Here is a 72,089-nt window from a genome sequence, read left to right on the forward strand (position 1 = left end):
CACCTCATTCCTGCACATCACTGCTTTTCTTAATTTCAACCTGAACCTCTCTGACACAACTTCAAGCCATTACCTCTCATCCTGGGAGAAGAAGCTGATCTCCACATCACCAAAACCCTCTTTCAGGTCATTGTAGAGAGTAATAAGGTCTCCCTGAACCTCCTTTTTTCTAGATTGAACAATCCCAGTTTGATCAGCTGCTCACCTTAAATCTTGTGCTCCAGAAGCTCCAGAACCCTCACACCTTCATTGCCCTTTTCTGGACACGCTCTAAGACCTCAATTTGCTTTGTAAAAGTTGGCATTTTTCCTCATTTGCTTACAGAAAGTAAATCTGACATAATTGGTCTATTATAGGATGTGCATCTGATTCTGAGTCAGTGAGAGCTGTAGAAGTTCAGCATATCTCATTATTGAATCATACAGATAAGGAGGTGCCTCAGACCGGCTCTTGCAGGCTTTGGGGAAAAAAAAAAAAAGAAAATTCTCTCATTCTGAGCTGCTTTGTTCAAATCCTACTGTTTATCCTTCAGACCTCACCCTTTCAATAATGGAGCTCTACAGTACAACACATTTAAACACATATTTAATGAAACTTGGATTCTTTGATGCAGTACAGAGTAAGGATAAACTTAAAGGATGTGGTTTCAAACCTTATTGTTGGAGCATATGTGAATTCTACCTTAGTAAGGTTCAGGTCAACTCTAACAAATACTTGTACTTACAGTCTTGCCATACTGGGACCAATTGCTGTCCAGTTGTCTAGTAAAATGCATTCCCTGTCCTGCTTTCTGTTGAAATTTAATATGATGCCCTTCTGCACAGCTTTTGCAATGTTCATTTTGTGAGCAGATGAAATATTTTTAATCTGAGTGAGTGGGCATTTTTTTTGTGTGTGTGTCCTTTTTCTGTTAAATAACCAGCAGAAAAAACTTGTTTTAGAAATTATATTTACTTTTGTCATAAAAATCAGATATGATCCTTGCTTGACATGATTATTTTTTAACCACACATAATGATATTCACGTCTTTGGATATATTTTGGATATTTTACCTGTGCGACCTGGTATAGGGAACCTGCTTTGGCAGGGGGGTTGGTCTCGATGATCTCTAGAGGTCCCTTCCAACCCCTACAATTCTGTGATTCTGTGATTCTGTGATATGTAGCTTCTTTGTATTCAAGTTATAATGAAGTGGAATTTTAAAATTGGTTCTAATTTTCTAGTTCTTGTTGCATAAAAATATTTGACTGTTTTTCATGAGTATATTTAAGGAGTTATTGACTTAAATCAGTTTACTGTATTGTTACTTCATCTATTTCAGCACAAACTATACCAAAGTACTTTGGGCTGCACTGTACTGGAATCAGCCATCCATTTCTGAAATGCCCTCCTGGCATTTTGAAGCAGCATCCATTCTGCAAGAGCAATGATGTGTGAAAACCTGTAGGAGGAACATAAATAATAGTTTATCCAGTTGAAAAGAAGAGCCATTGGTTTGTAAATAGGACAGATGTAATTATTGTGCTCTGATTTGGATGCCTCTCTCTCATAAAAGCCACTAACTTTATCTGTGTCTGAAAAGTATGTCAGAACATAACCTGCTTTATACTCTGTAGATGGTGGATTATCTATAGTGATCTCTCAGAAATTAATGATTCGATCTAACAGCTTTATGAGATTGGATAAATTCTCAAACTGAAACAGAACATCTCTGGTATATCTTCCCCTGTGTTGGGCCCTTTGAGTGACTTTCAAATAGCAAATATACTATTTATCCTTAATTACAAACAGGTATGGTATATCTATATTAACTTTTGTTTATTCTGCAATTGGACAAAGCAGACTAGTGGCAGTGAGGCTAAAGTCTTCATTAAACAATATAGCCTACTGAACTGTTTTAATCTCACAGTGCAAAGCTGACAGATAAAGGTGTTTATGGTAACTCCCTGAGATTTCTAAACTTAACAGTAGAGAATTAAGCTTTTTTGTGTGCTGTGGAATAATTTGTCTCATAATTTAGCTTTAATTCACATTTTCACAATTAATTAAACATCAACCTATTCATTATACACATAAAGCATTTAAATTGATGTATGAAGAATGATGGGAATGAATAATGCTTTGAAGATCCATTTCAAATTAGTTGTTTGATTAATGAATATTCCACAAGGGCATTTGTGTGATGACCTCTGTTGATGACTTAAGGAAAGGCATGTCTGTTTAGATAATGAGAAGACAAAGTGAGTGAGAGTTATCTCTGCCCGTATGTTGTGTAGAATTACGAGGATTAATCCGTATGAAGCATATTACTTTTTCACATTGCTTGTAAGGGATAACACAGAACTGTAAGATCAGTAAATAAGTTTGGCATTTGAAAGATGATGCTTAATGATAAAACAAGTTAGCTGTGTATGCCAGTTGTGTATTTCAGGTTATGGAGCAGCGTAGTTCAGGGTTGTTTTCTCTTCCTTGAGCCTATTATGATCCTTCACAGCAGCTGACCTTTTGATTTCTTGCATACAACAGAAGAAAAATGTTTCATACCCTAACTCGTTCACCTTCCATTGCTTCTGTAGTTACAGAAATGAAACAGAAATATTCCACTTGGTAACTTTACTTAATAGATAGGTTTCCAGCTGTTTTATCTCATCAGAATACAAATTATATATATGTGAATGGTGATATTCTCCTACAGCATAAGTGCAATGGCACCTAAAAGTATTTTCCTGGTGTAGGCTTCTTTCCTTCAAAACTGCTGACCATTCAATGTAGATTACGGAAGTGGATGGACCAAGATAATATTCAGTCTGGTCATGCCTACTTTCTACCATGGAACTGCCGGGAAGAAAATGTTTCTGGGCATCAGTCTTGCTGTTGTTTTTTTGTTTGTTAGTTTGTTTATCACAATATACAAATGATATATATTTTATATATATATCAGTCAGCAGTCAAACACATTCCTGCTCCCTGCATTCAGCTTTTATCATCAGAGTAATATAGTGACAATAAAACTCATTGGAGACCTCACCTGAAATTTCTGGAGAGCAAGGAGCACTTCAACAGGCAAGGGACGTGTGATGGTCACCTTGGCATGGCCACCACTGCCCAAATAGCACTTCTAGTGTTGAGGTCATTTGTTGTTTGTATAGCATTTGGTGACCTTACAGAAGGTATAATTTGGGCAGAAAATCCAGCAGTCTCATCTTTTCCTTACTTTCTCTTTTCCTAAGTTGTTCTAACAGTTGAAAAAGGGTTCTGTTTTTAAGGAAAAGTTTGGCAGGGCTGAGAAAAATGCTGCTCAGCCCCTCTTCAGGATGTGCTCCTCAGCTGATAAGAATGTGAACACTAGCTCTGGTCATGAATCTTTTGTATTGCACTTTTTCATTGTAAAATGGAAACATGATGAAGTAGGATATTTTTCTGCAAGATTGGGCAAGATCCAACAATTGTTTGGTTTTTGTTTTGTTTTGTTTTGTTTTGTTTTGTTTTTTGTTCATCTGCAAGGATGGAGCTTGCATTCCAACTTTGACCCTCTGAGAACACAGAAAGGGTCAGATCACAGTTGTCCAATAGTCTGTCTCCAGCAGTGGCTGATGAGGCAAGGCAAGGCAGGCAGTTTATTTTCTCTGCGATTCCAGCAAGCCTGGGTTTTCCTTCATCAAGTGTTGTATCTTTGTGCTTGGGAAGATTCAAAGCCTATTGGCAAAGGTCAAGATGGAATCTCCTAAATAGCCAGAAGTATTCGTGTTCAGTCTTTGATTCAGTGAATAATGAATAATTAAAAGAAAGAAAATGCTTCTCATGCACAATCTGATCCAGACAAAGATGTGAATGCAGACTTCAGACACCTCCCCTCAGTTGTTGTGTTCTTGGATGTTTTTTTTTTGTCCCATTCCCCGAAGCCCTTCTTTCCAATATTTTTTGTTCTTTTAGGTATAGTCTTGGCAAAAACTGAAATAAATTTCTAATATTTCATTCTGACCCAGGCAGTCACAGAGCAGCCAGGTTTATTCTCTCTCCCTTGAAACAGAGAACAGTCAATATGCGCAGGGCACCCTTGTTCCTCTCCAGAGTATATCTGCTCATTCTGACTTGATTTGACAATTTGGGGAACATAATTCAAATTTCTTCTCAAACATACCATTTTTTCCTTAACTTGTGTGATTTCAAGGGCCACATCTGATAATCTGAAAGAGCTTGGGAGAGGCTGGCAACCAGGACGGGGGCATGGCACTTGTGGATTGAACGTCTTCAGGTTTTAAACCACTCAGAAAAATCCCACCTTTCTCAGGTACTCATCCTCTGTTCTTCCTCAGCACAAATGGAAAAATTTATCTGAGCCTGCATGTGCACAGGTCTCTTGATTGAGAGACAGTGTTTCAAACAACAGTTAGTCCTGGTTAGATGTCTGCTTGCATATCAGATAACGTCTAGGGGATGCATCAGAGCAAGGCAGGTCTTGTCCCCCTGCCTAAGGGCATCTCTGCTTTCTCAGGCCAGGGCAGGAGGGGTTTCTGCAAACTTCAGTACAGAGAGAGCAAGAGCTCCCATTTCCCCAGCTTACGTATTATCAAAAGTAATTAGAAAACAAATTAAAGCAGCCTTGTAGTAAGGGATAATACGGAGAAAATGGTGAAATGAGTTTAGAAGTGAGAATATCTGCACAGAGATGTCAATCATGGCAGGATAAAGTGCAGTGTTTACACAGGAGAAACCAGGATCATGCCCACTGTTCTATCTGCCAATATGCTTCTTCAGAATGGCACTATTTATAGCACAGTACATTTATCACTAGTAGAAGCCCAGAAATATTAGTGCTTAAGATATAGAACACCTTTGCAGGCAGCAATTGCTAATCATGATTTGAAGTTAATAACCCAAAAGTGCATTATCATAACGAGATTTGTCATTATTCTTAGCTATATTTTTGAAATTTGCTGTTCATAAAATTAATTCTGCCTTGCGTCTGCAATGACTGAGAATGACAAGAAAATATATTTAATGAGTTATTTTTAAATAAGACTTTGAATCAATAAATGCAGATGAAGCTGAACCTAAACAGAACAATACGATGTGACAACACAAAGCTTTAAAAGTAATAAGGTGACTATAATGTTAACATAGTAATTTGCTCAGTGCTAATATTTGTTTTTCATTGCACAGGAGAGAAGGCATTCAGATAAATCTAAATCTACTTCTCAATGCGACTTGCATTTAAAAGTTGGTGATTCTGACTTTCAGTGAGACTCAGAAGCATATAGAATAAATTTCTTTTGAAACTGGGACACAAACTCCTGCTAGATATTGACTATGATATTTTTTTCCCCTGGGCTCTGATATAGAGTCCCTCAAAATTTAACAAGTTACTGCATTGTGGAAATTAGAAAAGGCACCTGTAGTGAGATGCTAATAAGTGGGAGTGTTAAGAAAAGAAAATGCCATTTCTCGATTCACACTGAATACCTAACTCCATCTACTGTAACATATGGCCTGCCACATGGTATTGATTGCATTAGAAGTGTGTCAGTAGTTAAATAAAATATCTTTAATACATTCTGTATTACTATCTCCTTCCTAATGATGCAGGCAGCCTACAGAAATGATCCCAGGAGACAAATAAGGCATCTTCCCCCTCACAGGGAGAATTGGAGTCCTGTACTCCTAGCTCTCAGCAGGTGTAAATCAGCATCCTCCACCGACTTTGCTTTTTGGGGATTTGCTGCATTGTATATTTGTCTTTGCTTATGGTAGAGCTGAAGTGAGAAGAAGGCAATTGTTAATCTCTAAGCTTCTTACCTTGTGAACAATATGCCCATGTATATGTGTATATGCATGTGTGTATATAGACTCTAAGTTATCACTGAAATAATGAAACTACTGGTAACTAGGAAAGATTTACAGAACATCTTGACTTTACCCCTAAAGGCAATAAGAATTGTTAAGGCAGTTAGATCATTTGAAAGAGCTGTTGTGAAGTTACAGCTCCCAACACAAAGCTGCATCCATCTGTCCCACAAGAACTGCCTTCTAGTGTCTTTAGGAGAGGGACATCCAAAGGCAGCAGCCTGGGCAAATTGGATGGCTCCACCAGCTTGTCAGCATTCATGCACTGCTCCTAAACAAGATTGCACAATTGCTCTGCCCTTTCTTTTCTACCTGTGTATATCTTTTTCTTTTTCTTTCTTTTTTTTTTTTCCTATACAGGCATTTCCTCATTAGTGTCCTGGAAAGAAATAGCACTTCTGTGAAAATAAAATGTTGAAAGTCTACTTCTAAGTGTGTACTGATCCACCCTTGCATTTTCAGTGGTGAAAACCATCTGTTACATCTGCAGCTGAACTCTTCACCATTCCAAGCTTATTGAAAGAACAGGGATCAATTTTGAAACTGTGCTGGGGAAAAAAAAAATCCTTAGAGGAAAGTGTTCGATGGAAAGGTATCCAGCTGTGTGAAGATGTTAGGAAGGGAGAACTGCAGCCTTTATTCTTGAATGGCACAATTCAGGGCTTTTAGAACAAAAAAATCACAGCTTCAGCAATCATAGAGGATGATTTCTGAACAGAACTGTTGCAATGTAAAGCAATGGACAGCAACATTTGTCTTCCCTGTCCACACTGAGGATCCTGAGCTGTTGTTTAGGCATCTCTGTTCCAGTTCTACACACACATCTGTGGCAGGGGGACATGCTCCTGCTTCTGCCTGGGGAGCATGGCTGTAGGCAAGAGGAGCCCTTCATTGATAGGACAAAGGGAAATGGTTTCAAACTAAAAGAGGATAGATTTAGACTGGGTATAAGGAAGAAGCTTTTTTGCAGTAAGGGTGGTGAGACACTGGCACAGGTTACCCAGAGAGATGCTGGATGCTCCTTTCCTGGAGACATGCAAAGTCGGGCTAGATGGGGCTCTTAGCTCCCTGATCAGCTATAGGTGTCCCTGGTCATGGCCAAGGAGTTCAACAAGGTAGCTTTTAAGGATCCCTTCGAACTCCAACATATCTGTGATTCTATTACAAGGAGCCAGGAGATTCATCCCACGTGCTGAGGGCCAGGTGTTCTGTTTCCTCACCCTGCAGCCTTTGATACAAGTAGGTTCCCAGTCTTTCTAGATAAAAAGATTCCTAAATTTTCATCCATATTTTCAGGGTATTTTCAATTTAACCGAAGGTAGCATAGCAAAAATGGATTCAGCAGCAAAGTGAGACTCAGCAAATCAGTGGCTTTATTTTGCCTGCTCCTTTAATAATGTGTGAACTGGACAGTGAGGCGTGCAGGCTGTCAAGCACCTGTCTCTTAGAAGAGAACGAACTGTAGCTCCATTGAAGCAATATGGCAGCTCAAGGAAAGATTGATGTTGAACTGTCCTGAGACAAGATATTTTAATTCTATTTAGCAAACTAAATTAGTTCTGCATGGATCAATCTAACCTAAGCCAATCTGTTTCATTTGAATTTTGCATGTAGGAAATTGAAAAATGACAGAGAAATTTTTGTTCTCCCGTTTACTTTCTATTAAAACAAAATCCACCCCCCAGATTCTATATTGAATTCTCAGCCAGCACGTAACATTTACTTTTTCCTATTCATGGCTGAAAGCCAACCTCCTTCAAGGTTGATGTTTGCAAAATCCTTTTTTGCAGGATAGAAGATGTGCAAAGATCAAAGCTGCCCCTGAACTGACTGTTGTCAGCAAGGAAAGATGCGTATCCAGCACATCAAAACATACACTGAAACTGGGCAAACAGCTTTGAATAAATATTGTATAACGCTTTTGCCCAAAGGTGCAGATTAGGAGTTGCAGCCATGGTGACCTGTACGTGCATAGCTTTTGGTCAGCTTGGACAGTGGGTTAATTGTGCGTGCTTCTGTCTGCAGGGAAATGAGCCGTTTCAAAGAATCACAAGCCAACAAATTCAACAGCAGGGACAGGGGAGAGGGGGCATTGAGGAGTCATTTCAAGAGGACAAGTAGCCACTGCTCGCTGGTGAGAGCCATTCCAGACCTTATGCTTGTAATTGGCATTCTAAGATGCTTTCGCTTTTTATGTTTCCAAGTGAGCCATTCAACTAACATTAATTTCATTCAATGGTAATAAAGGTAAAATCTCTCTAAAAATAATTCTCTTTCTTTGCATCAAGATACAATCCCTAAGTAAACAAGCTTTAATTAGTGGCAGAGCACTCTGTCAGCTCACAACACTTCCTTCCTCTGTGGAGCTACACTAAATTCATGGAGCTTTTAAAATGGCTCCTCAGACAAAGCATCACTGCTCCCTTTCATCCTGCTGCCCAACACCCCTCTCTGTGCTGAGACGCAGTGATTTGGAGCAATATGAAACAAAAATAGCTTCCAAGCAGCTGTACCAAGAGTCTGCTGCTCTGTTAGAAAGGAGAAAACATTTCAGTTTGCTTTATGGGCGTTTATACAGTGGTGGCATTTCAATACTTTTTAAAATCTCTCATCCTTTTCTGTGGCCTTCCTGGGAGGTGGTAGCTACCGGCAAATGTGGTGTGCGTACTGGAAGCTGCTTTGTCTGGGTCTGGGAGTTATCATCACCAGGAGTGAGGGAATGAGGTTGTTCTGACTCACAGACCAGGTAAACCAGCACTCTATTTTTCATCAGCTCCCCTTTGCTATAGAGGACCCCCACAACACGAGGGGAACAGCTTTGGGAAATGATGCATCCTTAAAGATTTCAGCACTTCTCCTTTGTAACCACTGCAAGGACAGCTCCTTGAGAGCCTGCTCTGTTATGTGCCAGCAAGAATGATCTTTTCCCTGTGTCAGAAAGACACTTAATGATCATTTAGATGAATTTCCAAATGTCCTTGTGATATCTGTCAGGGAATAAAGCAAACAGTGGTTCTGCTATATTAAACTGGGTTTTGTGAGAGGTTTGCTTTGTTGTTAGATAAAGCCAATGAAGAAAGGCTTGCTAGCAACTCCAACATAATTGATGCTGGTGAATGAATGGAAGAACAGCCATCTCTGCTGCCCTGCTCTAGCAGGTGCTGGTGTTTCTCAGAAGGTGCAGAGCAAGAGAGGCGTTAGTGATAAATGGAGTCTAAGACATCATCTGCTGAGGACTTTCTTGCCAGAAGGACAAGAAAGGATGCAGACCTTCAAATAGAGAGACATTGATGAGAGTCAGCTAGGGGATGGGCAGGGTGCTGCACGGTAGGCAGAACATCATTTTGGTGGCCACAGCAGCACAAACAGTAGCTGTCTCCTCTGCTGGCTCTTGGTCTGTGTGTCATGCCTCTTTCCTCCCCGCAGCCCCATACAGGCACATCTTTCTCTCCAGGCAGGCAATGAAGCAGGCTGGAATGTAAACTATCTGAGTTATTTTCTTCCATGGGTTATTTTTTAGCTGGATCATATTCCTCCAACCTACCTGAACACGTGGACACGAGTGCAGCAGCAGGGGCACAATTTAGGGCTAGGAGCAAACCGTGAGATAGGACGACTGGATGGGTCTCAGGTGACTGCCACCAAATGCCAAACCATCACCTTGTCCAGAGAGTGTCATGGAAATACTCTGTCTCTTTGTTTAATATGGAAAAACCTGCAAGATAGGAATTATGCCAGTTCAACAATTTCAGAAAAAGAGTTCCTGATTGTATTTTTAAAATCTTTTATCATACAAGTGAGAATATACACATAGCCTTGGCTCTCCTGTATCCTATTCCAGCAGAGTCAATGTGTTTGTTACAGGTTTCTAAAGAAAAATGATAACCCCATGGTAACAGATTGCCTTACTTGACTATGAAGAACAAGGATGAAATGGTTACTGTTTTACCTCATTATTGCAATTAAGGAAGAGGTGCGTTAGTAAGACATGCATCTCTGTTAATTAAGAAATTCTCCACAGCCACAAACAGGCTCCTTGCCTAGTCAACCCATGCTGTAGGGTACATCTTCTTGTCCCAGAACTATGCCATGGCTGCTGAGCAGAGGCAGGGGACTGTGAGGAAAAGACAATCAACCTGAGATCCCTTTATTCTCTAACCTGGATGGAAATAATGAACTAGAATTGTTTCAAACAGAAATAAATATTAAATGAAAGGAAACCACATAACGTGTTTCTTTTCTACTTTGTATCAAATACTGCAGAGGAGTTTAAAGAGGTCATTTGCAGACAGCATAATCAACACATGGCAAAACAAACCCAAATTTCTGCTTTAATGTCAGAGATATAATCAAGGTTTGATCTACTTGTTGCACTTTTCATATTATAGGCAGAAGTTATGGTTTTATGTACTGGAACTCTCTTTATAACGGCTTATCAAAAGTGCTTCATATGAACATATGTTTTCCCATGGTTGTGTTTTCTGAGCATGCTAAACGATTTAGTAATGCCAGCTAATGATGCAAAATGGGTTTCAATAGCAATTTTAGAGGCTAAATGAATCATACTTAGATAAGGGAAATCTGAAACATTCCAATTTATGCAAAATTGCTAAATGACCTATCCAACATATCTCTAAGGAGAAGTTAACACAGGGTGGTACATGGAACTGGAAAAATACAGCAATGTTTTCTGCGTTGCAAATGAATGGGTTTTTAAAGGGAACTTCAACATTCAATACCAAGTATTTTCTTTATGCTTGTTGTCTTTAAAGAGATTCACACAAGTATTTGGAGATGCATTCTTCTTTTTTCCTTTTTGCACATTATCTGCTGAAATACTAGCTTACTGTCATTTGTTTTTCTTTACCTGCAATTTCTCTGTCTTTTTTTCCTTCTTCTTTCTCATTAGATATTAACAAACAGAGGAAAACAGAAAAATACAAGTGATGTGTCTTGGTAAACATGCTGTATTGCATATTTTACCCTACTTTATTTTGCAGACCTATCAAGTGAGGTGACTTCCTCCAAAAAGAGTATTTCAAATTTTCATAGAAAATATGAGGGGATTTCTTCTGCTGTTTTGGACAAGCTGGAGTTAATTAACAAATGCATTCATATTTCTGCACCTAAAATCAAATTACTGTAAAACTTGCATAAAAGGAATATGGAATCGGCTGAGTTCTATGCCAGGATTTGTATCAGAAAACTGTCTGCACTATCAATATGTTTTGTCTATTTTTTATATCCAAAGCATTATCCAGTAGTTGCTTATTTGGGCACATGAGAAAAAAGGGAAAGTAAACTAGTAGGAAATCTTGTTGACATACTACAAAGTGAGCTGTCCAGAAAAGCAAGTGTTACTTTTGAGACACTACTCACTAAAGATGTTCATGGTATGTGAATTTAATTCAGTCTTCTAGTATCACTAGATTTTATTTCTAAAAATGGTGCCTGAAAAAGTGCTTTATTAGGGAAGCGTCTATTATTTACAGCAGCACTGTGTAGCATTTTATATGGCAAAATACTTCTTAAGTTTTAAATAAATTTTATCCCCGGTGACAAGTTAATAGATATCACACTAGGCTATTTGCTAGGAATTGATTTATGTTGATAGTAGGCAGAAATGGTAGCCCTCATATTCTGAGGGAAAATTGGGAGTGGGATGTGGAGGAGGAAGTAGAGGAAAAATGAATTTTATAGTGATCTTAATTAGAAAAATATTACAGCACCAGGGTCATGCAGAGGGAGTAAAGCATTGTTTTACTTTATGGCAGAAAGATTGATAGATTCTGCAGAGGACTTGTGGTGAAAGCCCACAGTAAATTGCCATAAAGAAAAATAAAAATTACAAGCAGAAACCATTTTATGTGCAACTGGCCCACATAACAAGGATGTTTTCTCTTTCCTTTTCAGATATTTTATATACTCTTAGCTATGGAATTTCCATATTTTCAAAACAATCTCTATTGAAACTCGAAACTGTTATCAAAGAATGTAGGACTGCAAATGAGTCTGTGAGGGTAAGATATATTTAGTGCACATAATGAGAAAAGTAGCATGTTTAAGGTTGATGTTGACCTATTTTAATTATTCTTAAGCTTCTCAGACAGTGAGACATGAAATTTGAGTCCTGCAGCACCCAGAATGTGTCTCCTCAATAGTTTGGAAGTGTGAGCTGAGTCTCCATTAAGCTGGAAAGGAACACTATGGGATGATGAGATGACTGATAGAAGATTACAGATTGATTAAATTACGGCAAACCAAAAGCAGAGGAAATATTACCAGAAATTAATTTATAGAAAAATCAGTCTTTAAATGTTCCCAAGCAACACTAATTTAATCTCTTCATTGCTTTGAAGAAATGTTATTACATGAAACTCGGAACACATTTTGAAGACCTTTGAAAACTGTAGAAGCTTAAATGATTTTCAAATCGTGGCTCCTCCTACCTTTGTTTTTTAGTATCATTTTTTTAGTGTCACTTGGGAGCATCGTTTATAGGTAGGTTTCTTCATCAGGATAAGTGTGAGTACTTTTTGTATGTGGGAATTCTAATCCATACTCCTAAATCCATCAAATAATGATGGGAAAGATTAAATTCAACTCCCTCACAAACAATCATATGCCAATAAATGGTTCTAAGACAGGAAAATTAAGCACTTTCACTACTTTTGTGGGCTTTTATGGCCTTTCTACTTTGTAAGAAACACCACAAAGAGTAGAGAATTTAGAGGACTGTGTTTTAAGGTTGCAGATACCTTAGATATAGTACAGGTGAAGATGTGAGCAATATAAATTTGGGAGCTTACATTTAAACATCTATCTTCAAATGACAAACTGAAACTGCTACCAGCTTCTTCAGCAGGAAGAGCAGGGATTCCTTTCACATGCAAGTATGGGATTTCTTGCCCTGGTAAGTTTCTTGTCTGCTCTCAGCAGCTGACTTCATCCAAATTGGCTAACTCCTACCTCAAAGCCTTTTCTTTGCTTCCAAGATGCTGCTTTTCTTTTCAAGTCTTCTATACATTAAATGCTTACCATGTGCAAAGCCTCTGTCCTTCAATTTGTGAAATTTGATGTTATTGCATTTCCCTTATTTCTCTTTATTAGTTAAATATCCAAAATACTAAACCTCAAAAAGCAGATTATTACATGGATTCTGTATCAATATGTTTTCACATTGGAATGTCAGAACATAAACTGAAACACAGTAGAGTATACTTGAATGTAAATCTAATGATTGATTTTAAAATCAGAAATTAAATAATTCTTAAGCAACAGATTTATGATGTCATTAGCAGCTAAATGTAAAGGATTTATATTCTTACTCTCTTGAAGCAAACTGTTTTCTTTAAATATTTCTTTTTAAATCTGAAAGCAGCAGCTGTTTGAAAAGACAGTTTTACTTGAAAATTTATCCTGGGCATAGTAAATATCAGAAAAAAAAGATAAAAAGTAAGATAGTATTTCTCTTTCTTTCCTACACTGTGAAATTATACAAATGACATTACAACATTTTGGTGTGTTTTTTTTTATAAATAATTTTCACTTTACATTGAATATTTGCACATTAATAACTTGGGGATTTTGTCATTTTCAGTATACTGTTCTTTCATGAACACTGTGTGATTATTCATAATGAGCAGCCGGTGTCTTTGAAAGTACTGTAGACTGTGCAAGTAAGATAAAAAAAATATTTTTGTAGTGACTGCAAATGAAAGACCTCATTAATCAACTAGATTCCATTTAAACATTAGCATTGGAAACTTCAGTATATAATCATTATACAATTAACCCTTTAAGTGACACACTCTTCAGAGTCACCCTTTAAAGAGTACACTGTGAGGCAGCATTGCATACAGAACATGTGCATTGAGTTAATGAAATGTGCACTCCAGACCAAAAGCAGAGCTTTTTCAAGTTTCCTCCTGGATGTATTCTCAGACCTCTTTCTGCATTTACTGAAAACACTGTTTGAGCACTCATGGGATAAGCAATTCCCTTTCCAAAGCATTTGGATGGGTTTAGAAACTGCTGATACAACCATAAAGGATATTTATGAAGTTAATGTGGATGGATTTTTGTATTATAAAGTTAGCCCAGTAATGCTGACTGCATTCGCTTTTCTCTGTGCATGTGTGTATTAGCATCTCATTTTGTAACTGAAGAAATATTTGAAGTATTATAAAAATGTACCACTTTTCTCTGGGGAAGATATGGAGATATCTGTTCCAGGTCCACAGTTACAGCAAAGATGCATTTTGCATTTATTGGTCGTTCAGCCCCCTTAATTCTGAAATGTAGATTTTGGGATCATGTTTTGGATATGCTGTAAAAAAAAAAAGGCGAGGGAGGGGCAAACAGCTTGAGGTGGTGTATCTTTCAACACAGTTGAATCAGGAGATAAGAATATAAAACACTAAGTTCCTCACCTGTAAACGGTGTGCTTATTTCTGAATGGTCTAACTGCTAAAAACGTAAAAGATACCCTAAAAACTTCTATATCGGTCTCCATTTGATGTGTTTCTTCTGTATTAGTTTGTATTCATCTGGTTTTGCCTGAACACTGCCAAGTCTCATTGGATTCCTGGCTGGATTTTTTCAGCTGTTGGATACAGGATACAGCTTCCTTAGAGGACCAAGGTCTTAGAAGTCATCAAGCTAATGACTTAGTTTGGGGTTCATTTAAGGCTTTAAAGAGAAGAATAGAGACCTGAAACAATGTCAGGATAAGAAATGTTGACTTTTGGTTAGGGACTGCTGCCAGTGGTGCAGTATTGGTCTAGATTTAGTTTCAGATGAAAAAATCTGTGGCTTCCCCAAGGGTCTGAAGCATCTGAGTACTTCTGAGGACTGAAGATTAATGTGATGTTATGTGTGGTTAGTAGGACATGCACTTCATATATGCTAATATTATAAAATTAGTATTCCTGTGAAATCCCAGCATACTGTTGCTCTTGAAACCTTTATTTATATTTACTGCAGCTGAACTGAGAAGTTGCTGGGCACAGAATCCCAGAGTCCCCATGCAAACCATAAATTTTGTCCCCTTCACTGGAAAGGGTGGGAGCTGGGGCAAATACTGTTCCCACTCCCTTGCCAAGGTAGCAAGCCTACCTGAATACACTTCCTCCTCCACATTAGCTTCTCACGTTTTGAGACAACAGGAGTATCCATGTGGACAGGCAACTTGTGCTTGATTTATTGTTGTTGATGCTGACACAAGTAATAAATTCAAACAAAGATGAAAATTGCCTAGCAAGAATGATTCAAATAACACCTGCCTTCCTGAGCAAACGAGAACTTATTTGCTTCTCCTCCACTGACAGCATACTCACTGACCTTTACAGGAGACGTGAAAACTGCACACATGCCAATATTTTAGAAATTAATGTCTTTTTATATCTCATTTCTAAGCAAACATAAAGTAAAGAGCCAGATCTGTTTTCTGGGACTTATTCTATTGTGAAAATATGAAAAGCAACTCTGCAACCAACAAAGGATAGAAATCCCACTTATCAATAAAATTAAAAAATGCATTTGATTGACATAGAAGATGTATCAACTCTGAAATGTTGACCATTATTTTGAAATGATATGTTTAATAAGTGATTCTTGTGTACAGAGAGCACTTTCTGATCAACACCAATAAAAGTGTCCATCCACATATGAAGTGTAAAGTACTGTTTTTCCAAGTGAATGAATTAAGATTTGATGTTAAGAGCAATTTGCATCTTAAAACCTCTACACTTCATTGAGAACAGTTGATAGTAGCATGCATTCAAGACAGGAAATAATCACTGGAAATGTAATGTGTCTTTGTGTGTCTTTGTAACTGGAGGTGTTCCCGTTGAAAAATGTAGATTAATGATCTTTTATGCCCAAAGGTATTCCCAAGATTAAGATTCCTGGGATCACTGCATGCATTAACTACAGCTGACACACTATGCAGACTGTTGTGCACAGCTCAAACTAGTCCTGCAGAACAAAACAGCCTTGAACTTCTGTTAATTTTCCTGCAGCTTTTCCAGTGCCAAGTCTGAATTTGGCTGCTGTAAAGAATGATATGGTTTAATGAAAACGCCTGGATGAATTTCGCCCTTCCCAAGCCTCCTCGATGGGTGGATAATCATGCTCGTCCTGCCTGAGCAGCAGAGCAGAAACATCACAGCTGAAGCTTCAGCTGAAGGTGGGCCTCGGGGCCTGTGGAGACAGTGATGTCTCCATGCCAGAGATTCAGGAATCAAACTGAGAAGGCCTGGAGAAATCTTCTCTCGCTGGAGTGCCTTTGTGTGGGAAGCTGGAGCAGAACACCGCTTCTGCAGAACCCCTCCTTTGCTTTACCTGTGAGTCTCTAAAATCCTTTGTTCTTCCTGGCTAGTTCATTCTGGTGTTGCATTAAGAATCCTATGACTTCTGGAGAGGCTAAAGGTCTAAGAGGTGATGCAAAAGAAACTTGAAGGACGCAATCAAAAGCACAGATTTGCTACAGTGAGAGTATCTTAACACTTCTAGTACCTCTTTACTCCCTTTTGGGACCAAAGTTTCAAACTGAACCTTTCCAAGAGAGTGAGGAATAGTACTGTGTAAAAGGTTTAGTAGTGCCATGTGAAGCTCTGTTCCAAATAGTGCTGTTTTATGGGGAGTGTTTATCTTTCAGACCAGTCCTACTGAGAGTTCAGCTCAGGAGCAGCTCTGGAAATTCATACACTAAAGGGTGGGCTTTCAGGGGCCACCTCAGGGGCTGTTGCATCCTAAAGCATCAGGCAAAGGAAGGCAGAAAGATCAAAAAGTCTTTTGTTTGTTTTCCCTACCTCCACTGTACCTTGACTGCTGTCTGGGAGGATTATATGCTTTAGCCATTAAGAGGTGATGTAGAAATTTTACCTCCTCTTACAGGGAGCCTTCTCTGCTAAGGGTATTATTATAATGCACAGATTTCTTAAAGGTGTTTCTCAAATATAGAGGACTGTTCAGTCATTTTATTTACTTATTTTTTACCTTCCAGGCTGTAGCTCCAAAAGGCTATAGTCATGTGCAAGCACTTCAGCAATTAGCACTAGATCTGTTTTAACATAAATGGCAGTAATTTGCCTCAGATAGAAATGCTGGTGTAGAGCCATTCAGGTATGGGTGATACTAAGCAGATCTCAAAGTACTTTTGACTATTTTGTGGTAAGGTAATATTATGTGGGGGAAATCTCTGAGGAAAATCTCTGTATCTGGGCCTCTATACCTTTCATTTGTGAGAGCGAGAGGGGGTAGGACACCAAAATGAAAAGTCTCTCCAATCCCAATCGGATTGGAGATGGTTACCTCTTCACCCAGTACAGCTAGACACCAGGCACGGGGTTTTCTTAGTCTAGCACTTGGGTCAGATCAAACCCAGAGTCTGAGAGGTCACTCAGTAGATAAGAGTAAAAATTCTTCTTCATCATAATTTGCACTGCACTGTTTGGTCAACTGCCATTATAGCTGTCTGCTATGATGAAAGATAGCCCACGCCATCTGAGTCACCCAATATTCCTTCCCAAATTAAGTAAAGGAGGAAAAGGGCTTAAAATATTTATAATGAAAGCCTGCATATCAAGTTACAGATAACCTGAGTTCTGAGATAGAGTCTGATATCCTCATTTTTCTTGTGCAGTTCTGGATATTTTGGCATGAGTCTGACAAAGGTCATAGCCCTGGGTTTCCGAGCAGGAGGCTGATAACACCATAAGTTGTGACTGTAGGACCAAGAGATAGAAATATCTTTTTGACTATGAGTAATGGACAGAAATGTTTTCTACAATCACCAAATATTATTTTTCATCAGCCCTCTAAAACTTTTCAACCTGCCCTAATTTTCTCCATTGAATCTAATAGAGCTGGATTAAACTACAGGGGAGATGAGAACATAAATTTGATTCCTTTCATTTCATGTAATATTAGGGTTTGTATTCTTTCAAGCTGTAATAACCTCTAGACTTCAGCAAAATTGAAAACCTTTAAATAGCCTTTCACAACCTTTCAGTGTAGTAATGAAGTTTTAAGTGCTCACTGGGGATTTTCAGTTCAGAAAAATCTAAGCAGCAGTAGATATTAAAATCTAATGTTTACTTCAACTCTTTTACAGCCTAATGGGTTTTTCTGACAGTGTAATTTTTAAAAGGTTTGGTTTCATTTATTAATATAGTTTACTCACCCTGGAAATCTTTTTTATTTAAGGACTCTGGTGGGAGTCTTGCACTTTGTTGGAGCACCTGAAAAGCCAGATAGAGAAAGGAAAAGAGAAACTCGCTAAGGCCCAACCAGAACAAGAGGTTAAAAAAAAAAGAAAAAAAAGAAAAAAAAAAGAAAGAAAGAAAAAGAAGAAAAGAAAAAAAAGAAGGGAAAAAAAAGCAAGAAGAAAAAGAAAGCCTTGTGATTTAAACACCACGGGAGGCAAAAAACAAATTAAGGGTGTAGATTCCCTGTGTGCACATAATTACAAGTATGTGAGTCACTGGAGTCAGCACGGTTGCTCATCTACCTAAAGACCTGGAGAGGATGTCTGCCTGCACTCAGCTGAGGGAGAGCTAAACAGGCTTTATTTATTTATTTATTAAGCTGTTGCTCGAGGGGGTAGTGGTAGGGAGAGAAAATTGCAGGGTGAATTTACACTGATTGAAGAAACACAGTCTGTGTACACAGGCGTTTCTGAGGCACAGTGTGGGATTGGAAGTATTCCGAATGTGTACGCTGTTAATTTAGTGGAGAAAAGAGGATGTGAATTTCATTGAAACAATAACAGTGTAAGTCCCAGAAGGATGTTTTTCATCTCTTCATTACTCTATATATGTTTTGTTGTACGTATACATTTTTCATTATACATACAAACAATTATTAGTATTTGTTGGGAACATATAGTAATGTGACTGGAGCTTTGCTTCCTTTTATAATAATGCATTCTGATGGCACTTAGCTATCATTTTTATTGTCTTTCATTTCCTTCTTAAATCATAAAACAAAGGCGTTTGGAAATACAGAAATAAGAAAAAAAGAAACTGATCTAAAATTCATGAATCTTGTAGACAAAAGTCCAGTGCTTCTTAAGCAACAAATTACAGTGTATTTTCATTAAGAAAATAAACATGTGGAAGACAGAGGTTTTCTTATGAATATCCCTTAAGTTTATAAATATTCGAAAATGAAAAGAAACAAGTCCCAACAGACTGTATGTTGTAGAAAAATATCCCATGCCTGATTTCTAATTTCTAGCTCATCTTGACTCATCAGTGTGTGCTAAACTATAAGACTGTGCTTATTTCTAGCCGTTGAACAAAATGTTATTTGGTTGACTTACCCATGCAAAGTGCCCAAAGCTGCCTATTGAAATGCGTGCCATAGATCCTTCTTCAGTCATTCAGGCCAGTTCTACCTTCTCAGGAAAGGAGCTACCTGCCCTTTCTGTGATGCTCTCCTATTGCTCTCAGACTGTACTTCATGGAGAATGCAAGGAGAATCACAGATCTGCAGCAGAAAGTAAGAGCTAAAAGCTGTTACTTAAGAATAGGAATGCAACTCGCTCTTCCAGTAACTGGCAGACATACTTCAGCTGTTCAGTGCCCCATGTTCAATGACAGAAAAGCGTTGACATCTCAGAGGATGTCAATTGTGGAGCAGCACAAATGGCACAAATCTTCAATCTTCCTGAGTTGAAAAGAGACTAGAGGTTTTAGGTAAAGGGAAGGAGCTAAGAAGCCAGAGAAGTGGCTGTAATATGGAGAAAAAAGCAGGAAATGAGAGATGACGGAGAGGGAAGAGACAAGGTCTACACTGGCAGAGGTTTGTAGGAGGCACTGCTGGTTCAGAAAGGCAGTCATGTGAACGCTGTAGGGATTATTACTTCATGAGAAACTCCAAGAGGATGAAATGTGAGATTTACCATTTCATGTGGCATATGATGTTCAGGATTAAAAACTTTTGTTGTCTGGGGCATTTCCAAGGAGTCATTTGAACCTCTGCCATGGATATGCTCAGGGCTGTTGCTTCTGCTACGGACAAAAAGTCTCTAGTCAGCATTCTTCCTTCACTCCAAATATATGCACGGTTTTTGACTGTGTGAATGCAGCTTTCTACAGCATTTGTAGCATAGAAAAACAGAGCAGTGGAGAGTTGCTTGTTTTCAGTCTTGCAGGCAAAATTTGTATTCAAATGACTTTGCCATGGATTTATTTAAATCACTCTTGGGCAGATAGGAGAAGGAAGAAAATAAATGGCTGGGAGCAAGAAGGAATGCTGCCAGAGAAGGAAAGCAGGTTATAAAGAATAATTGAGACCCAGAAGAAAAATGACAAAACGGATTACACGCAACTCTGTTCTCACACAGTAACAGAGGGAAACAGAGGAAGAAATGAAAGAGAAAATACAATGCCAAGAAATGATATTTGAGGGAAACAAAAAGTTCAGTATACCTGATAGCACATGCTAGGCAAAAATTCTCACTGCTGTAACTGTTGGTTCTGTATTTTAAAGTGGCTGTACCAGAGAAGGCATGCGTCACCCACAAAGTGGAGCAAACCCAGGCTTACATCTTGACAAGTCAAAGTGGTATTTTGTCCTTTCTTTAGAGACAAGACACTGGTGTTTGGTCACTGCTCTCATGAAAATTTTGTCTCTCCACCATGCCCTTGGCCTCCAACCTTGTGTCCTAAGACAAGAAAGTATGAACTTCGGCAGGCCAAAATGAAAGAAACATGCAGCACAGTGGCAAGTGAAGTCACTGCTCCTGAAATAGGTAATGGACTTCAGAGAAAATGGGGTATTCATGCATATTGTAACTTTGAAAATAACTGTAATTAATAAGGAAAATGACCAGGATACCACTGTGAATAGGTCACTGTATACCTCTGCTTAATTTGCTAATGTGAAAGCGAAGGATTAAGAGGCAGCAATGTCATAATTGCTATCTAAGGGACTGGATGCAAAATAATACTGGAAACATCAACAATGCTCTGATTTGAAAAGATTCCCTTCTCGCTCTATCATACTGCTTCTCAATTCAAGCAACTTTGTCCTGGAAAGATATAATATTATTCTAATGGACTTCAAAAGACAAGTACTGTTTTTTGGCAGAGTGAGATTTTGAAATGAGAAATGGCTGAAAATTTATCAGGACTGTTCTGCAGAGGGCACTGTCCAGAAGAGGAGGTTTACTCCTTTAGCCCTTTTTTTCTAAGCATTGTGTATAAGAAGACAAAACTGACTGAAGACAAACTTTGAAAAAAAACCCAAAAACATTTACTTTAACCAAAACATCCAACCAATATATCCAATGTATTTGGATTCTTCCAAATTCCAGGAGCTAAAACAAGAACTGAACTTCTGCACATTTGCATAGGCAATGAAAATCTACAGTTCTGTTAGATAGGGTGTTTTTTTTTCTACATAATTCTTATTAATTAGGATTTATAAAATTGAATTTGTGGAGCATGAACTCCAGGGGTATGTCTCCACTGCATAATAAAGTACTGTGCAGATGTGATGGAATTAACCAAGCAAGAGACGGAACACAGATTTCACCCAGAATTTTTAGATGCCTGAGCTCACTGTGTTTATAGAGAATCTGGATATGTTCCCATGGTACTACACTGTCCTTCCTGCCCAATAGCAAAGTGAGATATAAACTTCTTTATGACATATACCTTGAATCTTTCTGTGATTTTAGAATTAGAGAAAAGACTGCTGAGAGAAGAGTTCAAGATCATCCTACTCTGTCTGTCTTCCACAGAGTTAGATCAACAAACCAATGTCTCCTTATGTCCATTTGTGCCTCTCTAAAACTGAAGCACAGGCATTCCACAGCCTGTTCACAACCATCATGACAAACAGATTATTCTCTTTCTTTTCTGCAAAAGCTTTTTTAATGCTTGCTATTGTTTTTTCTTTCACTCTCATAAATTGATGCTGTTTGTTCAGTCTTTCACTATAGCTCATTCCAGTTTCTCCTTCCAGATGTACTCCAACTGATGAATAGTTTTCTTTAGTTTCTTCAAAACTCAGCATGGCATTTCAGCTGCAGATTCTTCAGTACTGGATGTCCGTTTTGTGAGTGTATCTGTGCTTCCTGATCTCTTATAACAACACTTTTGAAAAAATGGTGGCTAATGGAAATATCAGAGAAAGGCAGATGTAGATACAATGAATTGCAGAACCCTCCTTGATATTGTCCTCTGTTTGATAACATACCACTGTAGCTACATTTAAATATGGTTTTCCAACACTTAAAGTTAGCTTGAAATAATTTCCTTCAGAATAGTTTTCCCAGGCCTTCTCAGGAGTCAGCATCAAAGGCCTCACCAAAGAGAATGTCTGCGACATCCACTTTAGCTTCCATATCCACTAGTCATTTTCCTTCACAGAGAGAAATTATATTGTTTTGGTGTTGTTGTTTTGACAAGCCAATATTGACTATTGCTTATCTTGTTTTCTTTTCTGGGCTTATGCCTTTTGTTTAATAGTTTGTTCCAGTGCTTTTGGGGCATTAAATGCCCCAAATTAAATTGGGCTGGTAGCTCTTTGGCTCTCCTTGCACAAATATCATCTTTCTGTTGTCCCATTCCTGTTTTGTAATGTCACTCAACATCCATGAATTCTCAAAGATAATAGGTAATGATTCTCACATTGTTTTACCCAGCTGTTTGAATGCTGTAATTAAGCTCATTACCTTTTTTGCCTTTTATTTTTCCTGCATTAATCTGGGACATTATCCCAGTGTCCTTGGCATTGCTGGCCACCGTGCTGTAGCTGGCCTCACTAGTAAAGACATATAGAAAAAGCTGTAAGCTTTGGTCTTCTCATCATTATCTGTTGCTAATTTTTACTTCACAATTTCTGTTCTAACAATTTCTTTCTTCTCTTTATGTAACTAAGTTTCTTGAACTATTTTTAGCTATGCACTGTCCCTTTTGTAAGTCTATCCTATAGACTTACACTGCTCCTCTAAGCCTGTCAGCAAGTAGCATAATTTTTGCCACCTGTATATGTCTGCTAAATGAAAAATTGTTGTTTACTAAACTTCATCTTCTACTTTCTCCTTATTTTGGTTTACGCTTGTGTCCCTCATACAGTCATGCTGAGGAACTGCCATCTCTCTTTTTCCCCCTTCAGCTTAGTTTCTGGAGAGTTGGCCGTGAAATTTTTTGAGGTTATCAAGTTACTAAAGTCCATTGGTTTTTGTTTTGTTGTTCTCTATCTGTGCTCACTCAACTTGTATTCTGTATTCATGTTTTCAGAAGAATACGAACAATACAAACATTCAAAAAGAAACAAACACTTCTACCAGCTTCTTGCTATCTTTATCAAGTAGTTTTTGCCAGGTCATCTGAAGTAGAATAGGGTTCCATGTCTTGGTACACCCAGTTTCCATTAGTTGCTGGGCAGTTAAAATCTTTGAGTGCTGAAAAGTCCTTTCATTTAAATGACTCTGCCTATTGCTTATAAAAACATCTTCCATCAGATCGTCTGGTTCTGGAGAACTTTAATAGATAAACACAACATCTCCTTCTAATTATTACTAAAGAGCTCTTCAGTTGCTCAAAAGCCCTCTGTGTTCTGAAACCTCAGAGAAAATGAATGTGTCCTTGGATTTGAAAAAAAACGGATCATTTCTTTTTTCATCTACCTATAGTTCTAAAGCAAGTTTCATATCCCTAAACACACACAGAAATAGCATATGATTGGATTGAGTCTCTTAGGCCAAGCAAGTAATAAACAAATAATGTTTGAAGACTTCAAGCTTCTTTTGTTTATCCCACAAACTTATGTATTGGTATGCAGATATCTATGATAATTACTGAATTTGATTCTTGTCTCACCTCTGATTCTATTTAGAAAAGTTCTCTTTCTCCAAAGACATAGAGCCCAAGCAGATAACTCCTGCTAGTATTGACAAGTATCCATGGTGGCTTGTTTGACTCTCAGTCCTTAAGCCTGCCCACATAGTCTTAACTGGCTCATGTGCAAAGATTGACCTCTGGTGGATTAGAGGGGCTACTGGTGTGACCCATTTGGAACGTTTCTTCATTTCCTATCCTTCTATACACTTTGGAGCTGAGGTTCCTGACAACATCAGGGGAGACCACACTTTGTTCTTTCTGTATCTGCATAAGCTGGAGCCTGATGGTTCCTAGGTGAACAGTCAAAACTCATCTACTTCGTCTGTCTTAAAGTATAAACCTGAGAGTTATAGATGTGTTTTATTTACAAGAACACACCAGGGAGAGAAGTGCAGCAAATAGTAAGCAGGAGGAAGCATCTTCTCTGAAGCTGCACTGGATACGTACAGAATTCTGCTTCTACATTACCCATTCACCAAATCCGAAGAGATAGTTACTTGTCAAAGAGCTAGTGGAAATTACAGAGCAGGAAATCACAACATGATCAGCTTGCAGTGTGAGTCACAACTTTATTTTCCTCATAATATTCCTTTTCTATGTATGTTTTTGAGAATTTTATGGACAGAATATGTAGCCCAAGCAAGCACTGTACTTTGCTCAAAAGAAAATTGTGTTGTCAAATGGACGTTTCATTTGTATGGTAATCACCTTTATAACCTCTGCAGTCCTCAAACCAGCTATAACAGTGAAACAAATGTGTCTACAGCACGTGTAAATCAACATGCTTCTTTTCAGATTTTTCATGTCTTATGCCTTTGTTTTCATTGGTATTTTAATTCCCACCAAAAAAAAAAAATATATATATATATATATGGATAGTGTTTTTACCTGCTTGGTCTTCAGGAAATGATAAGTATTTATTTCCAGATTGTTATAAAGAACACATAACAAAATCAATGAATTGAAAAATCAGGGAAACACTCATCTTTAAATATGACTGGTATGTTCCACGGAGCTACCAATGTGAAGATTTTGGTCCCAGGTGTGTCCAAAGAGCTACCTATCCTAGAGATGTGTAGCTGGAATCAGACTCCTGTCAAGATGCTTCGTCCTCCTTGGACTACAAGGCAGCAAGGTAGGAGATGAAGAGGTAGAGATGGAGGAAGAAGATACTTCTTGTCCAATTACCCTGCGGTAAGAGCCCTTGCCTTGTCATGTAAGGGTTTTCATACTGTCAGCACACAGGGTAAGAATCCAGGAATCTCTCCTTCACCTGTTCACTAGTTTTAGAGGGGTTTACATCTTCTTTCTCTTACCCTTTCTTTGCCTCTTTCCCTTCCCCTTCTCTCCTCCCCTCCTCTCTTTCTTTTTCTTTTCTTTTCTTTTTTTTTTTTTCTGGAAATTATGTGCTTTCTTTAAAAGAATTTATATTTCTTTGAGATGTTGAGCAGTATACTTGAGTGTTGAAATGGGGTAGACCTGAAGCTGCTGCTGCTCTTTTGGCTTTGTTTTCCTGCTGTTAGAGATTTATTTTTAAAATTATGTGGAAATGCATTTCACATGCTACTGTGAAAGATCGAGTCATTTAAGAGCTACATGAGCTACTTTTCTATTACACACTGAGAATGGATAAATAAGGGGAAATTCCAGGGATGGGATGGCAGTGGGGGAGGCTGAGTTAAATGTTGCCAAATCCTATACATTTTAAATAACAAAAAAAAAAAAAAGAAAAAAGAAAAAAAAAAGAGATCTTTCAAAGTTCTTTTCTTTTGGCAGTGCATTGTGTTGAACTATTCTGATGACGGGACTACAAAGCCATGGGGAAATTCTTCAGAGGTCTGGTGCAATCTGGAGCCTTGGTGTGCTTTGATGAATTTAATCGTATAGAGCTGGAGGTAATTGTAGTACCAGTTTCTTAGCAAAGTTGGTATTCAACGAAAGTGACAAGCTTGACAACTTCATTAACAGCACTGACATTAAACAACATTGACTGAAACTTACTGTTAAATGAAAAAAAAAATCACAATTTTAGTACATTTTAATCAAACACTGGTTGTCTATGTCAAATCTGTGTCCCTGTGATTTTTTTGTGATTTCTGCATTCTCTACTGTAAATGTAACCAGAGAAATATTACTGTTGCAACTTTCTGAGCATGGTGACAGAGAGAGGTTTGCAGGGTGACGTTGTATTTTGTTCGTGATAGATTAGCTGCAAGATGTCTTTCCTGCTCTGGTATGCAACCTGCCACTCACAGTGTTTTGAAAGATGGGAGTTAACTTTCATCTACAGAAAGCTCACAGCCAGGGAGAGAGACTGCTTTAATACTGCTTTTATTATCTTGATGGGGAGGGGGGAGCAACAGGAGAAAAAAAGAGGAAAAAAAAGAAAAAGTACCTGTAATGATCACTGCAAAGAGGTATCTGCAGCAAATGTAGGCTTTGTTTTGGAGTTTGGGGTTTTTTTTGTGTGCGTATGGATAGTTTGTTGTGGGATTTTTTCCCCCATTATTCAGAACAGGGTTTAAGAAGATAATTTATTTTGCTTACACAAAGCATAACTAAGTGTCCATATAGAGAAATAGTTCATAACTTATCTTGTTGTATAAACAGAGGTGATCTGGTTGATTTTTCAGTTCCTACATTTTTCTGACTTTTTTCCTTTTTAAATCACAGCTACTCACAGCCCTTAGTAGCAAGCATTGACATTGAATTAGGTAATAGCTGTTCTTTTAAACTTCAGCTTCTGAGGCAACACATAAGCAAGCCTTTAAAAGTGTAATATGCTTGCTTTATTTTCCATTGTTTTGTATTGCACCATTAGAAATACATAGCTATTTCTGGCAGATACTGTGGCTTTAGCATTTTCATCCATTTAACAGGTTATCATTTAACGCACTGGGAATTTTCCAGTGCACCAGGTAATTTAGTAGCTTAAGGGTGTGATGGATTTTTGTTTTTATTACACTTAGTAACACATTAAAATGTCATTTTAAAGTTTAGAAACAGGAGTACTGTTTTCAAACCAAAAGAAGCTGCTTCACACTTCCCTTCAGTTCTCATTGGAGCTGCACAGCAAATGCTGGCCCTTCAGACAGTGGTGTCTGAGCAGGTGCAGGTCCTGGAAATTATGTCTGGGCTCACCCTTTGCTGTGTTATTATCAGCAGTTTGAGAGGGCATGGTAGAGTGGAGCTGTCAAACAATCCAAAATAGTCACAATGACTTTGCTAGGATGGACAAAATTATGGGATAGTTTTTCCTTATTGCAGTTCACTCCTCTGCTAGAACTTGGAGGGTTTTCTCACTAGATTGCAGTATTATGAAGAGCAACTCTGCCTGCTCTGGTGCTGTTTCAATAAAAAGGTCGGCTCTCGTTTTTATATTACAGTGCAGCATACACCAAACAAATGCCTGAGTGAAATTTCTTCTGCCATTGTGCACTTTTTACCTTTGCCCACTGACAGGAGATCCCTCAAGACCAGCACTAAGCTCCTCTTCATTAGTACCCAGTTTTCAATTTAAATTTTAATTAGAATGGATGACTCAAACACTTACCATTTGCTCTAATTTCTGCATTCAGGTCATCAGCAGCCAGAAGAATATTTCTTGTTTTTCATTTTTAAAAGGCAGGTTCAGATTCTGTAGGAGTTATTTCTGGCAGTTAAAAAAAAAAAAAAAAATCAGATGATCTTCTAAAGCTTCATTTTTGAAAAGGATTCATGTTTACAAATGGATTTTTTCCCATTCTTTGCATGTAAAGTCACCTAGATGAGTGGATTCACACATTAATTGAGAGTTAGGGGGCAGCTAGGGTTGGGGTCGCACTGCATACATGTACAGTAAAGTACTTTTCAGTACATTCATGATCCATTTTAATATACTTAATTAAAATATATTGACATATCATCATATAATGGAAATAATTATATATAGTTGATGAAAATAATGTGGGGAGTTATGCTTCTTTAGAGTTGATCTTGTCTTTCAACCATATTTATCTTCTGAGACCTAGATTTAGTTGGAGACATCTTCAGATTAGAAAATAAACCACTATAAGATGTATGCAGTAATTTTTCTTCCTTAAAGTGTTAAAGAAATTTATTTCTGAAGAAAAGCGCTACCATGCTCTTTGTAGCTGTTGGAGTTTCCATGGAAACAAATAGGAGGCATTACTTTCAGAGCAACCTACATAGTTAATGTGATCCACACAATCGTTCCCAGCCATCACTCATTATCGCTGTAACTGCCCAGCAGTAAGATAGTTAGCTCCATGTTAGAGCGCTAACATCAGAGCTGAGAGTTAGGAAAGACACTGGAGTTTCTGCAGCCTTTTCATCTTGTAAATGAGTTCAGATCTAACACAGTTCCCAACCTGTAGACTTTAGTTGCAAAAAAAATGTTTTTACAACATATGGTTGCTTACTTTAGCCCAATACCATGACATTGGTCTTATCTGCACAAGCTCAGCTAAGCCCTTGTTATCCTCTCTTGAATTAGAAATTCACCGAGGTATTCATTCTTCTGTAACTGTTGGAATTGATGAAATAAAAGCAAGGAGATCATAAAAATCCTGTATGGAGAATCACTGGAAATTCCACTGGAAACTTCTCGTTATTTGAATAGACCCAAAATTTTGCCTTGTCATCATTAATTGCTCTTCAAAAGTTCAAATACTGTCACTCTTATGAGTATTTGCTCAAGAACTTGCACAATACACAGCGGGATACATAGTGGAGTTTGTGCAATTCCTAAATATTCCTCAAGTTACACTTTAAAATATTCTTAATAACACACCGAAGAAAAGAATAAATGGAAGTAATGGGAAATAAGATATTCCTTATAATTCTGACTATACAAATTCAAATAACTTGAAGTTTACTGCTAGTTGAAGGGCCTGAGACTGTATCACAGAGGTAAGTAGTCACAAGAATTTCAGACTGTAGAGGAATCTAGCTACTAAGGCACTGCATTCAACCAGATACTGCATTATAATGGATTGCACAATTCAAATAACTTCAGAATTTCTCTCATTTCTTATGCTGTATGCTTACAGAAAGTACACTTTGACACTGCTGTAATCACAGGAAAAGTAATACTCTCGCAGGAAAATGAAATAGAAAACTTTATGCTGGTAGACAATGAAAGAAGTGAAATCATCTTTTCTGCAGGTGTATGCACCAAACTACTGATAAAAACAGTTATGTAATATATATAAGGAATAGAGAGAAATCCAACCTTTTGTTTTGTAATCCCAACAATATTTGCTATCCATAATGAACTGATTGGATTACCAGTCTCAGCTATTTTTCTCTTTTTTCTCTGATCCGTTTTGTTTAGTTGTTGCTTCTTTTTTTCTTTTCTTACTCTTCCTAAGTAACTGAATTTCGTAAGTGAAGATATGTGGAATGTGTAGTTACAAGGGAACTGTTCAGAAATACAGTCTTACAGATTCAGAATAATTTCCATAGCATTTCTTGGCTGTTCTCCTGGAGCCACCCACCCAGGTGCCATGATGGGGCAGGAAGCAGTGCCTCAGATCAGGCAATTTCCATGAAGACATCTCTCCTGGCTGAATCTGGTTTCGTCCAGAGAGTCAGCAGAAGTAGAGGATGTAAGAAAGCTTTTTCACGTGTACACTGGCTAAGCTTATGCATAATAGGTCATGTTATGAAGTGTGTTCCAAAATGCTGGTATATCCATCAGTGCAAGACTTTCATCAGTCTACCACAGAGGTGGTGGTTGGCCTTAAGGTAACTAACATCTGTGTCGATATTGGCATTTATAAATAATAGAAATTGGTGGAATTATCCTAACAGGGGGTTTTACTCCCAATTCAAAGAAGGTATTACAGAAAATAAGTCTCTTCTATTTGCTTCCTCACATCTGTGTGATTTTATCCCCTGCAAATACTTTCCCTTGTTGCCAAGTTTTCTACCCCCAGGTCCAGAACCCTTCTCTGCCCAGCTTCCTGGCCTCATCTACATTTTCTCTGCCTCTGATTAATGCCCAGTGTGGTTTCTGCTTGCTGTATTATCTCACAAAAGCTGAACTATGCACGTAGGTTTGGATTAGTCCCATCTTCATAGCCAGGTGCTGTACTCTGGGACAATGATTAAAAAGTTTGTAATTTGAGAGTTCTCAAGAAATGCCTCATTAGTGCATCCTCTATATACAAGGAAAAAGACAGATTCTACCTTGATGAAGCCTCACCTTTATCTGTGACCTGTATTGCATGTAAAGACTTTTGTTCTGCAAGATTGTCTCTCATTTTTGAAGACATTTGATTTTGTAAGAACTAATGTTGTGTACTGGAAGATGCTCTCTTCCATTCTTTGTCTTCCAAAACTAAATCAACAGCAGTAATGCAGCTTGTATTATTTCTGCTTTTCACAGAATCACAGAATCACAGAATTGTAGGGGTTGGAAGGGACCTCTAGAGATCATCGAGACCAACCCCCCTGCCAAAGCAGGTTCCCTACACCAGGTCGCACAGGTAGGCGTCCAGGCGAGACTTGAATATCTCCAGAGAAGGAGACTCCACAACCTCCCTGGGCAGCCTGTTCCAGTGCTCCGTCACCCTCACCGTGAAGAAGTTCTTACGCACATTCGTGCGAAACTTCCTGTGCTGCAGCTTATGTCCGTTTCCCCTCGTCCTGTCTCCACGTACCACTGAAAAGAGACTGGCCTCACCACTATGGCCGCCACACCTCAGATATTTATAAACCTGGATCAGGTCCCCTCTCAGTCTTCTTTTCTCAAGGCTAAACAGACCCAGTTTACTTAGCCTTTCTTCATAGGGGAGATGCTCCAGGCCCTTCACCATCTTTGTGGCCCTCCGCTGGACTCTTTCCAAGAGATCCCTGTCTTTTTTGTACTGGGGAGCCCAGAACTGGACACAGTACTCCAGATGAGGCCTTACCAGGGCAGAGTAGAGGGGGAGGATCACCTCCCTCGACCTGCTGGACACGCTCTTCTTAATGCACCCCAGAATGCCATTGGCCTTTTTGGCCACGAGGGCACACTGCTGGCTCATGGCCAACCTGTCGTCCACCAGGACTTTTGCTGAGGCAGAGGTAAGGGAAGATCCATCCTGCTCTCAGATATCATGTCCTAATATCTACAAGTTCCCTCACCTGCTACCGACTCTGGCAGAGTGATGTTTATCGAAAATACTGGTAAAATAGGTTCTGGTAGCATTCCCAGCTTTTTCTCCATTCTGAGAAGCCGTGATGCCCTCTAATCACAGGAAGCGCCTAACTGAAGGCACCAAGATGAGTTGGCAGTACACCAAGGGAATCTGACACCATATCCATACATTGCCCAGCATTGGTCCTGTAAATTTGTGCATGGATTATTTAAAAAATGTGCTTTTCTCATTAGTTAAATATTTTTCTGGCGTGTATCTCTGCTATGTATGCTAATTGTGATTATCTACTATTGTCAATGTTACTAATTTATTTTATTGTAGCTTGCAAGGTTGTTCAATTTTCACTGTTCTTATTTGTCATTCTTTTGTGCAAGATATTACTCTACTATTGTACTTTCTTGTCTTTCTCTTTTTTTTTAATATGCATGTGTCCATACAGCAGCCTTGAGAACAGCATGCAGTGATCATTCTTTCCTGTCAACTCAGGAAGTAGCTGACTTTTCCTATCCATTTTCCAAATGTCACTTCAACAGTTCAGCTTGCTTATTACCACCACTTACTACCACTTCCTGGTTAGGTTGTTCTTTTAAGCTCATTTCTCTCACTTAACATTTTTAATATTCCTTCCTCGAAATCTTCAAAGAAGAATTTCCCCCTTTTTTTTCTATGGGTTGTTTTGACATTTGTGAATGTGGGGCTGAAACATCAACTATTTGTAGACTTTACTAAAACAAAAAAGCTTTATTATCCTTTTAAAGTAGTTACACTTCAAAATAATCCTTTGCTATACTTTCCTAAAGATCTCATGCAATTATACCCCTTACTATCTTTTATATCAAGCAACTTCAGTTTAGAAGACAGAAACATGAGCATCATAAAATCTAATATCATGTTAAGATGGATCTGGACTTCTTTTCTGCTGTATAAAATTGAATGAGGTTCAAAGACTGCCCTGGGAATCAATGCCAGCACCTTTGCTGACAACGCAGAAGGGCAGAAGACGATTGAGATCATCCATACAAAGCTGTGTTGCAGCTCTGCAGCACTAGTCATGGTAAAAATAGCTTTAACATGTATGGAGTAGAGTGACTGGTTAGGTTGTGGTTGGACTTGATGATCTTTAAGCTCTTTTCCAACCTGAGCAATTCTATGATTCTATGATTCTATGACTTGAAATCCTTATCTCACTACTGTCAAAGAAAGCATGGTTATTAATTTAGAAGGCATTTTGTGTTCTCTTGTGAATTTAGCAATATGGCATGAGACTAATGAAAGGAGCTAGTCATAGTAGTTTACTTGACTTAAATTGTTGCAGATTTCAAAACATACAGAAAAAATATGGTTTTAAGTTCATCTTTTCCTTATGACAACAGTCCTATGAAACTGGTGCTTTACAGGATATATGTTTTATTAAGGAGAATGGTCTTATTTTGAAGTGAGCAATTCACGTGTCAGAGTGGCACTTTTTTCATGAACATATTGCCAAATTTATATTGAAAACCACATTTAGATCTATTCTTCCCTTGATATATTTTTGCATATTTATTTTATGTGCAAAGAATAGTCTGAATAGCCCAAAGATGGTATTGGAGCTGAATTGTTCATTACCCTGACCACTTTAATTTAGTTGCACACTAATTTTTCAAAGCTTTTGATTATTTATCATTCAACATACATAAATATTTCACCCGAGTAATGGCACCAATATGTTTATAGCATGTAAAAGGCTCACTTGCATTTCAGCAATGTATTTGATTATGCTGGTATTTATTCCAAGTATATAAATTTCCCAAATTGATAACCACGCGTCTGTGTGTATATTTCAGCCTGGTAAAAGGTTGCAGTATTTTCAATACATGGCAGGTTTTTTTCTTAGTGCAGGCACTACTCATGGAATTTTGTAACTAAGGGCTCAAGACAATGTTTGTCTGTTTATTCGTTAATGTGGTTAAAAGAACAGTTAGGTTGTTATGCTTAAGGGTACTCCCCTGTTTTTCTGAAAGTGAATGAGAAGCTTCTAGTTACCTCAAATGTTTGAAAGGATTTCTTTTGAAAAGGCAAATTCTTCTGTTGGAATTTTATATTTCTTATCTTCACTAGGGCCAGACTTGAAAAGCCTGAAAGAGGCTCCCATTGATTTTTCTGAGAGTCCCTAATCAAGCATCCAAGAAAGAAATTTGACCCCAAATAGGGATTTCTAGGGCAAGGGGGATTTGTCTGGGCAGTTTGCTTCTGAAGGAAGAAAGCTGTATTCTTTCCTCTCTTGAAAGGCAGTTGATGAAAGAAACATAAGGAATGGCTCTGCAAAAAGAAAACAAAAAGGTTCCAAACTGCAGGTAGAAACAATATGTCTTTTGATAAAGCTAATGTTGCTTTGTGTCAAAAGCAGAGTTCAGATCGCCGGGAGTTACACTCTTTGTGCAACGATTTCCTACCTCACGCCATCAAAGGCTCGCAAGCTCTGGCTGAATACACCACTGCTCAAAAAGAAAACCGAGATAAAGAGTAACCCTGAAGGTAAGAGATGACGAACAAGTGCTGTCTTTTATGGGGAACGTGATGCAGATCTCGCGCTGTGTGGTGGTGGGGGCAAAGACATTGGGAAGATGGTGTGTTTCAGTCGTGTCAGGGTTCTGTCTCAGTGCAGGAGTACAGCACGCATGGGAATCATTCTAATTCTCAAAAAAAAAAAAAAAAAAAAAAAAAAAAAAAAAAAAAACAAGGAAACAAAGGACATAAAACTTCGTTAACCCAGAGAGAGGAGAAAAGAAGGGTCTGAAGATGAACTTTTGTGCAGAACAAGGAGGGATCATGTTCAGTCCAGCACAGAGCAGCTCTGGGGCTACTGTCCTTCACGCAGGGAGGCTGAGCCTCCCAATGGGATGGCTTCAGGGTGACAACCTGCTTTGGCTGCTGTTGTCCCAGTGGCATGCAGACAGCCATGGCCCATGGCAGTGGCCAGAGAAAAGAACTTCCTGAGGACTGCAGAAGGAAAGTGTGATGCTGCACTGGAGGCTGCAGAGACATATGTATATAGATGCTCGTACCTTGAATCATTAGGTGCCTGTTTTCTTTTTTTAATTGCTACATTCCATTTGCTTTTCCTTCTCCTTTTTTTCTTTTCTTTTCTTTTCTTTTCTTTTCTTTTCTTTTCTTTTCTTTTCTTTTCTTTTCTTTTCTTTTCTTTTCTTTTCTTTTCTTTTCTTTCTTTTCTTTTCTTTTAAATTACATTCCTAACCATGATAATTTGTGATGTTGAATCAGCAAAAGAAAATCTGAGTAAAATTTCAATCCTCTACCCAGCCTTTGTTGAGCTAGTAGCTCAGTTTCAAGCCAATCATTTTTGCCAACTGTGGTTCTAAGGAATAGGTTATGGTTAGGAGGGTTATATTGAAAAAGGGCTGTTTATCTGTATTCTTTTTAATACAATATGGGGAAAGTGATTAAAAATAAACATAAAGTGGAATATTTATTATTTTGCCCATCTATTACTTACATTTTTTATTGCATACCTGGACAGAATGGAAAAGAGTTTGCATTATTTCATTCAAGCAATTCTCTGTTGTGCTATCCAAACACGATGTCTAATATTTGCAGCCTACTTCAGCTCCCAGAAAACGTGAGGGAAAAAGATACAGATATTTTTGGAAAAAGATACAGATATTTTTGGTATACTGGTAACTTGGTAAAAGATATTTTAAAGATGAGGGCAATAGTGGGATTTTCATGTTCTGTTTGTTGTTGTTACTTTTCATTTCCTGATGTGATTTACTGCCTTCACACACACACATTCACACACACCTACAAAAATAGTCACTGAACTTCCTCCTTGCTCTCTGCACTGAAGTTGGAAACGACGTGTTCCCGGCACTTTTTTCCTCTACCCTATATGACAGCACCATATCTTTGATATGAGACTTCCAGTAGGCAACCTTTTTACTTTGAAGAATCGTCTTTGAGAGGTGGGTTCAAAGTAGAGAGTCACTCGTCTCACTGTCATAAAACGAGAATGTTAAAAGAAACAACAAGAATGCAAGCTACTCGCTGTCTAGGCTGAGGGAAGGTTTTCTATAATGTCAAAGGCTGCAAATTTCATTCCAACCTACCAGAAGTTATTTTCTCATTAACTATGTTCCTCCCCCACCCCCCAAAGTATATTTCTCTATTTTATCTTACTTTAATCTTATTTTAATCAGTTTATTTCATACTGACTCGTTCCAGGTCTGTGTCCAGCAGCCCAGTGCAAGAGCAAGGCACATCATCACCTCTCTCCACATATCACAGCCACTTTCTGTGTTGAAAACGGGCAAGAATCTAGCATGGCTCCAAATGGGATTCTACCCCTCCAGTAGGATCTCAAAGTGTTCTTTTGAGAGAGTACATGGAGCTCTGCTTTCTTCTGTAGACAAAGCCACCATTTTTTTACTCATCTTCTGGCAACTCACCAGATTTCCTAGTTCATTCTGGGTCATGGAGGCCTAGAAAGGGCAGTGTGATGCATTGTGGCTCCATGCTTGGGGCTGGCTTGCATGAGCCAACCCTGACCTAGGATTTCTGCTACCTGAAAACACTGTGATCTCACATATCAGAAATCACATTTCAGAGAGAGGCTACACCACATATACTCAGCATGACCCAGGACAATAGGCATTATGGCCCTTTATATCAAAATTATTTTAGAAGGCTCTCACTGGAAATGAAAAGCGATATATTCTAAATAGGCTTTTAAACTGAGGAAATAAAAGACTCAGTGTTTCATTTCTGGATTTAAAAGATATCCAAGGAAGATTTTTAAAGTTCGTGTCTTGTTTACCATGTGTTCTCACTCACAGGATCAGATAAAATGCTGTGCTTTCTTACTGCTTTCTTACCTTAACTGTTAATAATGAAGTTCAACAAACAGCCTAGCACAGGAATTTACCAAACAAAAAATGTCCAGAAGGACATAGAATACTGTTTTATCTGAGATGAACAGCGTAATTCATCAATGTAAAAACATTTCATGTCAATGTCAATTTGTGAGGATCACATCAATTTTGAGTTCTGTTTATTTTATCTTGTCTTTTTTTAAGACAAGAAAATGAGAACAAAGCCATTAATACCTTTGGTTCATGCTTTCCTCTGCTTATAATATTATATTAGGGAACTCAAGAAGACTAGAAAAAAATGTCTACAACAGATTCTGTATTCTTTTTCTTCTAAGCAGGCAGTTGTACAGTCAGATTTGACTTTTTACTTCAATTGACTTCAATATAAAAAATCCTATAAAACATTCAGGATTCTATCCTAAAATCAATCAAGCATCTTCCCAACATGAAACTCCCAGTTTAGATCCACCTTATGTTGTAAATGACAAAACAAGAGCAATTTCACTCTCTTGTTGCAGTTTGAAGGGGAAAAAAAAAAAAAGTGAACTCTGTACAATAAGATTTAAATACTGATCTTCTGAAGGTGCAGTCGAGAAGCAATTTTGCCAAACATGAGTAATTTTTGTTTAATAGAGATGTTATTTTTGTTTCTTTTACAATCTAAAGCTAAAAGACAAAAATATTGATGGAAGGGGATTTTCATTTATGTCTGTACTGGATTCATGAAGCTTTCAGTGTTCAGAGAGCAGTCATTTGAACTATTCAAAAGTTGCTGTGAAATAGCCAACAACTTCCACATTGACCTCCAGATGAGAATGTGGATAGAGAGTGCCTGCCCAGGCTGGCAAGTAAATATATCTTAGTGGTCTTTTCAAACGTTAATGATTTTATGATTCTATGATTCTATGAAGTGCTATGGGGTTCATGGAAGGGGCAGGACATTGCCCACAGCATTCTTGTTACTTAGGGATTTCTGTCACCTCAAGTGCACTCATAATAATTTGTGTCTGGTTAAGGAATCATGTTGTTGACCACATATTCTTTGCTTGTAGCATGGGAAATATCTGATTTCTGAATCAAATACATCCTTTTCAGTGTCTATTCTCAGTTACATTTGGAAGGTCATGGCTGATGAAGTTAGCTGGGCCAGACATGAAAAGATGTATCATTTAGTCTGTGAATATCAGAAGCAGCATTCTCAGTACAAGTAGCTAGAGGATATTTTTGACATAGTGTCTCTTTAAATCCTTATGGATTTTTAAGGTGAGACTTTGCAGTGAGGCTCTATTTATAAGCAGATTACCAAAGATTAATTGCTTCTTTTTACCAAGTGGTTACAGCACACCTCCTCTCTCCAAATATTGATTCCGTTTGTGACCGTTTGTACCTTGTAGCTGCCTTTTTCTCTTCAACATAAACCTGCATAACACTTGGTGCTCCTGCAGCAACTGCACTGGGTCTTTAAACTCTCAGTTGATCTCTTCAAGCTTTTGCATAAAAATGGGACCATGATGGAGTCTTGGTGCACTGAGCCCTCTGAACCTTAAAAGATTCTATGAAAATAATAGAAGCCAAATAGAAAATTGATACTAAAACAGTTTTTATCAAATACATTCTAAATGTTGGCAACCTACCAGAAAAGCAAAAATAAAAGAATCCCTCCCAAATACTCCCAGTCAGGTGTTCTGAGTAATGGTCTGTAACTCATTCATATGAAGAAATGATTGCCTAGTTAACAAGACAGCAATTCTGGAGCATAAAGAGTGTAAATTTTTAAGTTCTACTCGAAACATGGCTGCTGCTCCTTTTTGAACTGAGGACAGGAAAAACAGTTTGGTAGCTTGCTGGGCTTGAAAGATGAGATCATTTTCCCAGTACTGCAGTTCATGTAAATCTCTGAGGCCAGAATATGTCTCACCTGCCTCCGATCCAGTATTAAGATGTCTGAGCTGGAGCTGACGCCTTCGCATGGCCCTGGAGCAGAGGTGGAGGAGGCGATGCCTCCAAAGGGTATGGAGTTGGGTGAGCCTGGGGTGACAAGTGACTTTAGCTACTCAAATTAGGGCAGACAAGCCCTGTGCTTTGTTCCTCTGACTCACAGGATAATGGCACAGAGAGGCTGTGCGATACGTGTGTTTAATACAGAGAACAGCTCAAGAAGTCTGCTGCTAGAGGCTATATCAGTATCTGAAACAGATACACAGGCAGATTTTGCCAGGATGTTCCCAGAAAGGAGAGCACTTCCATGGGCTCTGGGGTTTACTTTGGGTTATTTGTGGGGTCTGTTTGCTCAAAGCATAAGTGAGACATTAAGTGAGAGGGAAACTGGGAGAATAGAGTTCCTGTGGTAAAATAATTAATATTACTTTTATTAATGTTAAGTAATTAATGTTACTTTAATGTTAACTGAGAGAAAAGGAGGTTACTTCTCATGCCCTGATTATGAATTAGCCACATTTGCGGGAACTCTAAAGAAAGATGAATGTTTGCAATTTTGTTAAGTATTTAAGTCTGAAACTGCTGCACACTAACTCACCTGGAAGTGGGGAAAATGGATTGGTGGCATTAAGTTTGAACTGATGTGACTATTCCTTATTCCTCACGCACTTGATCAATTTACAAAGTTCCCACTCCATAGTCAAAGAACAATTATCTTATAACAGATGTTTGCAGATTTACAGTAATGGAAAGCAAATCATAAAATCATAGAATCGAGTTGGTAGAGACCCTTAAAGGTCATCTAGTCCAAATGGCAGTATTCACAGAAAGCCAGAATTTTAACTTTATTTCAGTATTAAATAGATAATAGAGCATTTTTCATTTTGGTTTGTATACATTGCTTTAGTTTTTCACATCACCAGTTTAAGTACCATTTTTTATATTTCTTTTCAGCTGTGCATGGTGAAACTGTTCCAAGAAAAATCTTTTCTTCATTTATAAGTCATTTCTCTTCTTGATTTGTATGGTAAGGGGCCTAGTTATTTGTACTGAACATGAATATTCATAGCAACAGGTTTCTATTTTGCAAGGAAATTCCAAGTATCTATAAAGAACTTTAATATGACATGCATCAAATTCTAAGGAGGGTACTATCTAGTCTTTATTTCAGTGGCTCTGGAAAATAAATTGATGGAAATAAATTAAAAGTTAACTGACTTTTATTTAATTATCTTGTTGCTAAAGTTCTAAACGGCAGATGTCACTTGGAATAGATCCTATTCTCCAGAACCACAATCGAAATAATCAATAAAGCATATTCGCTCTAATGTTTCTCCGTGTGTAGAAAATAGAAATTCTGTCTATCTTCTACAGTGTGCAACTCCCAATTCTTTTGTGTTTAACCGAAAACTGGGAGGAAAAATGGAAGGTTTCTGTATACCCCATTATCTGAGGCTGTTCCAAAGAGGTGTCTGGGGCTGGCATTTCGCCCAGTGGTGGTCAGATGGTTCCATCAGAGCTGCTCCGTGCTGAGTGCAGCTCTGGCTGTTCTCGGACTGTGACATCTCAGTGCCACAGCATGGCCTTTGATTTCCTACAGAAATTGTTGAAAGAGTAAAAAGGGACAAGTGGGAGAGGAGGTGCACTGTCAGGATTTCACAGTAATAGCAGCCATATCACAAACTCACACTGAATTACAGAATCTATATGCTCTGTCTTAAAATAGAGACCAGTCAGGATTTGCTCATTCTACAGAGAGATAATTTTCTGCTTGAGATCCTGCAAATTAAGTGCCAAGTGTCTCAGCTGTCCCAGGAGAGGCAGTGGAAGGTGTATTGATGGTACCTGCAGATAGCTGAGAGACATGAGCTGCCTTTGGCATTGAGCAGGCCACCTCTCCAGTAGGGGATAGCACTCCTGGTCCTAACTTAAACATCACATTCCCCAGGCGGAGAAGTTCTCTAGCTTTGCAGGCTCAGAGCTTCTCTGCACACCCAGGAGTTCTAGGCAGAATGGCAAAAACATGGACTTGACCGAGCATATTTCAGGGCTCTATAAGCAATGTGAAACGCTGCAGCCAGCTGCACCAGGTAAAGAGAAGCACTGGGTCTCTTCCACATCAGCCCTGGGGGATGTAGCAATCAGAAGCTGGGAGGTAACTGTCTGATGAGATTTTCCTGGAGAGGCTTTGAAAGTGGATGACGACACACTTCCCATGTGAGCACACCAGTGCCTGTCAAATTGGTGGCCCCTCATGAACCGGGGTAACTCTGCGTGGTCATGGAGATGACTCAAAATGATTTTGAAGGGTTTATAAAACTGTGGAAGTGCTGTGCAGCTTGTTAAGGAGCAACCTGGGGGAGTTCAGCAGAATGTGGAGCTAGGTGGTGTGAGTACAGTGTGTGCAGGTGGGCAGGCAAAGCAGGACAGCAGCCATTTGGGTGACAGTGTAAGTGTGCTATATATCCCTTGTTCATAAATGCTACTCAGAAAAACACAAATGAAAGCAATGTCACTGCCAACAATGAATTAAGAATTCAGGATTGTTCCTTGGAAAACAAATAAAAGGCTCTTCTCATCCTAGTATTTTTATCAAGGCTGTTGAGACTAAGAGGCTGGGGCTATGAGAGAGGGGTGATAGGCACAAGATTGGATCAATTGAATACACAAGGAGAAATGCTGCAAATCATTTTTTCTTAATACAAGGACACATGAGCCAAGTGCTCTAATACTGCATCCCAAAAAATGTCTGTATGGCTTAGAAAATACTGTGCTTACGTTTGTGTATGGATGTCCCAAGTGTCTGATGACAAGAAATGTTATAAGCTCTCCTCAAGAAGGGGAATGAAACAAAGTCTTTTTTGGTTTTAAAAAGCTTAACTTTTTTTTTTTTTTTACTTTTTTTTGAAATTGCCATTGTCTTTTCACAGTGCTCTGCACTGCCTGGGAAGAGGGAGCAAAAATGCTCACCTACTCACCATTAACTGTGTTTACATGAGATTTAAGGTTGGTCCTGTAGGTGCAAGGGGCCCATCTGATCACCTGAACCATATCATGAAATGGACTCTAAACCCTTAAAAGTTCACTCAGCTCTACTCTGCAGTGAAACAAATGGGTGCGATTACAACATGCAAGCTGCACTTGGCTCCACAATGTTTTGCACCGTGTTTCCTGATCCCAGCTGAGCCTTTCTCTCCGCTTCCAGCCCTCTTCTCGCCTGCTCTCCCGGCCCTTCCCAGCTTGAACTTCCAGCACTGAGGTGCTTTGTTAGTCCCAACCCTCTTGGGCCCCAGTCAGCTTGCTTTGATTGCTGAAGCTAACAGCTGATTTAACACATTTCCCAATTATGATGTGCAAAGATGTCGTGTGAAATAACCCCCGAGCTTCGTAGAAGTTTTTCTCTCCAGAAATAGTAATCAAACAGGCAAAACTTCCCAAAAGGCAGGGAAAGAGATGTGAGAAGGAGGCTGGCAAGAGAGCAGTTTGGGGGATGGAATAAGACTGCATGTCTGATCTGATTTGCCTTGCACCTTGCTTTGCAATAGGTATCTCCTCCTTCTATCAGCCACTTCTGAAAGTGCCTTTGAGATATGTGTGTGGGGAGGAGGACATTTTAAATGACTTAATTTGTTTTCTGTATAGAAAATGAATAAGCTTTGGAAATTGATTCTATTATTAGCCTTGCCATCTTCTTCCTTGTCATCATTTTCCACCCCTCTCTCCTCTAGAGACCCTTTTATATTGGGGTCTTTATATGATGGCTGTGGGACAGGGCTGTGTATGTATCATGCCTGGTAAATAAAGGCATGATTGCCATTGCACAGTGAGCAGGGGCAGTAGAGCTTCAGAGAAAGTTGATCATTTGATACAAAAGGCGTGTGAGAAAAACAGCCGGATGGAAACATCTCAGCTGGGCTATGCCAAACATTCCATCAAAAAAAGTGTATTTCAGCATAACTAATGACAGAAAATGCACCCTAGTATTTTAAAAATTTGGAGGTAAAGTTCATTGGAAAAAGGGGAAATCAACTGGGAGGAGCCTAAATAAATAAAAACAGATAAATACCAATGCATCCATGAATGAGAATCTATAAGAAACTATTATCCTTCTCATGTATATATAAATATATATGCCCTACCATGACACATTTTCGTAATTCAATTGCTTGCTACTGTCCTATCTCTAAATTCCTATCTCTAGCTCTTGCTGCCTTCTTTCCCTGGGAAATATGGATTTGCAATATCTGACAAGTCCACATTGACTTTAACAGAATTACTTCCAATCTATGCTGGCATTGATGAGAGGGATGTCTGGTCCTTTTTAGTGCCTACTGTCAGCAAAAATTCATCCATAGCTGTTACAGTATGTGGTAAGGGAGTGTCTGAGATACTATTGCAGATATTGGGTATTTTGAATGTGAGAGTATTTTACATATGTGAATCTAGTTCTCTAATCTATAAAAGAAATAGAAAATAGAATTTATAGAATATTATCAAACTTAATTTCATTACTTAAAGAGTTACATAATTAAACTCAGTGTATCTGTCTTCCTGTCTGGCTAGACTGTTCCTGGTAGGTGTTGCTGATGCCACCAAATACAGGAGACTATGGAGAGCACAAGACTAAGTGAAGGGGAACTGAATACTGATGGTCACCTTGCAAATACAGTTAGAAGTTCACCCGAGATGTGCTGCCATCCCCAGGGTCTCATTGCCTTTTGGACTTTGATCCACGGATTCTTCAGGTTTCAGCATCCCGGCTGCTGTCAAGAAGATGAAGCAAAAAATGAAGGGCGTTTTCTATGCCCTCAGCCAACAGAGCCTTAATGACATATTTTTATCTTCTTCTGTTCTTGCACAGAAGGAGATGACTTGCAAATCTGTCCCTCTGTGCTAACTCTTATTTCTTTATTTCCATGCATTCTGCATTGTATATTTGCCAAGTAATTCCAGGTTGTAATTCATTCAAAACAAAGGGGTTTGTGTGGTGTTGATTCTTTAATGATTGGACAGTGGATCAGAGCAGACTTTTGGCAGAGATCTTTCAAACTTGTTTACATTTCCATCTGTCTCTGCATCTTCTTGAGGTTTTCAGGTTATTGTGCATGCACCTTGTTTCATATTCTTGAGAGGAACATGTATTTTAAAAATAGAAATAAATTAGATATTTCAGGATTTGAAATTTCACACTTAGGTATTCCTCAGCGTCTAACAGGCAGTTTTTCAGTTACTTCTTGATACAGAACACTTTTGTTTCTTCTACAGCTAATTTATTATGCTCTCCTTGAGAAAACCCAATTGCTTGTTCTTTAGCCTTTAAATGCTTTGGTATAGCTTTTAGCCGTTGTCTTGCATTAATGCGGTGGATCTATAGTTGGGGAGACTAAGAAATATTTCACTTTCATGTGTTAGCTTCAACACTTTGAAAAATAGATCTTAGACTCAGTGTTTCATATTCATCTCCACTCTGCTTTTGAACACGCATGGAAAAGTGGCATGGTAATTTAAGTTGTTTTGGCAGGGAATTTGCTAGTAGGCTCTCCTTCTTGAAATGTGTTTGGAAATGTTTTATTGTTGCTGTCTGAAAAAACTCAAAATGTCATTACAGCCATTTGGAATTATTAAATATAAATTTTAATGGAAGCTTTTATTTTCCCTTGGACACATCTGTATGTACATGGTGTGTGGGGGGGTAAGGATTAACAGCTTTTTTTCTGGAAGCTGCCATTCTTCTCTGAATTGATTTGAATTACGTAATACACAGTAAGTGTAATAAATTTTTCTTTCTTTCTTTCTCTCTTTCTCTCTTTCTCTCTTTCTTTCTTTCTTTCTTTCTTTCTTTCTTTCTTTCTTTCTTTCTTTCTTTCTTTCTTTCTTTCTTTCTTTCCTTCCTTCCTTCCTTCCTTCCTTCCTTCCTTCCTTCCTTCCTTCCTTCCTTCCTTCCTTCCTTCCTTCCCCTCCTTCCTTCTTTCTTTCTTTTTTCTTTTTCTTTTTTCTTTTTTCTTTTTTCTTTTTGTGGTGTGAAACCTCCTTCAGTGTGTTTATACTGCCTTGCAGCAACCTCTGTGATTTAAATGTCACAGTGAGTGGTTTGGTTCACAGTATCTACATGATCTGATCACAGGATGGTTTTCAGCTTTTTCTTTGAGGCATTATTGCACCCTGAACTCTGGTAGGACTGCAATCATGCTGATGAAGAAGAGCTTTTTGGCCATCTGGTGTTTGGATCTTAGAAATTTTTATGTGTTAAAATGGTATATTTGCAAGCTTAGAAATGTGAATAATATCATTCTTATATGCTTTCTCTGAAATAGTAGCATTCTTTCAAACATTCAGGTTGTGGATTCCAATCCAGCCTTGCGAGCTCAAGAAAGGAGATGAAATTAGGACAGCTCAGATGGATAACTGCAAATCAGGTCCATTTAAATGCCATTAAACTGAATAGCCAGATATGATTCACTGTTGAGTCTTTGGAATGTTTTGTATAAAATATAATAGGCACATAGTGGTATGTAGCTCTTTTTCCTTGCATACACATCACCTCTGAGAGAAATACAGCATACACTTCTGCATTGCAGTGCTATGCCAATATATGTGATTGTAGAGCTATGTCTTTTCAGGTATCCCAGTGAAAAATAACAGCTTGCTGGCACAGCTCATCTTCCACAACAGAAATACTATTGCTAGAGGATCCTTGATTTTTCTAATGGTCTTAAGGGATGCCCCTGCCAGGGTCCCCCTCTGTGTGAGCATTATCAGCAGGAGCATGCTCCCCCATTATCCCCTGCTTTTATCTCATTCTAATGCTTGAGCACTGGGAAAGTGAGACTGGAACTAGGGAGCAGAGACAGGCACTGAAGAGGTGGTTTGTTTGCCTCCAGGTAGTTTCATTTATTTTCAAAGCTACAAGAAAAAAAACCCTCTCCAAAATGTGAACAGAAACTTCCTAGCACAATTTCAATAGCACTTTTGGAGAGATAGGAAGTGCTTGAGTGTGTGGATTGATGCAGAGTAAATTCATTTATTTTGCTAGGTGCATGCCTCTTTATATATACAATAAGAACAACAGCAATGACAAGGAGTCATGTTATCTTTTTTCATGTTAAATCAGTGCCATGTCCCAAACTTCTCAAAGCAGTACCACTGCTGCTCATTCTGTAAGTCACTCCAATGGCAACAGGTGTATTGAGAGAGAAAATATCCTCTATAGTGAAAAGGATGACAAACTTTCAGGCACCTGGGCTCATTTCCTGCTCTGACATAAATTCAGCAAGGGGTTTCTTTTCACTTATCGTTGCTGTTAAGCTGTTTGGGATATAATTTAAGTATTATGTCCAGAAATTCTTACTAAACCACAAGACATTCAAAGGCAGAAGGAGGGAGTCCTGGCTAATCAATGGATGAAAAACAATGTCATGAAAAGCAAATATATCTGCATCCAGATGTGGAGACTTCAGTACAGAAGAGATGTGAACATGCTGGATTGTGTCCAGAGGGCTACCAAAGTGGTTCGAGGGATGGAACACTTCTCCTATGAGGACAGGATGAGAGAGCTGGGGATGTTCAGCCTGGAGAAGAGAAGGCTCTCTGCGGAGACCTGAGAGTGGCCTTTCGGTATCTGAAGGGGGCCTTTAAGGAGGAAGGAAACATTCCTTTTAGCATGATCTGACATGATGAGAAAAGGGGAAATGGTTTCAAACTAAAAGGGAGTAGATTTAGACTGGATATAAGCAGTAAGGGTGGTCAGGCACTGGCACATGCTGCCCAGAGAGGTGGTGGATACTTCATTCCTGAAGACATTCATGGGCAGGCTGGATGGGGCTCTGAGCACCCTGATCAGCTGTAGGTGTCTCTGCTCATTGCTGGGGAGTTGGAGGCCTTTAAGGGTCCCTTCCAGCTCCCAGCAAATCTGTGATTCTGTGGTTCTATAATTTTATTCTATGAATGAGGAAGATCCTTTTTTTCTCTACAGCAATGTAGCTCTGAAGCTGGTCCATGGTTCCTGTGGCACAGCAGAGTCCTCTCTGGTTTCTAGCTTTGGTCAGGGGGAAATCCATATTTTGTGGCACTTTTGTCTCTTTGCTGCTCTGCTTACCTTAGGTATTGAAGCCTCTCCAGGCAGGTGTGTCAGCAGAACAGACTTTGTGCCATCCAGGAGTGGCAGTGCCCATGTGTCCCTGTGTACCCCATGGGCCCCTTCTCATTCCCCAAGCAGAAGTGCCAGCTCTTCTGACAGAAGTCAGCAATAGCCACGGATATCCAAACAGGCTTGTCCCATGGCACACGGCAAAGAGAAACAGATGACAAAAGAAGGTGTGGTAGTGTGTCTGAGATGATAGCTACAGAGCTACAGTGATGTGGGATGATGCAACATGGTGGCTCTGGGTGGCTGGTGACACTGGGAAAAAAAGGAATGTGCCTGTTTTCTGCTAGGCCCGGCTGCACTCCCCCAGCTCCCAGTGCTCGTCCACAGGTCTCTGTTATGCTAATAAAGGAACTGCACAGAGGCTCCTGCTTTCCTTACAAACCACATCAGGCTCATCTCTGTGTATTAAAACAGGGCTTTGTTTAGCAATCTAGTACTTGACTACAAAAATAGCCTTTTTGTGAGAGCTGCATGTTCAAATATCCTACTTGCGTCTAAAAGCAAACAATACTGTGTGGGTGCTGTTCCATTTTGATATTATGATTTCTGTCACTGCTGTTATGAGAGTCCTCATTTAACATTCATTTGGGGTTGTTTCCCTGTACTTATTTTTTCCATCCATCCATGTGCCCAGACTGTCTGACATTATTTGGTATGAGAAAGATAATCTGTGGACCTTTAATGGCTTACATTTTATTTTAAGTGAAAAATTATCTTCCAAAATAGATAGAATGCATTCTCTCTTTGATGCCGGCTCTGTATACCACTGAGTATTATCTTGCCTTATACCTTTGTTGCTCTGTGGTGGGTTTTTGACAATAAATTGTTCATTTGGGGCAGTTTTTTTACTTGTCACCCTCAGAGGTGTTTGAAAGAGACTTTTGATTCACCAAGTTTTATATATATTTTAGATGATGAAAGGCCAGAATTTCACTTTTATGTTTCAGCAATAAGCACAGAACCCTCTGAACTATTTTAAATAGCAAATCTTATTAATTGTAGATGAAGGATTAAAGGAGATTTAAATAAGAGAAGCTAAAATGATTAAGTTAGTCGTGGCCCTGGCTTCACATTCCTTATCTGTTTGGTGGTTTTTTTTTTCTCTGTGTTATTTTTTTTAATTTTCTATGCCTGTCCCATGGTATTCTGTTCTCTGATAGCATCATTTCTGACCTCTTCCCAAGGGTTGTTTTACCAGCTCCTGACCGTGGCATCCGGAATGTATCCATCAGGGAAATCATACAGAAAATGAATCTGCAGCTGGTTCCCTGGTTCACTGGTTATATAATACAAACCAGAACATCTTTTTTTTTTTTTTTTTTTTTTCTGTTTTCTTTTTTTCTTTTTTGGTACTTTAAAATCTGAATTCTTTGATTTAAGAAAATAACGTGAAAATATTTCTATGGGATGATGCATAGCCCTTCATATCTTTAAATAGTTTTTGTTTTGAACCATGTGTATGCACTGTTTAAGCAAGTTGATAAATGGACCTCAAGGGCAAAAGCTTTAGAAATGGAAAAGGGTATTTGTGTAGAAAAGCCTTTAAATACCTTTAAATCCATCTGCTTCTCCTTCCCCAGTATCACACTCTTTTAGAAATGGTGCAATATATTCTACTGTGGATCTGCTATCCTTTGCTACTATTTTATATATTGAACCACTTCATGTATTGTGTGTTACAATTTCAGCAGTGTATGACAAGTTCTTCTACCATCCTCCATTAAAAGCCACCACCACGACCACCAACAGCAACACTTTTTTTTAGGATGTAATACAAATCTTGTCTTCTAAGGAGGGAAATTTGGACCAGACACAGGAACTGCTGTCGTGGGAAACTGAATGATCTCTTGCTTAAACATTTTATCTCCATATGGTAAATGTTTATTTGCTTGCTTTTGACAGGTCTCTGAAAGAGTGTTAGTTTGGGAGAGTTTTATGTTGATGGGAAACCCTCTAGGGTATAAAAAATTCTTCTTTGAATGTATTTGCAGGGCTTTTGAACAGCAGGAAGCAATAGGTCTGATGGATAAACATAGAGTAGAGCATGTTTTCATGAGACCAAGAACTATCACTATGGAGCAGTTGTGTGGTAAACTTCACTCAGTATCACACGAAAGGAGAAATGGCTGGTGTTTCAGAGAGAAAAACAGAACTGCTGTAGTGAGAACTACTAACCATTTTAATTTTATTTTCTTGTGTGGCCTATTTTATGGCGCAGTTTTCCTGAAAGGCTTATAATTTGATTCCTCAGGCTCAGGAGCACACTTTGAGTTTTCTTTGAAAACTAATGGACACGCAGAAAGCTTTTTTTTTTTTTTTTTTTTTTGCTTCATGTGTGAGCACATGTTACAAATAAACCCTACTGTTTAAAACCATTTTAAAATGCAATACTGAGTAAAAAGCTGATCTTAATTAACAGTGTACAGCTCGAATAAGTGAACTGCAAAAGACTAGGGAACTGGTTCTGATGAAGTTTCTGACTACTGACCAAATTGGTTCAGAAATTCCATTTTCACTGCAGGGCTTCAGTGTAGAGGATGGTTTTAGACAAACTCATGTGTATCTATTTATTTACCAATCTGTCAGCAAATCAACAGGTGGTTCCTGTCGTGACTTACAGGCTGATGTGACCCTGAGTAATAATACAGTTAAGCAAGTTGAAGACTTAAACTGAATTTGGCGTTGGATTGAAGAATGTGTTCTAAGCCTATGCTTTTGAGTATAAAAGTATCGAAGGAAAAGCTGTTATCCGCTCACCTTGTTTACAGAACGTATCTTCCTTTCAGTACAGCTCCTATTAGTATTTGCTGTAAATTGGATAACATAAAGAGATTATTTTGCACTAGAGTTTAATCTGTTTCTGAAACAAACTGTCATAAGGGAGCACAATGCAGAAGCTGTCCAGAGATATCAGAAAGACATTTGGCCAACAAGAATTTCCAAAAGGAAAACAAAACTGTGTCTTGAATCAGCAGTATGTAATCATGAACAAACTCGTTTTCTTAATGTCCTTGAAACAAATCTGCTATATGAGATAAAAGCATAATGTATACTGTGGCAAATGCAACACAATCTACTTTGGTATAACCTGTATCCAGGAGCCTGAGACAATACTAAAAACAGTGTTAACATGTAAAATGATATTGCTGAGAGAAAAGAAAAGGAATTAAAGAGGGCAGTGGGGAGAACACATTGTCAACAGTGAACTGAAGTAAGATAAAGAATGAGACGGATCATAGGAAGAAGTTTCATGCAGACAGTGAGTGTGTGGAGGTGGGGTGAATGCTCTTGAGAGGAACAGGCATTTCAGAAAAGGGGCGACGCCAGCTTAGTAGAGGAAAGGAGAGAACAACAACATAATTGCGTTTTCTATTATATGCATGTTAAAGTATTGAGTCTCCTGCTGCTTAGAGGCATGTGTGCTCATCATTTAAGAGTCTGGTTTTATTTTTGTAGGGAATCTTGCTTGAGCTCCCACTTGTTCTCCCACAGGAGAATTGCAATCTCCCAAAGAACATCAAATAATAGACACCTTTTTCTCATATTTTCAGGAAGAAAAAAATCCATGGAGAATATATTTATTTTAACAAGATCACAGGTTTGCTGTGTAATGAGACTGCTCTGAGACTTATCTGGTAAGATATGCCTTGTTTGGTGCATGTCATCTTTTCTTCCCGAGATTCTCCTATCAGTTTTCAGCTAGATAGAACTTAATTACCCATTTCCTTACTGACAGGCAAAGTGTTTTAGCAGAGACCTTCTTCCACCCTAGAGATAATGATAATTTGCACTGTCTTGACAGTATTGTGACTCTGTGGCCTAAATGCCATTTTCTATGGCTTGAGTGAATATTTTGGAGAAAATTTGGTTGATTGTTTTTTGTTTTTGTTTGTTTGTTTCTTTGTTTGTTTTTGTTTTTATTTCAGTCTTTTCATCTTTCCTTCATTTGCCCATCTTGAAAGAAGAGAAATCCCTTCTTAGATCCTTCATGAGAAGCAGAGAATGACTAGAGAAGTGCACAACAATCCTTTCTAGTTTAATTATAGGAATGGCCAGGTCAAATCTTTTGATTCAAGTACACAGCAGCATATACTGCTGTGTGTTCAGAGGAAGTGTTTTATACTCTGCCTCATTCAAGGAAGAATCAATAGATCGTCTAGAATCCTGACACCCTGCCTTCTTTCCTCCATGCCGTCTGTCCCCTCAACTTCTGAGGACATAGATCCTCAAAAAGGAAAGAAGAGATATCGGGCAGCCACCACATTTTGTACTGCGAGTCTTCTCTTTGTGTCCATGCAGAGTAGGGCAGAAGGACCTGACAGTTGCTCTACAGCAACTTGGGTGCAGGAGCAGTCTGCTCACTGCCTGCTGCAGTTTCCTGCAGGCCATCTTAACCCTGACAGTAGCTCCTTCTCCCTGACTAACATCTCTTAGGCCTCCAGTCTTTAAGTTACTTGCTTAAAGCTAGCTCAGGAGTCTCTACGTGAACTCAGAAGTGCCTTTTGGATGTCCTCTCCTGCCTTAGAAACCAAAATATTTATCTGTTCTTACTTTGAGGAATCTATTCCATTCTTCTCTTCTTGAGAGCTCACAATGATCATACAACTCAGATGCAATAAGAGTACCTATCAGAAAGGACATCTGTCCTTTTCAAGAGGGTTTCCAGGAATTCTAGAGTGGCTATAGTGAAGTAGACTGTAGAAATTCAAAGAGACATGAGAAAATTAGATTAAAAAAAAGACAGTTCACAGACAGCACAACAAAGCAAAAACAATTCTGAGAAAGAGATGGCCGGAAAGATCAAGAGGAGACTACATGATCGGTTTTCTTTGCACAAGAAAAATCTTACAAAAGAGAATTAAAATGCGTAAGTGCTTCTGTAATATGGCTATTCCATGTAGACTGTCACTGCAAGTACTCCAGGGATGTTGAGTAATCATGACTGGGAAGCTGGGAGGGAGGGTGATCGCTCTATTAGAGTGTCTCCCACACTGTGAGAAAATAATAATAAATGGATTGCTGCATCTTCAACTCTTAATTTAATTTAATTTAATTGCATTTAATTAATATGATTTTTTAATCAAGAAGCAAAATCTAATGTATGATAATAACTCTGCTCTTCAGGAGAGCCTGTAAAAATCATGCATCTTGTTTGTAGATGGTACCAAAATCTGTTTAGCCTGGGGGATAAATGCCTTATACTTCAAGGATATTGAATCCAAACACAATGTAGTTCATACTTTCATTAAAATTTCTATTAACTTTTTCCATTGGTATAGGACTTATGATTTAATTCCTTCTATTTTTTTTTTCAAAGCAGAAATTGATGTATAAGCTCACTTATTTCTTGTGTAAGAGAGAGAAATTAACTGAGAGGAAAAGAAACTCTTTATCATCTGGTGACTATATTTATTTCTTTTTGGTAATATATTAGTTTATTTCCAACATTAAGATTACTTTCAATGCATCAACTATTTTGAATGAAGTATCATGTAAAGCTTTCAAATACTTAGGAAAGCTAAAGTCTGATTCAGATGTTACTCTGCTTTCTGTCTTCACATGCTGCAAAGCCCACAGTTCCCCATTTTGATAAATAAACACACAGAAGTCTCCCCCGGGGTGTCCAATACCTAAACCGAAATGCCTTAATGCTGAACAAATAGCTTCACTTCATAACTCCGAAACAGAATGGACAGCTAGTGAAAATTTTCTGTGATATTTATTCTGTCTTTTTTTTTCCTTGAACACAGTAAAATGAAAAATCTTCAGAATTCTAATATAGTGTGTGGGATGTATTTTGCTTGCTGCATTTACTGACACCAAACTGTGAATTTTCATTACTATGGGGCAAATGCCAAGGCCACATTTGTGAAATTCTTCACTGGCTATGTAGATGAACATCCTGGTGGGGACAATTTGGCCTACAGCATCCACAGCATACTTTAGTCTTCTGTTCCATATGGCCCAGTTGCCTGGAGATAAAGTATCAAAATAGAGCTGTAGTCTGTCTTGTCCAGATGACAAGGATGTTATTAACGTGTTAGAAGAATAATAATAGCCAAATAACCAGTACTGAGACAGTCGTTCTCATACACTATGCATAGCTTTTTATTACTGTTGATATTTAAAAATATATCTTTCAGGCTTGATTCTGATTCTATTTGTCATATTACTGTTTTTCAAGGTCTCTTTTTCCAACTCAGATGTATTATACTCCAGCCTGAAAAGTACTTGCAAGTCCTTGAGGCTCATAAGGGATTTGAATCCTTTGCTGACTAAGGATGCAGTTTAAATAAATGCACATCGTTAAGCAGGTATGTAGAAGCTGTATTACATTGGAACCTCAATATGCTGTAACTGTAATTTGGTATTATTAAGCACAGATACATTTTTCTCAAACAAACCTTTCTTGGAAAGGTCTCTCATGAAGAGGAAATGTGTAGGAACAAGCAACTGAACTTTCTGAACTGCCCTTTCACAAGACTCCCTCTGTCCTTTCACTCCTCTCATCTTGAAAAGGAGCTACATAATTACCATTTTACTACACTGTGAGTGAAAAATAGATAAACCCATCTTGATTTCTCTGTATGTGGCAGACCAGAATGAATATACCTATAGGTATGTCTAAGGACCTGCAAACATCAGAAAAGTTAGAGTTATCACTTACTACCCCTTCAGATTGGAGCTCCCTTCTTGTGGCAACTGCAGCCGTTTTGCAGTTTGTGCTATTTATGTTAAACATGAATGAGGGTGACGGATGTTATTGTTATTATTATTAAGGTTTCTACCACTGTAGCACTCTCTTGGGTTTTTTTGATTTTTTTTCTGTTGTCTCTATGGTTTTCCAGAGATGCCAGCAGAATTTTTGAGCCTCTGTAGGCCAGGCATAAGATGAAGCAAGCTGCAAGAAAATGTTCTTCTCTACAGCTTTAATGAAAGAATTCCTCTTATTGCTCCAAATACAGGAAGGTCAGGCTGCAAAACAGTGGAGTCAGCTACATACTTGGGCACTGCTTCATTCTTTCACATTTGTTCACTGTCATCACTCCCTTCTCCTCTTCTGCCTGCAGGTGTCATAAAGCATCAAAAAGCCAGAGAGGAGACAAGGAAGCCTTGCTTCTGATTTGAATGGAAAGACTCTTGACTACGTCTGAGCAACTAATTATCAGATTTGTCAAACACAACAAGCTTTGCTGAGCCCCTCCCATAGTCACTGCTGTTTGCAGTGAATTCAGCAGAGTCAAAGGGAGAGAACATGGTGAGCAAGTGTTCCTTGACGTCAGGCCATGGAAGGAGAAGAGGTCTGAGATCGTGATTCCTAAGACAAACAGATCTGATTAGAGAGTTATGTACCTTTTTTTTTCCAGCAGGATCCTGGCTCGAAGATATTTAAATTGCCTGAATGTCAGCATACTCAGTGCAGTGTAAGAACATACTGCTATGATACTGGCATCACAGCCGTCGGGCTCTGAGATGTCTGGAAGCATGGAGACATCTCAAGTTTGCTTTCCATGTTCTGATGCTAAACCAGTGATGGTGTTTTCAGAGGTAACTTCTGGATATGTTTAATGTATTTATGTATTTACCTATTCTTATTTTAAGCTGTCTTAGCTAACCCAAAGACCTGCAGTAATTTCATGACAAAAGATACGGTGCTTGCACGTTAGGGAAGGTAGAGCTGCAACCATGCTTTCAGCTTTCCTTGTGCTCAGTCCTAAATGATCTTGGTGATGCTTCTGCAGCCAATATCAGATAAGGACTGACTTTGTCATAAGCATCTAGATCATTAAACAGTCTCTTTCCCAGGGATTTATGCTTATCAAAGAAACTCTTGGCTAGCAGTATCTTGACCCTGATTTCTTCCAGAAACAAAATTTCCATGATGTTTTCTGTGTGTTTCTGCATCTTATGATTTGTGAGCCAGTCAGTCAGCCTCAGAGATGTAGAGGCAAGGAGGTCTGAGAACATGTTCACAAACATGTTCACGCTCACCTACCCACTCATGGTACAGCCTGACCTGTGATCCTCCTACAATAGTTGCCCTGAACAGGAACGCACCATTCCTCCCTCTGTCTAGATTTCATTTTGGAGTTCGGGTGCAGTCCACTGCATGGCATGCTTGGATCATAGGGCATGAAGTCCTTCTGTGTTTCATAATCTGGATGGAAAAAAAAAAATCTTAAAATTCTTTGAGTTTTATGTAAACAAAACCAAAAGACGACAGATATTTATGCAGCAGCTCACACTTCAGAGAAGGCTGTGGCAGGAGTCCAGCCTGTGCTAGACTTCAACAAATCTGTGTAAGTGAGTCTTGGACAGGCACAGGTCCTCTTCACATGCCACGCACACAAGACTCCCAGCTGTAGGGAAAACTTCACTTGTAGCTTGTGCTGTGCAAGCCACCTGGCAGACCAAGATACAAATATATTGGAAGCTCATCCTCATTAGTTCTTCTGCTTATAGTTATTGTCTGAAGAAATGAAAGCACAACACTATTTCTTTTCTTCTAGCTTTACCTTTACACTGTGCTAGCCCTAAGCCTCTGCACACAACATTTTTTTAGAAACTGTAACTATTTTAGAGGCTGAAAGTCAAAAGCTCTTGAAGTTTAACTTCAAGCAATATTTCTGGAGGAAAAGGAATAAGAATTAGATGTTGGAATTAAATTAATGACTTACCATATAAGAGAAACCCTTCTGCTGACTTTAAAAAGTTTTCTCTTCCCTCAAGGCCTATAAAATAGCGTTTGGAGTATGAAGACCTCTCCTGCTTTGTAAATAAGAAGGTGGGAAAACAGAGTATTTAAAAATAAATTATTCATAAGACTCTGAAAGAGATAATCTATAAAGTATGTGCTTTATACAGAATGTATTACTGAAAAATGATGTATCAGTCTAGACTGGACTGAAAACCAGATATTCCTTAGCTAGGGCTAGAGCTGAGAAAAGTAAGGTCCATTAATAAACAAGGCTGGGTTGGGTGTAGCTGAGGGTAAATGTGATTCCCTGCCAGAAGTTTACCAGGTAGCCATCTTCTTTGAGCAATTTACAGATTCCTCCTTTTTTCCCAGCAAAACAGCAAAGAGATAATTACAATTTAACCTAAAAAAATTCCATGAGAAGAAGCTCATGGGAAAGTAAATAATTTTGTGTTCCATGTGTTCCATGTACAGTAGACAGAGCATGATCCCATAGGGAAAGCGCTGAGGATAGTAAATTCAGTCTTTGATAAAACCAGACTTCCTTGGTCCTCGTGTTTGCAGGGTAGTTGGCTGAGAAGGATCATATGAGTCCTTGGCAGGAGCCGGTCACCTCCTTTCCAGTGTGTCCAGAGAGCAGTCCCAGCTGGGATTTTATGCCCTGGCTACGCAGTCCCCGGGCTATGGGTGCAGAGGTAATGGGACATCCTTTACTCAGCCTAAATGTCTGGAAGTCAACAAAGGAATAAAGTTTGTTTTCATTAAAGGTGAAAGCAGTTCCACTGAAAGAAAAGGCCTTCCTCTTATTTTGAGTGGTTAAAATCAAACAACTTTATGGAGTTGCTTACTTACTGCCCCTTAGTGCTGTGACTTTGCCACTGTGACATTAACATTGTTCTCATATCCACTTTGTGTGTATGCAGAAGATGTATATGCATCTGCACATGTGCATACATATGTAAATATAAAAGTATTTCTACATGTAAATATAAAAGTATTACCATTTTTATACTGCATAGGTATAGACAAACTATCAGTTGAGCAGAGACAAAAAACACAGGTGATAATTGGATCAGACAGGAAATGAGAAAAGATTGTAAGAGCTTAAGAAAGAAAATAAAAGTGGAAAATTCTTTAATATTTCTTTAATATATTTTTGGGATAACTCAAGTATCAATATGATTTAGGAAAAAAAACGCAATATAAAGAAAAGTATGGAATAAGTAGAAGGAAGTCAAAGAATTTAGATTTTATTCAGTAGAAAATCTGCTAGCAGAAGTTTGTAATGAAATATAACCAAATTGCCAACCAGGTATAACAAGGTATGTACCAAGATCTAACCATCATGAGGTTATGTATGTGGTCATAGATAATGATTTCCAGTCTTTAGACTTTCTTTATCTTGCTTCCAGATTACAAGTTAATTCTCCTCCTTTCAGCACTGTTCCTGCTCTTCAGACACCTGCAGTTGCTTTTGCTTCAGTCTTCTGACTTGAAGAAATTCTTCTGCTATCTGATATCATATGTCTTTACCTCTCGAAATACAGAAAACAGTAAAAATAAAAAATTATATGTATAAGGCAGAAGAACATAGAAGTTGCAAAGTCCAGTATCCAAAAGTTAGGCAATGTCAGAGTGAATTTTTCAGGGCATCCTTAATTTTGCCTCCTGGTGAATATGCATTATGATACAGTTTTAATTACAAGGTTGCATACTATTACTTTTCCCCAGGACACCTGCTTCAGCAGGGCACAGGATGGATGATGCTCGCTTAATGAGCAGCTATTCAATATGTTCTTTTATCCTCATTGCTTGGCATTTGGCCCCAGGCCTTATTTACTGCACACTGCTCAGGCATGGCTCTAAAGACAGAATTATTCATTTGCCACTCAACTGTTCTGTAGTTCTTCTCATTCTATCTAAACACATTGCAAACTTTAATGAATCTTCACAATACCATGGGAAGAGCAGGGTCAGCTGAACCCCTCTTATAGCTAGGGACTTGAACATTACAACTTATCCTCAGTGCTTGCATGTATTTGAACTGTTTTCTCCTCCATTCTTTAAGGAGAGACCCTTTTCTCAAGATGGGAAAAACAATTTTCTCCCCACATCTTATTTGCTGAATGTTGTGGCTGAAAATTTCAAAGAAACTGCAATCTGAGGTGGCAATTCCACACAGAAAACTGCAGTCCTTCTAACAGAGCAATAAGCTTTGTGGAAGCACAGTGCTCTCTCTACAAGACACTTTCACAGAAACTGTGAGCAGCCTTTCCTGCAGTATTTTATGTGTAGGGATGCATATAGAAAGTCCTGTGTCCAGAGAGACAAAGCATATGTAATGAAACAAGACTGAATCTTTCCCCAGTAACAGGGCCATGGGCTTCAGCACAGCTTTGCCAAGTCCCTCCAGCTGAGGAGCTGGCCAATGACTTCATGGCTGCTTCCTTAATGGTAATATGAACAGATTTGCTTACAAAATCTAAAACCACTTGCAAATTATATTTATTTTAGATACTGTACTCTTTGCTGGCATATTAAGCTCTAAAGCCCTTTGTAGCATGCCTGTTTCTAAAATCATTCAGTTTTAAATGACCTTTGTCTAAAACAAAAAGAAAAACTGGGCAGAAAAATGGGGTCTTCTCTTTCCTTCCTTAACCTCTGCTGTTTACCACATAAAAGCAGTGAGTTAAAATAAAAACCTGGTGATACTTTATCGTGGGCCAGTGAAATTCAATATCCAATATCCGTTGGTGGATTTCTTGGCTTAAGAAGATGGCAGCTTGCAGGTGCTTCACAGAGATTAGCCTCTGCTTAGGAATCACTGAGAGGAAATGGAAGAAATGATGGCAGAAAGACTCTTTTTGGTGTGCTGCTAGGGGAAGATTAAAACATTGACAAATTACTTGAACTCTGATGAATTTTTTTAGAAATCAGTACAGACCAGTTGGGTAAGTCACTATGTGTTTTTTTAACTATATCTGTTTGCTGAAGATCAGCAGAAAATTCAGCTAAATTGAAATTACCTTAAGAATTAGTGGTGTCTGAGATGAGAAAAAAACCAAAACCAAGAACCACATGACAAAAGTTTTAATTAGCAGGCAATTAGGTTTGAGGTTCAGAGCCAAATGTTCTTTGTTTTGTTTTGTTTTTTACTATTTATTTTTAATTTATTTTTACCAGTCAAGATCTTCAAACATTTTTAATATCCCAGACCATCTTCTCCAGAATTGTAGTCCTGGTCTGTGAGTTTGTGTCTTTAAATAAATCATTCTCACTGATGTTTTTGTGAATTTTGCTCTGCATATTCCAATAACGTACTCTTTCTGGACTGTATGAATCTACTTACCAGGACAGGAGTACAAAGTTTTGCTCTGGAATAGTATCTGTAGCTAAACGTTTTCACTATTTATGGATGCCCATGCCTGCTGTTGAAATTTTGAGTATCTCAGATCTCAGATGTGAATTCAGATGTTCCCAGGTTTGCGGTTAGGGTGCATAAATTTGGCAAATCAAGATTTGTTTGAAAGTCAGACAACATTCCTGGAGAGAGGACCCAATAAACGTCCTATCTTCCATGGATATTGTGCAAAGAAAGTCACTTCAGTTTTCCTATGGAGGAATTCTCAACTCCTCTTTTGACTCTGAGGATAAAATGATATTTGTTTAGACTTGGCAACCAGTGAAAACTGCCTTCTGAAATGCCACAAGATCAAGGAGAGAACATTGGGTGAACTACATTAATCAGGACGGTGTTTTTTTTCTCTTTTCTGGTTCACAAAATATTCTCATTTACTTCATAGTTTACAGTGCAAGATAAATGGGCAAAATACAACTACAGGAGACTGAATTTTCTTTCTTCTCTTGCCTGATATTTGCTGTGTATACATTCTTTTCTTTTTCCAGTGTTCAGACTCAAAGAGAAAATGAGTCTTTCCTGAAGGACTAAGGGAGAAGAAAAATATGTTCTCCTTATAATATCAGTATGTTCAAAGACTTTATTAAAAAATTATATATTGCAACTACAATTAAAAATGAACTGCATAATATGGGCAATCTGATTTTCAGGTGGCTTGGACTTCCAAAAGAACTGCCTCCATCTACTCCTGATGTGTCCTGTTTACTTGCAGGTCTTTCACCATCTGCTAAAGTACTTTTCAGAAGTGTTGCCCAGATACTTTTGGCTTTTCTATTTTCCATTTTCCTTTCTTTTTTTCATTTGAATATTAACAGAATGCTTTTTTTTTTTTTAAAAAAAAAAAACTATTGCATATGCAAACTCATTAGAAAATAACCTCGGTTTGGATAATAATATAATTTGCAGCTATTCTGCATCCACACAGAGCATTAAGGTAGTAGGAGAAAGAGCTTTTTCTTCATTGGAATTCATGGCACTTCCTCATCCTTCATTATCAGAGATGTTCTCCCAGTGAGCTCAGCTACCAAGAAAAGGCCAAGATAGAGGAATCACGGTTGTCAAGGACCTTGAAATTAAAAGGCAAAACACAGCAACTTCATTGTGCAGGTGCTTCACTGCTCTTTCTCTGGTATGTCTAGCATATGCGTCCAAAAGCCTGAGCAACATTCAATAGGTTACTCTGAACATTGATCTTCTCCCTGTATTTCCATCACTGTTTAAATCATTAGTATATTTACCCCAGATTTTGCCATGAGAATTTCACCAGACTCCACTCAATCTGTTTTCTGTAATTAATATGATTCTAGTAACAGCTATGGCTGTTTTTTATTTAAAAGGGGAATTATTAATCTTTGATAATACTTCCTCTACACTGAAGCAATGAGACAAAGGCAGACTCTGTGAAGGAAGGAGAAAGGTTCCTGTCCTTGTACCTCCCCTTTGGGGGTGCTGAAAGCAACAGGATTCAAAAATCAATATTAAAAATCCAGCAAGTTCAACATCAATTATCTTCCTGTGGTGTTTTGCCCATTCTGGTGACTGGTGCCACACAATATGGTGCCAAAAAGTCATCAGCCTGGCAGCTGGGGTGTTTTTGTTTTGTTTTGTTTTGCTTTTCTTTTATTTTCTAACACTGATCCAGTAAATATTTGCTGGGCCATTTGCACCATCTGCCATGCAAATGTTAGTCCAAGGAAGAATGACAGACATAGGGGAATATCCATGGTAAAGCATCATTTAAAGTGGAAATGCTGGTGCCAGTGTCAGGAAACAATGAGAACAAAGAAGATGAGCAAGAAATATGAAGGAGAAAAGGAAACGGCCTCTGCAACTCTGTAGAGAATCATCTGATTCCCAGCACCTGTGACCAAAAGTGTAAAGTGTGCATTTAACAGCTACCGTCTTCCCCAGACACTGTGAACATGGAAAACCAAGGACCTACATGCATATGACTTGGCACTAGAAAACGACAAACTGGTTTGACTCAATTGGAAAACAAACTGAGCCTCTGCCCAATATCTGCAACTAAAAATAATCGTTTCTGTGGCTGAAAAACACTTTGGTTTCTGTCTGTCGCTCTCAAACGCTCAGGGGCTGCTGTCTGAGTCAGAAGCTGGGGGAGGTGTGATTTACAGCCAAACAGGGATCATCCTGAGATATGGCAGTGTCATTATAAACAAAAAGCCAGGAGATGCACTGATGTAATGAAATGCCCACGTTGCCTCAGGCCAAAGATGAGAACTTGTGATATTCTTCTGATAAGTATCTGGGTTTGGGTCCCCTCCCCAACTGCATGAGTCAGCTTCACATTTAATAGATGAGAATCTCAACATATTTTGAATGTGTTTTCTCTGAATGGAAGCAACCTTCTTTTGAGATTTTAATACCCACTGGGTCATCTCAGATGAACTCGCAAGAGAAAACAACAACAACAACAACAACAACAACAACAAAGAAAAGACACTTTTCTTTTGTTTGACCAATGGTACAGAGAAAGGAGCAAAGACCATGATATCGATTTTCAGATGGCGCACATCACACAACAGGTCAAGTTAGTCTACAGTAAAACACAAGGATATGTGTTACACAAAAGGAAACAATAAAAGGTGATTTCCTGGGCATCAGCCACTCACGGTTATTGTTGCTGCAGCCACACAAAACCCTGTGTACTCCTGATGCTTGACCTTCAATCACTGTAACAATGCCATGTGGATATGAAAGCAGTGAATTTCACTTTCTTTCATTGTAACGTTCTCCATTGGCATTTGTGACAGGAATGATTGTTGTCAGAGAAAATTAGGTGTCAAGATGCTTGGACAGAACCTCAAACATCCATTGTGGTAGGAAATCACAAAAACAACAATGTAATGACAGCTGTACGTTAATGGAAGAATGATTGTTTCTGTAGGGGAAAAAACGCATGCACAGAACTCAAAACTTCTTTCTTCCTTGGCAAAGTGAAAAAGTAATTACCAGTGCTGTTGTACTTTTTGATTATTCTTGATCATATATTTCCAGTTTATATCTGATCCATTTTTGCAACCTATTGAGATTTCTGGTCATTTCCTCATGGTGAAAACAAAAGAATACCTCTGTGCAAGTAACTGCAAAGTATCAGCCTTCTAGCTCAAGTCATAATGACAGTTCACAGGCAAGAGGACACCAATTAGCTGCATCTTTTGATGCTTCAGTGGAAAGTACAAACAAAACCACATCATCCTTCCCACTGGAAGAAAGTATAAACAAATCAGAGTTTGGAAAGCCATGGTTGAAATACATTTTTGTTTTGTTTTTGTATTAGAAAAATAAAATCATTTTGCATGTGCTTGGTTGCATAGGGATCATCTTTCTCATTTTGTATGTGAAGGACAGTGAGAAAGAATTTTAATTTTTTCTTTCCTGTCCATTTTCTCTTTCAAAACTGAAAGAAACAAATTATGCTGTCAGAAAGGAAATGAGGGTTGCATTTCTTGCTTCGAGACTTCCTTTGCTGCCATGTAAGTTATACTTGCCTGTGTTGGAATTGGGAGGGTATATTCTTTATCAGTGATGGAGTTGCTGCTGTGGATTTGCAGAACAGTGATGTGAGTGAATCTGAAACTGTCATCTTTCTCTTGTTTGGTGAGACAAAAGGTAATTTTTAAATCAGTCCTGTGTGTCATTCACACATATTCAGCAATCTCTGCAGACCCATCCATCTGCCACCTTTACCCAACTTGAGTACTAGGAAGCCCACCTCGAGGAAATGGAAAGCATGTATTAAAAATAATGAGCTTTGGTTTTAAAGCATCCCAGAACAAATTTTTTCACTGATGTCTATGTTAAGGCTTATTTGTTTCATCTGAATTCTATTTCTGTTGTTTAACCATTAATTGATTCATCATAGACGTACTGATTCATCACAAAAGTAGAAGGTCAGTGCCCAGTTCTTTTCAATTTTAATTCCAATTAAATGTTGCTTTCTAGCATCTTGATCTGACGGGCTCCCCCTGCACTCAGCTCTTTGTGTCTTCCTTTCCTTCCAAGCTATTTGACAGCCACTTCCAAGCAGGAGATAGCAGCTGCAGCAAACTCTCATTCTTGTCTTCCTTGTTTGCCCCAAGTGAGATGAAACTGTATAAAAGGAGTTTATTCTTTGAGATCACTAAGGCTGAGACTTGGGGCACAGTTCTGTCATGTGCCACAGGACTTCCATAGTCCAGTTTTCAGAGACTGAATTCTGCATGCTTTTCTGAAAGAGATTTAAATTTCAGGAAAGATGCAACATATTTCTGAAAATATATCTCTAATGATCAGATCTAAGGAGATAACTTCCATAAGGGCTATCTTGCTATGTTAGGATTTGCGGTGTCATTGCTATGGGGACACTGTAAATGTATGCAGTGCTTTAAAGCATTTTCTGGTGTTTCACATATATTGTGTTTCTCAAAGCAATCAAATTGCCTGTTGCCTGGGAAAAAGGAGAAATTTACTATATTAAGCAATAAATATTATATGTAATTGCATTTAGATATAAACTCATATTTCCATGTTACATTTTATCATTTTATAAAGGTGACACCCGGAAGGTAATGATTAATTATAGAACTAGGCTGGGCATCGGGAGTGATTTTATGAAATTCTAAGGCATCCTTTGACATGAAAAATCCATTGGTTTGTGGTAAATACGTATGACTGTTTTCCTTTTTCTCACTTTTTCTGGAGATCTTAGTTGGACATGAGCTGAACAGCATATGTTATCAGTTGTAGACACACACAAGGTGCCAGAGACTCAGAGCATTTAACTCTGTCAAAGCACAGTCTGTGGCAGGAAAGGCAGCTCTGTGAGGACCAGGGAGGGTGTTTGGCATTTGCTCTGTGATTCTGACGCTTCTGTGGGCCTGCTTCGCCTTTCAAACAGATGGACCACCGTGCAGCTTCATTTAGGCTGGACTCCAACATTTGTATTTCCCAGGTAGATTCTCACATGGTGGTCCTCTTCCTGGTGCTTAAGAGATGTCACTTGCACCACTTTCCTTAACAACAAGAAGAGTCAAGTTTGCAGCAAGGCAATCCTTTTCCTCAGAGCACAAATTATCCATTACCATTACGGGGTTTCTAGAGCTGTGCATGCTTGTCCTTTCCTGAAGGACAAAGTAATCTCCCTCATACAGCTTAGACCTAATGGTTGTCAACCTTGCACATGGCAGCTCAGTGATCCTTAAGGTCCTTTGCAACCTAAGGCATTCTATATTTCTATGATTCTAAGTCCTTTCTATGATCTTGGACTTATCAGAGAGATGTTCCATAAGCTTTACAGGCAAAAAGAGACCTACAGGACCTCCCTGGTGAGAAGATTCCAGAGTGCACAGGCCAGGTCTGGCAGAGCTTTCTAGACATCGTGCTGCCATGTCAGATGGCACAGTTGGTATAAAGCAGCTAGGAAGCAAGTTAACTGAGTTAGGTACAAAATTATATTTCTCGAACTACTTTGTTTCCTGATAGCAATCAAGCATAATTAATCTATGTGTAAATATTACAGTTATACAGCAAGATAAAAATACGCCACTTTCATCTTGCTGAAAATTCTTTTTCATGAGAAATATGTCCTTTTTTGATGGGATTTTTTCATCTTCCAAATTAATTTTCATTCATGCCAGAGAAGGTTGGGTAAGATGACTAAACTATTTTTGTAGATTTGTTTCTTTCCTTCCATGTTTTTGCCTGGATAGTAAGGTATGGTTTCAATTCTTTCTAGTCAGTGAGCAAGCCACAGGTTTCTTAGAGGACCGCTGTATGGAAATGGATGGTCTTGTGGGGAGGAAGCGTTTCTGAGGCAGTGCAACGGGAGTCTCATGTAAGTACGATTACTCACATCCTGAAAGCCTTTGAAGCTTTGGGCTCCAGCCCATTACGTATTGCAACCTGCAGGGCGGATCATTTAGCAACCGACGGAATTCGTTAGACTAGAACAATGATGACATTTGTATTGGCAGCTGTCTAGCAGCAAATATTTTAGTTTCATGCTAAGCATGTTCAAACTGAACAGGAATTGATTATAAACCCAAATCAATATTATGCTGGCAAAAGTAAAGTGTTCAGTGAGAAAAAAGTGGCCACTTTTCAGAGAAACTTATTGTAATGTATTATTAATGCAAAGATGATCAGATAAAAACTGGAAGTTGGCCAGCTGTCAAAAACTCAGAGTGAATCAAAAATTTATAGAACACTATTGAGTTATAACAATCCTATTATAGATCCCAGCAATCATTTCTGCTGAAGCACGCTCCTTAGATTATTTTACTGTTGAGACATTAGGATACAAGGATTTAAAGCTTTGAAGAGTCTCTCTCTCATTTTTTTCTTTGGAATAGCATAAAATTAAAAATGAAATTTACACAGTAAATTATTTAGCTCCAGTTCACGTTTGGATTGAATAAGAACAATAGAGTTTGAAGTAAGGGCAGTATTTTTCCTTTATGGATTGTGTTTTGCTGACTTACATGAAAAATTACTGCTATTACATTCAAGCAGAATGAATTGCTTTATGAAATCTGTAAACTTAATTTGTGCATGCACTCAACCCACTAGCTGCAATGTGATGCTTTCAGGAAAAAAAAAAGGATAAAATGAAACATCCCCCCCACACACACATACACACGCACACCCTTGTGAAATGCTCCTCTGTCTATGGATTTTCTCTCCTTGAGAGTGTTTTCAATTTTTATTTCCTATGTCATTCTTATATATGAGATCCATTCTTCCCAAATGCTGGGCAGTGACATTAGGTGGATACGTTTTGAAATGGGCACCTATAATCGTCCATATCTCTGACTGTCTGTCCCTTTTTGTGCCAGGATTTCTAAAGGACCTATCACTCCTTTATTTAAGCTTCATATTTCTTGTAGATAACTTAAAGCAAAGGATGCCTTGAAATATCCCTTCTGCAAGATATCAGCTTCCTCTGTCTCACTTAAGACTAAGCAATAATTGTTCCCTGGAAGGAAGACCAGCCTTAAAGTATTGCTAGTTTAAGGCAATATAGTTCTGAAATAAAGATGAGTTCTCTTTCCTTCCTATCATATGTGTCTCAGAGAAGATGAGTTACCAGATCCAGTGGTTCTAGATACTTCTATGGATATGTAGGATGCAAGAGGTGTTTGCATTCCTCTGTTTTTGCCATATTAACAAGTCTACCATTTTCACTCATTTATTATATTTTTAAAAGATTAAGTAGCTGTTTTTTAATAGTAGGCTTTCAGTATAGGGAGAAAGGTCTTAAGAATGGACTGGAGGGTCTTTATTGCAGCTGCTCTTCAACAGCTAAGGCGTGTCATAATATGAGAGCATAGATGGGCAGTTTGTGGGCTGCAATGTGGTTCCTATGCAAAACACAGCAAGCCACATTGTCATGATCCTGAGGTTGAGCTGTTATTGTCATGATCCCGAGGCTGAGCTGTTGTACCAGCTTCATCACCAGCCACCTTCAGCAAGCACCATGCTAGCCACCAGCTCTGGGTTAGTGCAGTTCCTGAATGCTCAGACCACACAGGCCATCTGCATCTGCCTGCCCCATGTTGTGCACTGTCCTGTGTTTTCATTTTGGAACATGGAAAAATGGAGACTCTTTGTATGTTTTTGGATAACTGATAATTTTAAAATGGATCAGATTAAACTTTTCTTCATTTGCCAGCTCATATAAAGCCTAATGCCAGAGCAGCTTTCATCTGCTCACAGATGTAATGTAATGAAACGATGGTAGATACCATGACCCATGAATTGTTATTTTTAACTTGACATTTCTTTCACGTCATTGCAAATGTATTGAAGAATGGGAAATAAATGAAATTACTGGGTTCTTTTGAACTAACAGTCTATTGTCAGGTTTATCGTGTTACAGTGGTAGCTGCAATTGCCTTAAGTGATTTTTAATGGATAGCAGTACACATCAAGTTATGATCCTGTCAGATATGAAAACTAACCAGTGTTAAGTTTCATCAATATTTGAACGGAAGACTAGAGAAAATCCTGAGGGTTAAACAAAGCTGGGGGAACAAGAGGTTATTAGGAAAAAAAAAAGCAACTGAAACACACATTACAGTTAATTAAAATTAATTGACCATACTATTTTCAAAAAAATAAGTATAATTGTAGCTGTTTATGCAAAATATGGATGACGATTACTTTGTAATTAAGAAGAACAGAAAGTTGATAAACAGTCACAATTACTTCATTTACATATATATGTGATTGCCTTCATATTCTCCAGTTTGACATTTGCCAGGCGGCAATGCTGCACTGTAATTCTAAGTATAGGGATGATGAGGAGCCAAGTTCTGCTGTTCTGATATCAGATGTGATCTAACATGCTACCAGTACATTAAGATCACTAATATAAAATTCTGTTGTGCTGTAGTCCAAAAAAACAATTATGCTTGTTTCTGGCAAACATAAAAAAGAAATGACCCCTGCCTTTTCCAGTCTGATAAAAGGAAGAAGATTGGAGACAGAACATATGAAGAGAGAGGAGGAGTTAACATCTGTTAAGTTATATATATTACCTTGTTTTCAACTGGGGTGAATAAGGTCAAGAGAACAGGGGCAGTTGCAGAGAATAGTCACAGTGTGCAACATACATGGAATCATAGAATCATAGAATCTCCAAGGTTGGAAAATACTTCTAAGATCATCGAGTCCATCCATCCACCTGTCACCAATATTTCCCATTGAACTACATCCCTCAGTACAACATACAAATGTTTCTCAGTCTAAGACGCCTATATTTAGATGGCTAAATGAAAGTGTTTCTTTATCTGCTCTAGATGTTTAGGATCCCACTGCGTTCAGTGGAAATTTAGTTGTGACAGGGGAATCAAAAGATCCATTCGAATCACATACCTAATGGTTTATCAGCCAGATTGTTCCCCAAAACAGAGCTACTTGTGTGGAGAGTAACTTATTCTTCCAGCCAACTATTATTCTGAGTGTGGTAGCACCTTCCTATCTGATTGCATTACTTTATGACATTCAAAATGTCCTAAATTTATCTTAATTCTTAATTAAGCCATTATTTGCACAAGAGAATACCTGTGATTTGGCTATAGTATCACAAAGGTCTTCTCTTCATTCTTTGAGATGAAAGGAGTTTAGCTCAGCCATGCAAATCTTCCCCAAGATTTCTGCCACACACATGTGAAATTCTGTCTCGGATGCAAATATATGTTTTTTTTATTTGTCCTTTATTTTGTAGTATTTGGACTGCTCGATTGAATGATGATCCACACATGTAAACTTAAATAGGCTTTTGCTTTTTTTTTTTTTAATCTGGACTTTTCTAAGGCACTCGTTGCTCTCAGCATCTGAACTCAGCACCTACACTGAGCGAATGAGCAGGAAACAATCTCTTGGAGTCATTTTAAGAGCTTTCTGCAAATGGTTTTGCACCAGTTATCTAATGATGCATGAAAGCAACATAAAACTGGAAATGCTCTTACCAATACTTCTGTGTAATCACAGCACTAGGACATCAGCTCTTTGGACTTGAACATTTTGAACAGCATGGTACGGTTCAAGTATCACTTGATGCTCAGGCCTGAATCATCTCCTTTCTGCATAGTGAGCGGCATCGTGTCATGATGACATTGTAGTTGGTTTCTCTCAGTTATTGTTTCACAATCACAAATCAGGTTTTCTCTGGGAAAGGGGAGCAGTTGCACAGCCAAAGATGTCTTCAAGTAGCTGATCTTAATGTCTTCATTTTCTATCTGCTATGCAGATAAAGTGAATTGTTCTATAAGTACATTTTCCAGATAAGGATGACACCAGCCACATCACTATCTCTAACTTACCTATAACTATATTATAGTTTATTGGACAATCGTTCTGGGCTTCCTGCCTTCTCTCTTCTACTCCCCTCTGCCCTATTTGTCTTTGATTTGTAGCTCTGGGCTGTAGAAGACTTTTCCACAGGCATTACTACATAGAGTTTTCATCTTGTTAGCATCTGAGGCAGAAAAGCACCTGATTCCATAAGGGCTTGTCTATAAACCTAAAGGTCTTGTCTGTGTTAGTGTCTGTTTGGCTATTTGTGAGCATTGGCCAGCCCATTAAACCATCAGTAATAAGAACTACCAGCTATATTTGAAGCCCCAATACTTTACAAATCTTCACCATTCCTCCAAAGTATATGGTGACCCATTATCTCAAATGAGCTCATTGCAAATACAGTATTTGGTGACTATTACCTCACTGTAATTCACTAGAATGTTGGCTAATGTTTTGCTTACTTCAGTTAGTTTCAAAAGAACAACTGTAATAATCAATTATCAGCAGGCGGTGGTTTCCTCCATGTACAAATGCATCAATTACCAATTGCTGCCAAGCTCTGCTGGATGCATCACAAATTGTTGTAGCTTCCCGGTGATTCTGTCTCTTGCACTTTGCTCTGTGGCAATGATTTCTGACCATTTTTACTGTCTGTGCATTCATGTTGGCCCAATAAAGTCTGCCTGTTGCCCGGTCTTTTGCACAACGCCATCTAAGGAGTCGTCATGAATCTTTTTCAGTCTCTGTTGGTGCATTTTAATCGGATTCTGTGTTTTCCCTTCTTTCTGCACTTACTTATTCTCTCTGTCACCTCTGGGTTTTTTCCGTTCCAAAAGTCTCTGGTAGTCAAGGGAACTAGTTTCTGTGCTGCCCGAGCTGAGCTTATTATTTCTTTTAAAGGACTCATTGCATTGTCACTCTCAGTTTCTGTTTTTCAGCTCATGTATTTTGCAGATCTGGTAACTGGCACAGCCGTGTGTGCACTTGTTATTCTCAATACTTCTCTAGGCATTATTTGGTTTCTTTCTGCATTTTGTCCAGCTTTGAAATTACTCAGAGCTTTCTTTTTTATTTAAGCAGTGCCTTTATAACTCTAGCACTGACCGTGGAGTTCACTGTGCCACAAAAGACAAGGGTCTGTCCTCATTTTAATGTCAACTAATATGAAAGCATCCAGACTGGCTTAAGCAAAGATCTATCCTGCCCAATAACTTACTCCTGGCAATGACCAACAGCAGATGCCACAGGATGAGTTTTAATAGATGTCAAGTGTCTAATTAAACATTCTCCCATTGTCCAAGTCACAGGTCAGTGGTTTCAAGAAACATTTTATTGTTTTAATTCGGTTTATTAGGTTTTTTTGTTTGGTTGGTTTGGTTTTGGTTTTGTTTGTTTGTTTTTATTTTTCTTTTAATTACCCTTTGTCTGTATTTCTTCTGTACATTGGACAGGTTGCTTTTTGAATCTCTGTGAATTTTTAGCATCCATGAGCTGAAGTATAACTTTTGAGAACTCTTTTTGAGAACTTACCATCTCCTGGTGCTATATGATGCTTTCCTGCTATTCTACAGGAAGAAATGGTGAGTAGTTCTTCCTCAACTGATCTCTCCCTGTCATTCACAGTTTCATAATCTTCTGTTATATGCCTCCCTCAGTCATTCCTTTCTCAAGCGTAATCTTGTTTTATGTTTTGCTCTCTATTCTTTTCTCGATAATTCTTTTTGTTCGCTTTTTTTTTCCCTCTCAAGATAACAATGCACCTTGCCAGTATTTTCAAGGAATTGTCTATTTATTATTGGAAGACTAAAATCTTGCTCCCAGATGGTAATATCAGATAAAATTATGTTATAAACCTTCATTTTTTCCTTATTTTGCATTTCTTCAGTTTGACTTCTGTAGTCCAGTCATTCCGTTTTAAGAGGTACTTATGAATTTTTCCGCCACTGGCCTTCAAATTTCTTCCCCTAAATAAACTGGTATCCTCAGTAAAATTTGCTACTTCACAGCCCACCCTCTGCTTCTCAGCTTTTAAGAATATGTTAAACAGCATGAGTCCCAGCACAGTCCCTGTGGGTCTCCATTGGTGACCTCCTTCTGCTGTTATAATTGGCCATTTACTCTTACCCTTTCTTCCAACTGTTTAATCAATTATTTATTCATGCAACGACCTTCCTTTTTATCCCATGACTGTTTAGTTACCTTAGGAGCCTTTGTAGAAGGACCTTGCAGAATGTCTTTTGGAAATCCATGTAGACTATCAGCCAGATCTCTTTTATCCACATGAATGAAATACGCATTTTTTTAAGTGTGAATAGTCTGACCTATTTCCTGCCACCTACATCAGGATGAAAAGAAGCTACCCTTGCAGTGTGTATTCATTCCATTGACTTGAGAGGGGCATCCAGACACATAGCCAATGCCCTCAAGATGCTTTCCTCTGAAGACCACATGTATCCCAGCCTTTCTGTATAAAATGGATAAGGACATGTGTCTACAACTTCCTGGCCCAAAGATCATTTGCCATGTGAAGTCCTATAGAATTCAGGTCTTCTCTCTGAGTATAATTTTCTGAAATAGCTCGTGTTCCATAGTCCATTAATTTGTCCAGGCTTTTTAAAGGCAGATAAAATTTCTAGCAGCTCAGGTCATAGAATCATAGAATGGCTTAGATTGAAAGGTACCTTAAAGAACATCTGGTTCCAACCCCCCTGCTATGGCAGGGTTTCTAACCATTAGATCAGGCCTCCATCCAACCTCACCTTGACTACCACCGGGGATGGGACATTCACAACCTCTCTGGACAATGTGTACCGATGCCTCACCACTATCGGAGTGAAAAATTTCTTCCTATCATGTAACATAAACCTACCCTCTTTTAGTTTAAAGCCATTGTCCTATTACTATTATATCATGTAAAAAGTCAATCCCTCTCCTGCTTCTAAGATATCTTCAAGTCTTGGAAGGCTACAGTGAGATCTCGCTGGAGCCTTCCTATCTCCACGCTAAATGAGCTGAACTTCCTCAACCTTTCTTCACAGGACAGGTGACTCAGATCTGGACACAGAAGAAGCATTATCCTAAGATTCTTCTTTTGTGCATCTGTGAGTTCCCATATGATTATCTGTCACTTAAGACTCTCTGAATAAACATGCTTTCCATTATTTGATAAGTTTAATTTCAAAATTATGTGGCTTGGTTTTAAATAGGCTTTCTGGTTTCTCTACCTTGTCTTTTTTTTTTTTTTTCCATAGACTGCCTAATTTACTTTCAGAATGACTCTTTTCCATGAATGAAAAGGTACAGATTAACACGTTCAATGTCTAGCTTAAATATTTCATCTGTTCATATAAATTGAAATAAGTATTGATATATCTGTCATCTACCCTTATTTTAACAGAGAAATAATCCTTCATTTTATTCATTATATAACTGTAACAAATATTACTATTTGACCTTGTGAATATGCTTCTGTGGATCCTTGTCATTTGAGAGTTTCCTTATTCAAAGGTTCCAAATGATTTTTAGAATTAACCCAATCAGTTTTCCTTTATGCTAATGATATGAATTATTAGAACTGGAATAAGTATTCTTCTCCATCTGCAGCATGTCAGCATACCAATTCAGATTTATGTAACAGTTTGGTTTGCTGCATTTCCAGTGATAAAGGATTAGCGTGGAGCAGTTTCTTGGTTCTTCTGGTATGCTATCTTTTTTGTTTTCAGTTTCTTAAAAGTGCTTGTTTATTTATATTTTCCTTAATCTGCTGAGTTGTTTTTTTGTTTGTTTGTTTTTAATGTGTTTAATTCTGAAGCATTTTCTTCCATCTCTGAGATCATATAGTAGTATCTATTCAAAATCTTGCTGGCAGTTTTTGATCAGATGATTTTAGTCTGGATGAGCTTAAAGTCTTCTACATTATTCTCAGAAAACAATTACAATCTTTCCTGATTTAAACTAATTGCTTATAGTTCTACAGCTAATGAAATTAGACACTGAGTGTCCTATCTCTAGATAAGCATCAGACTACTTTGGAAATCTGAATATTTTAAGGGGTTAAAATTACATGATTTTTAGTGATGTATCTGAGGATTCTTTAAAATACATAACATTATTTAATTCCAGATTAATTTTTCTAGTAGGAAGTCTCTCATCATTTCTGATTCAGTCTTCATAAGCTCTTGTTCTAACATTTGGCTACTGTTGCTCTTGCTCATGATTCCAGACCTGGCCCATCAAATGTCATTTTGGGCCTCATACTCCTTCATAGTATAATTTCTTCCTTACCCATTTGAGTTACAGCTTTAGGACCTCTCTACTGCTTTCAAGCCTCAGAAGCAGCTGTGGAGCCCAGGTCTCCTATCAAGGT

Source organism: Meleagris gallopavo, chromosome 1 (genome assembly GCF_905368555.1).
Source record: "Meleagris gallopavo chromosome 1, MGAL_WU_HG_1.1, whole genome shotgun sequence".
Classification (NCBI taxonomy): domain Eukaryota; kingdom Metazoa; phylum Chordata; class Aves; order Galliformes; family Phasianidae; genus Meleagris; species Meleagris gallopavo.